Here is a 69,733-nt window from a genome sequence, read left to right as displayed (position 1 = left end):
ACAGCCCCTGGGAGGCTTTCCCAGTCTATCGCCAACCCCCGGAGAGTCTCAAGCTTGAAGCCGGAGATAAGAAGCCTGAAGCCAAGTAGCTCCAGGGAAGGCATGTGGATACTAGACAGCGCCTTGTGTCGGTGTAAATAAATTCCTACTTAGACTCACCAATTCGTGTGTGCTTGTAATGGGGAGAAATGATGTTTGACGGGGGACACAGGCAGGCAGGGGTGTTTCCCTGCTCCCTTAGAGAAACACTACTAGCCAGGCGCGGTGGCTCAAGCCTGTAATCCCAGCACTTTGGGAGGCCGAGGCGGGTGGATCACAAGGTCAGGAGATCGAGACTATCCTGGCTAACATGGTGAAACCCCGTCTCTACTAAAAATACAAAAAACTAGCCGGGCGCGGTAGCGGGCGCCTGTAGTCCCAGCTACTTGGGAGGCTGAGGCGGGTGAATGGCGTGAACCCGGGGGGCGGAGCTTGCAGTGAGCCGAGATCGCGCCACTGCACTCCAGCCTGGGAGCACAGCGAGACTCCGTCTCAAAAAAAAAAAAAAAAAAGAGAAACACTATTAAACCAGGGAGTCTTACGGGTTTTTTTGTTTTTTATTTTCTGAGACAGTGTCTTGCTCTTGTTGCCCAGGCTGGAGTGCAATGGCGCGATCTCGGCTCACTGCAACCTCCGCCTCCTGGGCTCAAGCAGTTCTCCCACCTCAGCCTCCCAAGAAGCTGGGATTACAGATGTGCGTCACCATGCCCGGCTAGTTTTTGTAGAGATGGGGTTTCACCATGTTGCCTGGGCTGGTCTTGAACTACTGTCCTCAAATGATCCCACCCACACTGGCCTCCCAAAGTGCTGGGATTATAGGTGTGAGCCACCACACTCAGCTAGGGGTCTATTTTAATGGGACTAAAGAGTGTAGTTGCAGACCTAGTGGCCTGCAGGCATGGATGTATTTCTGAGAGGAATTCTAGAGCTGTAATTAAAAGTTCTCACGGTCCACAGGGATTCAGGATGGGTGTGGCATGGCAGCCCATCACTCTTGGGCTATAGAAACCTTCCTGGTTTCTGGCCTGAGCTGAGAATGGTGTTTTGTTTTTTGGGTTTTTTTTGAGGCAGAGTTTTCCTATTGTTGCTCAGGCTGGAGTGCAATGGCATGATCTTGGCTCACTGCAACCTCCGCCTCCCGGGTTCAAGCAATTCCCTGCCTCAGCCTCCTGAGTAGCTGGGATTACAGGCTTGTGCCACCACACCCAGCCAGTTTTGTGTTTTTAGTAGAGATGGGGTTTGTCCATGTTGGTCAGGCTGGTCTCGAACTCCCGACCTCACATGATCTGCCCGCCTCGGCCTCCCAAAGTGCTGGGATTATAGGTGTGAGCCACTGCGCCGGGCTGGTGGGGGTTTTTTGAGACATGGTCTTGGTCTGTCGCCCAAGCTAGGGTGAGTACAGCAGTGTGATCATGGTTCGCTGCAGTCTAGACTGCCTGGGCTCAGCTGATCCTCCCACCTCAGCCTCCTGAGTAACTGGACCACAGGTGTGTACCACTATGCCCAGCTAATTTTTTTATTTGTAGAGATGAGGTCTCACCATGTTGCCCAGGCTGGTCTCGAATTCCTGGGCTCAAGCCATCCTGTCTTGCCCTCCTCAAGTGCTGGGATTACAGGCATGAGCCACCGTGCCCACCCTGAATTAAGAATGTTGTTAGGAAATAAGAGGTCCCAGGGCTGGGGCAAAAACCACTGAGGAGCTGCAGATTTGTCTGTCTGCCAGGAGACAGTACTCCCTAGTCCAGCTGGTCTAGGGGTCTGTTCAGCCTGCGGCGGAGTGCCTGAGACGGGAGTGCTTGGCTCTGCCTGTATGCAGGGCCGCCCAGCCAGCCCGCCATGCAGTTGGAAGCCTGCAGCTGATGATTTTGGCAGCTGAAGGGCTCCATGGAGGCTGGGCTGGGCCAGACTGGGTGTCGGGGCTGGTCTCAGTTGCAGGATGTTTTGAGGGTGCAGACGGTAAGATGGTCTTACCGCCTGGGCTCTTTCCTACCCTTTGGGAGGGCCAAGCTAGAGCTATTTGCTACCAAACACCTTTTTCCTATTAACTAAGCATACCGCCCAGCTGGGCAGGAACAGGCTGAGGGCCTGACAAGCAGGGAGCCAGGCTCCTGCCAACAACCAAAGATTCCCCATTTCTAAAGGATGGAAAGAGCCCATGGGAGGTGACCGAGGCCACAGCCAGCCCCTCCCTGTTCAGCATTGAAGAATGACACGCATTACAGAGCTCTGGAGCAGCCTGCAGTGGAAAGTTGGAGCCGAGGTGTGTGGCAGGCAGATGAGGGAGCAGAGAACTGCTGAACAGAGTGAAACTCAGAGGACGTGGTGGAGCATGGCTGCGACCCTGCAGTTCCTGGCTTGCCTGGTGGTAGCCATCTGCCTCCTCTCTGGTGTGACTACAACCCAGCACCATGCAGGTACCGGGGCTTCAGGGTGGGTGGAGAGGAGCCAAGGAAGGCTGCTGGCTGACGGCAGTTAACAGCTGGCTCTATTTGAGGCTAGTCGGGCATAGAAGTGTGGGCATGGTGGGTACCAGGCTGATGTGTGCTGTGGTGGGTGACAATGTGGGCCGCCCCCCCCCAGAACTGGAAAGATACAGGTGACAACTAGGGAGATAGCCCTAGGTGCTCTTAATGCTGGCCCTGGGCTCATTCCCACTGATGCCCAAAGCAGGGTCTCTTGACTTGTCTGGGCTTGGAACAAACATTACAAGGGTGAGGCAACACCCCAAGGTGTGGGCCGGAGGGAGCTGCCACAGACATCCTCCCCGGCCCTGTGGTCCCTGCCTCACATCCTCCCCTGCCCTATCCTTCCCTGCCCTGTCCTCCTTCTCCCTCCCTTACTGCTGAGAAGGAGCAGGGAGAGTAGGCTCTTCCCAAAGAGGTCCTTGTCCTTGGGAGAGTCACTGGCACTGTTTTAGGTGACTCTGTCCTCCGAAGATTATAGGGAGAGGAGGAGGGTGGGGAAGGGTCTTGTGACCCGTTGGCCTGGAGCTCTTTACCAAGGGCATTGTGCAATTTAGAGGAGGAGTCCTGGGCATTTGCCAACATGGTAACTACGCCTGGAATGATGCTTTTGAGATCAGAAGACCTATGCCTGGGAGAGTGAATGTCAATGTGCATGTGTGTGCATGAGAGGGAGGGGAAACAGGGGCATGGGATGGCATTCCTGCCCTTTTGTAGAATGATGAAGCACTTGGGACCTCTACCACGCAGCAGAGGGACACTTCTGGGAGACTGGGGTGTTCATGGTGTAGCATGGCAGGGGCCTGACTCCTCTCTGCTGCCCCAGGGCAGCCCATGGACAGCACCAGCGTGGGAGGTGGCCTGCAGAAGCCAGAGGCCCCGGAAGTGATGTTTGAGGTCTTTCCTCCCAGCCTGGGACATGAGGGTGGGCATGTCCAGAGGTCCCTAAGCTCAGGGTTGGGAATGGGGATGTCTCAGGGTGGACCTGCTAGGGGTTGGCGGGGGCAAGCCAGCATGGGTCCTGCTGCCTGCTTCTGCCCCCTCCCCCAGCCCACTCTTGCTCCCCGCCCTGCTCCCCAAGCCACAGCCCACCCCTTACATGCCTCCCCTTGCAGCTGCTCTGGGCTGGGCTGGAGCTGGATGTCATGGGGCAGCTGCACATCCAGGATGAGGAACTAGCGTCCACACACCCAGGCCGCCGACTCAGGCTCCTCCTGCAGCACCACGTGCCCAGTGACTTGGAGGGTGCTGAGCAGCGGCTGCAGCAGCTCCAGGACCTGCGGAAGGGGCCTCCTCTTAGCACTTGGGACTTTGAACATCTGCTCCTCACAGGCCTGTCCTGCGTCTACCGGCTCCACGCAGCTAGTGAGGCTGAGGAACGGGGCCGCTGGGCCCAGGTCTTCACTCTCCTGGCACAGGAAACACTCTGGGACCTATGCAAGGGTTTCTGCCCCCAGGATCAGCCCCCTTCCCTGGGGTCCTGGGCTTCCATCCTTGACCCCTTCCCCTGACCCTCCCCTTTTGCTCTTTCACCTGCCATTACCCCCTCCCATCTCCTCCTCAACTCCCCAGGCAGACCCATCTTGGGCAGGGGCTTCTGTCTGGCATCTGGTTTTTTCCACAGTGTTCAGATCTCTGGGCTTGGCTTGCACCCTGGACACCCCCTCTCTGCTTACCCCGACCCAATCGATCTTATTTTCTGGATCTTGAGAGGCTAAGAACCCAGGCTGTGGGTCGCAAGGAGTGGCCACACAGCTAAGGGCACGACTTGCACGCAGTGTGTGTGTGCTGAGATCAGGGGTCAGGGTTGAGAAGTGTGTTCAAGAGATGCTGAAAGGGAAGCTGCCCCAAGTAAGGCCAGGTCAGACCTTCCAACTCCTACCCTGGCGCTCTGTGATAGGTCCTGTGGAATTCACAGGAATCCTCTAGGTGCAGAGCACCCCCTTTTAGGCACAACCAAGGATCTGGGGTCCCTGAGCCTCCAAGTTCCCATCTGGGTTGGGAGAATAGACTTTTTGAGTTCTGTCTGTTGGAGGACTGGAGGGAAACAGGGGGAGGGAGGAACATTTTCTCTTTTGGGGTAGGGAGGCAGTATCTCAACACCTTAGATGGGGGAGTAAGGCTGGCAGACCAAGCAGAGACAAGCGGAGGTGGGCTGGGCCAGGTGGGGCCCTGATTCTGTGTTGCTCTTCTCATAAAATGTTCTGTTTCGGACTCCCGAAGCCTGTGTCATTCTATGTCGGAATAAGCGGTCTAACTCCTGCTCTGGGCAAATCACTCTCCCCATCCTGGGAAGGCAAGAGTCAGGGCAACCAGGTATCAACTCCTCATCCCATTCCCATGCCCTGCTGGAAGGAGGAATGCACTCTCCTTGAATCTCATGCCCCCAGTGGGGTAATGGGGTGCTGTTCCTTGTCACAGAAAGGCATCAGCCAGGGGCTAAAGCTGAGGTCGTAGGTCAATGATGAGTCAGAGAGCTGGACGAGGTAGGGGTATGAAAGGGAGGCCCCCAACGGACTAGGCGAATGTGGTTCCACCAAATTCCCACCTCCTCACCCTCCCAGGGTCTGAGGGGACCCTGCTCTCCAACCTCCAACCCCTTCCCCGGGCCTGCGGGCCCGCAGTAGTCAGTGCCTATCCCGCCTGCCCCCAGCGAATGCGTCGCAGTCAAGACAGCGCAGGGGCCTGGGTTGCCGGGCGCTGCGCAGGCCCGCTTTCCGCTTTATTGGCAGAGTCCAGGCGCGCCCGGCGGCCGTGGCGCTCGCGCGAGGCGTTCGGGCCGCGGGCCTGGCCCGGCATGCACGCCCCTGGCCCTCCCGGGCTCCTCTCTGGCCCGGGGCTCACAGCAGTTCCGGGGCCCCGAGGCCTGGGGGGGGCGGCGGGGGCGAGGTCGGGGTACACCAAGAAGCCGGAGAAGGTGATGTACTTGCCGTGGTTGCTGTAGGCGCCGTAGCCGTCGTGGTCGTGGCTGAGCAACCAGACGGCGTCGCCGCGCCGCAGGGCCAGCATCACGCTCTGGCTCTGCATCTCGCGGCGCCGCGACGCGCCGTCGTCGTAAATCATGGCCTGCACCTCGTCGCGGTTCTTCATCAGCTTCACCGACAGCGTCTTACGCGGCAGCTTGCCCAGCGTGAAGGAGAAGAAGTAGGCGCCGGGCAGGCGGCAGCGGAACACGCCGGCCGCCGCGTCGAAGTCGCCGCCAATGTTGACGAGCTCGGTGTCGAAGGCTAGCGGCCGGTGCCGCGGCCCGGACCCCGCGTCCGAGCCCACCAGGCTGCGCGTGCGCGCCGCCGAGAATGCCGAGCGCGGCTCGGGGGGCGCGGGCGGCCCTCGCGCAGGCGCGTCGGCGTCGGCGTCGGCGTCGGCGTAGACCAGGTAGCCGCTGAAGGTGGCGCCGGGCGCGCCCAGCGCGTACTGCGGGGCGCCATGCAGCCGCAGCCAAACTGTGTCGCCGTAGTCGAGCTGCAGCATGGCGCTCTGGCTGGCGGCGCGCCGTGCGCTGGGCCGCCTCTGCTCGTCGAAGGCCAGCGCCTGCACCTCGTCGTGGTTCCGCACCAGCATCACCGACAGGCTCTTGTGCGGGGCCTTGCCAGCCGTGAAGGAGAAGAAGTAGGCGCCGGGCACGCGGCAGCGGAATTGGCCCGTGGCCGCGTCGAAGTCGCTCCCGATGTTCACGTACACCTTGTCGAAAGTCACCGCCATCTCCGACGCGCCCTCCAGGGGAGTGGTGCGTGCCGCCGAGAAGGCCGAGCGCAGCTCTGAGGAGCCTGGGCCGGGGGCCGGGCCCAGGGCCCAGCAGGCCGCTGGGCCCAGCAGGCCTAGCAGAAGCGGCAGCATGGAGCCTGGGAGGGAGACGGAGGGGCGGGAGAGGAGGGTTGGCAGGGGCGGCCTCCAAACGTTAGGCTCTCCACCTCTCCACCGGGAGACAAGGGTTCTCTTCCCAGCCCTTCCCTAGACCCACAAGTAGGTTTCAATTTTCCTACATCCTTGCACTAGCTCAGTGCTTCTCAAACTCTAGCGAGCCTCACTGTCACCTGGAGGGCGTGTTCAAACATACATAGTTGGGCCCCATCTCCAGAGTTCGTTCAGTAGGTTCTGCGATGGGCCTGAGAATTTGCATTTGTTTGTTTGTTTTGAGATGGAGTCTCGTTCTTGTCACCCAGGCTGGAGTGTAATGGCGCGATCTCGGCTCACTGCAACCTCTGCCTCCCCGGTTCAAGCGATTCTCCTGCCTCAGCCTCCCAAGTAGCGAGAATTTGCTTTTTTTTTTTTTTTTTTTTTTTTTTTTTTTTTTGTGGAGACGGAGTCTCACTCTGTGAACCAGGCTGGAGTGCAGTGGCATGATCTCGTCTCACTGCAACCTCCACCCCCCGGGTTCAAGCAGTTCTCCTGACTCAGCCACCCCAGTAGCTGGGACTACAGGCGTGCACCACCATGCCCTGCTAACTTCTTCTGTATTTTGGGTAGAAAACGGGGTTTCACCGTGTTGCCCAGGCTGGTCTCGAACTCCTGAGCTTAGGCAGTCCGCCCACCTGGGCCTCCCAAAGTGTCGGGATTACAGGCATGAGCCACCATGCCTGGCTAAGAATTTGTATTTCTAATATGTTTCTGGATGATGCTGATGCTGCTGATCCAAGGACCACATGCTGAGAACTACTGGATTAAGCTAGGAGTCTCCAAACCTCTGTGTGTGTGTGTGTGCATACCCACACACTGAAACCTCCCCCCGCTTTTTTTTTTTTTTTGAGACAGAGTCTCGCCCTGTCACCAAGGCTGGAGTGCAATTGCCTGATCTCAGCTTGCTGCAACCTCCGCCTCCCAGGTTCAAGCAATTTTCCTGCCTTAGCCTCCTGAGTAGCTAAGATTACAGATACCATCACGCCCAGCTAATTTTTTGTATCTTTAGTAGAGATGGGGTTTCACCACGTTGGCCAGGCTGGTCTTGAACTGACCTCAAGTGATCCACCTGCCTCAGCCTCCCAAAGTGCTGGGATTACAGGCGTGAGCCATCATGCCAGGCCTTGAAACCACCCCTCCCCCCGCCTTTTTTTTCTGAGACAGAGTCTGGCTCTGTTGACAGGCTGGAGTGCAGTGGCTCAATCTCGGCTCACTGCAACCTCCGCCTCATGGGTTCAAGCGATTCTCCTGGCTCAGCCTCCCAAAGTAGCTGGGACTACAGGCATGCACCACCACGCCCAGCTAATTTCTGTATTTTTAGGAGAGACGGGGTTTCACCATGTTGGCCAGGATGATCTCAATCTCTTGACTTTGTGATCCGCCTGCCTCAGCCTCCCAAAGTGATGGGATTACAGGCGTGAGCCACTGCACCCGGACGAAACCCCTTTCTTAAGTGAAAGCTTGCACACAGACCAGGAGAAACGCTCTGGTTGAAGAAGCCTACAGCCCTGTCTGCTTGGCTCGCCCCTACACCTCCTGTTTGACACCCAGGGGCCCTGGTAACCCGGGGGATTCAGGGGGGTCTCTGAGTTCCCCTCAGTTCCAGTTGGCTGCATTTTCCTGTGGTTATTTTATGGTCCTTGGTCTGCTACTCACGCAGGCACTGGCTTTCTGTGTCAATGCTCTGCATGACCATTACTGTTTAAGACCTATCTGAGCAGGAAAGGAAATCGCTGCTCCCTGACCCCTTTCCTGGCCTCACCAGGGGCCCTTCCTGCAAAGAGGAGGCGAGAACAGTTGGGCTTTGAGGTAGCTTCCTCCCCCGTGAAATCAGAGTAAAAGAGAAGGTGACTCCTTTCTCTTTGCTTGGAGGCTGGTAGGACAGCCAGCCAGATCTGGGTTCAGGTCCTGGCTCTACCACTCACACTGTGAAACCCTGGGCAGGTACCCTAACTTCTCTGGGCATGGCTTCCTCCATGTAAATGGGGAGGAGACCTCACACACAGGCTTGCTGTGGGGGTGCTCTGAGATAGGTGTGAACATGGTTTGTCAATGGCAGTGCTGAGGGGTGCAGATGCTTCTGTTGGTTGCCCTGACAAAAGTGATCTGGTCCAGTTCTTGATCTAAGGGTTTAGGGACTCAGTCACTCCTACCCCTGGGAGCTTGGTGAAGGCACTGCTTGACTCAAAGGAGTCACTGTCTGATGTAGGGATTCCATCCTGCTTCCTAGTAGGGCATGCACTTTGGGGTTTGAATACCCAAAGGCCCTGATGTGGAAACAAAACAGGAAAGAAATGAGCTGGAGACAGCCTGGGATGTGGGCTGCTTTAGAAAATACCCTGTAAGTATGTGTAGCTCTGTGTCAGGGCCCTGCTGAAAGGGGTTGCCACGTGTAGATGTGCAGAACATCCTAGCTAGAATCTAGCTCACACTCCACATGTTAGAGCAGCACCTGGGATAAAGTATGCCACCTTCTCATTCTCATAATAAAGACCCCAAGTTGCTAGCCCAACTGAATGCTGTCTGCTTCCAGAGGAGGTGCCTTTTCTAATTCTCACAAAGGTGTCCTATGGTTTAGTGATACCCTTGGTTAGGACAGGGAGGAGGGAAGGGGCCATCCACGGTGGTGAAGATGGCACCTCACAAGTGTCCAGTACATTCCCTTTTACAAATTTCTTTTAGGCACATGGTCTCGGCAAACCTGCAAGACAGGTGGGCCCTCTCCCATTTTATAGACGAGAAAGCTGAGGCCCAACAAGGGAAAGCATTTTGGCCCAAGGTCACCCATGAAGCACTGAGATATTTTGACTCAAATTCCGTATGCCTTCCTCTCTGTCACTCTTCCCTCCTAGACACAGGTATGTCCAGCCAATTTGTCCTCTGCCTCAGTTTACCTTTTTGCAAAACTAGGAGAGATCAGGGGAATGAGTCTTGGGATCCAGGATGAGGAAGACAGAAAGAAAGCAAAACCAAACAAAAGCAAGCAAACGCATTCTCTAGTGTTTTGTCTTCTGGGAGCATGGGGAACAGCTCAGCTTTTCCTGACACCGCTGCTTTCCTAGTGGGTCATGCCCCAGAAGAAGCTGCCCAGCAACCTCCCGACCAAGGTTGGTGCACCCCACCAGTGCCAAGGGTCTTCCTGTGTGCCCAGTACCCAGCCTCCATTTCACCCACACTGTCCAATTCCCAGATCCCTGGGTCCTCATCCTTCCCTGAACCCCCTTCCCTGAGCAGGTCAGAGGTGTGGGAGGGTGTGTCAGGTGGGTGTCATAGCTCCAGGGAAGGAAATGGCTGTTACTGGCTCTGTCCAGGTGGGGCTCAAAATAGTCATCTTCAAAGAGAAAAACTGGAACACAGAACTGGGCAGACCCAGAGCCCCGGAGCCAAGGCGGGAGGTGCAGGCTGAGGGGCTTGCAGAGCTCCCCCTTGCCCCACCACTCACCAGTTAGCCCTTCCCTCAAGCCCTGCCAGAGCCCCCTCCCCAACCTACCTTGAAAGCCCCTCATCCTTCCAAGAAGTCCCACTTTCACAGAAGCCAATTAATCCTTATTTTTAAAAAACAAAAACCAGAAAGGGGTATCCCAATCCCTCTCCCCCGAGACCTTCCCTCCATGCATCCATCCCTTCGGAATGAAAGCCCTTGTGCCTGTTTCACGAAAAGGCTCCCAGGTCCTCCTTTCAAGAAAAAAGGACCCAATTTCCCCGCGCCTCCCCAGCCCCCGTTTCCAGTAAAGGGGAAACCTCGGCTCCCCGCCTTTCCTGAGCTGACCTCACCTGGCTGGGGGCGGCGGTCGGGTCGGGTTCGGTCCGAGCCCGCGATCCGGCTGCGGGCTGCGGGCTTCGGGCTGCGGGCGCCGGGCTGCGCACTGACCGCCCGCGTTGCGGCGGGGGCGGCGGGGGCTCCGGCTGCTTCTCCCGGCTCTGAGGCGGCGGCCGACGGGGTGCTGGGGCCCCGGGCCGGGCGTGGGGAGGCGTGAGGGAAAGGGAAGGTCAGCCAGAGAGGGAGCCGAGCGAGCAGAGAGGCGGGAGGAGAGGCGGAGGAGAGGCGGGAGGGGGAGAGGAGGGGAGTAGGGGGAGAGGGAGGGGCGAGCTGCGGGGCCTAGGGGCTCCGCACGGAGCCTGCGCCGAGCACTGGACCCTTCCTCATCTGTGACCTCCTTAGAGCTTCGTCCTCTGGGTCTAGACAGCAGGCATCATTAATCTGAGCAGTTGGGGAAACTGAGGCCAGAGGCAGCGGCCAACGCGGGGTGGCCCAGAGTGCTCTGCAGTCCAGCTTCCTTCCTGGTGTGGGGTGAGAGGGCTAGAGCTGGACTCAGAGACTGGACTAGCCTTTGGGCTGTAAGGACAGTGGAAGGTGAGATTTTGGCTGGGACAGATGTCCAAGCTGAGTGGCCTTGGGGGAGGGGTCTGAAGGAAAAGAAGGATAAATGGGTCAATGCTGCCAGTAAAGGAAGAGCTGAAAATAACCTAGTTTTTCCTCCTCACCTCCAAATCGGAAAATGCCCACCATCCATTAGGAAACAGGGAGAAGGCAGTCTGCGTCCCCCTGGGAGAGGGGCAGTAAGAAGAGTCCTTGGGGCAGAATGAAATTTTCTGCTGGAAAGGTTGCTCCTGCAAGAAGAAACAGGGTTGAGAAGGGCAATAGGTGGGCAAGAAAGGCCTCTGGAGGGGGAAACTGACACCCTGCCTCGCTGGGGCCGGGCTAGCAGGAGTCCAGCAGGGCACCCGGGCTGGGAACAGCGGTCTTCCCACAGTAACACTCACCAGAGGCACTAGTGCTGGCCTCTACTGTGGACTTCGAGCCCAGGGGGTGGGGGGCTCAGACTCCCTTTCTCTAGGCTGCTGTTCTCTCCCATGATGACTGTAGAGGTGATGACACTGCCTGGCACTCAGTAGATGTTGACTGAGTGGATGACTTTCGAAGAGCTCGACTCTCAGCAGCCAAGAGCTAGTGCCCTCTGCCTGGCCGTGGTTGACTCCGGAGCCATAGGCTCTAATCCTGCCTGTGCCGCAGGTCTGCTCTGTGGTCCCTGAGAGGCCTGAACCCCTGCGGACTCCCCCGTCCTCTGGAGCTTTCCTTTTGGAGCTCTCAAAGTTACCCAACCCCAGTTAATTTATTTGTCTCTAGGAAGATGTTGGTAGAGGTGATTGGCTCCGCTTCAAGTGTGTTAGGTGAATGATGGAATGAATTAACAAATATGTGCCTGAATAGAAAGGAATGAATGGAGGTGTTTCAGGCTGAATAATGAGGGTATTTGTTGACAGAGGGTGAAGCACCCGTCTAGCCCTTGTCAGATCACAACTGTCTCCTTCACCAGCTTGAAAAGCTTTGGCCACAGGACTGTGGGGAGGACAAGAGGCAGGGTGAGGGTGGGATGAGCCACGCAGGGATGTCGAAGGAGAGCTGGGGGATGTCGAAGGAGAGCTGGGGGAGGCCAAAAGCCAACCTGTGGTCCTTCTTAGGGCCATGGGCCCCTTCTGGACCAGAAGAGTGGGGCTGTTCTCCTGAGGGCGTGATTCCAATGGTGGGAGGGGAGGAGAGGGGAGAAGGTATGTTATAGGATAGTATAATCCCAGTTGAGGTTCAGTTCAGGCTGGGATTTGACACTCCCTGGGTTCACAAGAGTTCTAACCAGAGAAGTCAGGGTTGAGGTAGAGATAGGTGGCTGGGGCAGATGACATCAGGATTTGCATCAGGTGACTGGGATAGGGAGGAATTCACTGGGAAAGGGATATAGAGAAAGATGATGCCATGAGCTGGTAGGTGTAAGGCAGATGGTTGGGCTCCAGAATGGGAGTTAAGAAGAGGTGGCAGCAGGATCCAGAGAAAAGCCCTAGGCTGGTTATAGTTCCTGCTCCCTCCTTTCTTGTTTTGCAGCCACAATTTTATTTATTTTTGAGACAAGGTCTTGATGTGTCACCTGGGCTGGAGTGCAGTGGTATGATCTTGGCTCACTGCAGCTTTGACCTTGCGGGCTCAAGTGACTCTCCCACCTCAGCCTCCCAGGTAGCTGGGACTACAAGTGCAGGCCACCATGCCTGGATAATTTTTTTAAAAATTTTTTGTAGAGATGAGGTCTCACTCCATTGCCCAGGCTGGTCTTAAACAACAATTATTTTATTTATTTTTAAATTGAGATGGGTATGGCTGGGCATGGTGGCTCACGCCTGTAATATTAGCACTTTGGGAGGCCAAGGTGGGAAGATCCCTTGAGCTCAGAAGTTTGAGACCAGCTTGGGCAACAGAGTGAGACCCCACCTCTTTCTCTTTTTTTTTTCGAGACAGACTCTCACTCTGTTGCCCAGGCTGGAGTGCAATGCTGCGATCTCAGCTCACTGCAACCTCTACCTCCCGGGTTCAAGCGATTCTCCTGCCTCAGCCTCCTGAGTAGCTGGGATTACAGGGGTACGCCAGCACACCTGGCTAATATTTTGTATTTTTAGTAGACATGGGGTTTCACCATGTTGGTCAGGCTAGTCTTGAACTCCTGACCTCGTGATCTGCCTGCCTTGGCCTCCCAAAGTGCTGGGATTGTAGGTGTGAGCCACCACGCCCAGCTGACCCCATCACTTTAAAAAAATAATAAAGTTAAAAAAATAACATTCAAATATATATAAATTGAGATGGGCTTTTTTTTTTTCTTGAGATGGAGTTTCGCTCTTATTGCCCAGGCTGGAGTGCAATGGAGCGATCTTGGCTCACTGCAACCCCCCCTCCTGGGTTCAAGTGATTTTCCTGCCTCAGCTTCATGAGTAGCTGGGATTACAGGCGTGTGCCACCACACTCGGCTAATTTTGTATTTTTAGTAGAGGTGGGAGTTTCTCTATGTTGGTCAGGCTGTTCTCAAACTCCCGACCTCGGGTGATCTGCCCGCCTCGGCCTCCCAAAATGCTGGAATTTCAGGCGTGCCCGGCTGAGATAGGTTCTTACTCTGTCACCCAGGCTGGAGTGCAGTGGCACGATCTTGGCTCACTGCAGCCTGGGCTCAAGTGATCCTCCCCCCTCAGCCTGCCACCACGTGACAGCTAATAGACAACAATAATTTTTATATATTTTTGTTTTTATTTTTTGAGACGGAATTTCGCTCGTTACCTAGGCTGGAGTGCAATGGTGCGATCTCGGCTCACTGCAACCTCCGCCTCCTGGGTTCAAGCAATTCTCCTGCCTCAGCTTCCTGAGTAGCTGGGATTACAGGCATGTGCCACCACATTTTTGTATTTTTAGTAGAGACGGGTTGGCCAGGCTGGTCTTGAACTCCTGACTTCAAGTAATCCACCTGCCTTAGCCTCCCAAAATGCTGGGATTACAGGCGTGAGCCACGGCACCTGGCTGACAACAATAATTTTAATAGCAGGTTCCTTTCCCTGAGTGTAGTAGATGCTGTCAATGCCCCACCCACACCTCCAGGCCTACCAGGAGGGCACCCACAGATAGTTCCTGACCAGGCCCCTGCTTCCTGTGTCCCTCCTGAGGGCATTTTCAGCTATGGGAGTGAGTGTGGGGCAGGCCCAAAGGGCTGTGGAGTTAATACCCCCAGAGCAACCCCAGCCAATTGTCCAGAGTTCGGGGTAAATACCCCAGCTTTCTGGTCCCTCTGTGGGAGCATTCCACATCCCAATTCCAGGTCTGTTTCAGACTCAGAGAGACTCCAGCCGAGCTCAGTTCTCCACGGTGAAAACCCGCTGGTGTCTGTGCGCTTTATTCTGTTTCCTCTCTTTGTCTCATTTTCCCGCTCGCTCACCCTCCTTCTTGGGATCACAACTCTCTCCTTCACCAGCTTGAAAAGCTTGGGCCACAGGACTATGGGGAGGACAGGAGGCATGGTAAGGGTGGAATGAGCCACACAGGGATGTCGCAGGAGAGCTGGGGAAGGCTGGAAGCCAACCTAGGGCAGCCACAACCCTTCTTAGGGCCATGCGTCCCTTCTGGATCAGACAAGTTAATGCAGGAGTAGGATTTAAACCCAGGTCTATCTGGCTCCCAAACCCAGTCCTTAACCACTATACTCTGCAGCCTCCCTTTCTCTGATTCTCTCTCAGCATTTTTTTTTTGGGAGGGGGGAACAAGAGTCTTACTCTGTCGTCCAGGCTGGAGTGCAGTGGCGTGATCTCAGCTCACTGCAACCTCTGCCTCCTGGGTTCAAGCGATTCTCCTGCCTCAGCCTCCTGAGTAGCTGGGACTACAGGTGTGCACCACCATACCCAGCTAATTTTTTTGTATTTTTGGTAGAGACAGGGTTTCACTATGTTGGCCAGGATGGTCTCGATCTCCTGACCTCGTGATCCGCCTGCCTTGGCCTCCCAAAGTGCTGGGATTACAGGCGTGAGCCACCGTGCCCGGCCCGAAGAGGCTCTTTCTAAATAATGGTGAGGATTTTGACAGGGTGAGTTGGAGTGGAGATGGAGGAGTGAGGGGGTGGAATCCAGTCAAAGATAAGAATGTGAGCCAAGGTGAGGAGGTGGCATAGGTGGAGCTTAGGGAAGGAAATGTACCAGGCTTGGTTGTGGAGAAGGGTTTGTGATGGGAAGTTATGGCAGGTAAGGAGTGTGGGGCTTAACTACTGAGCTAACGAGCTTTTACCTTACAGTAGAGGAGAAGAAGGTGTGCTCAAAGCTGTATTTTAAGAAGATTACTCTGCAGATTGAAAGGCAGGAGAAAGACGACGAGGGGAGAGGCAGGCAGATGGGTGAGAAAATACTGAAAGTGTCCAGATGAAAGTAAACTATCCAGGGGCAATGAGAAGGGAAGAGACAGATGGGAGAGGTACTGAGAAGAGAGATTCAGAGACTGACAGAGTGAGCACACAGCTCACAATTTAATTAGCTTCCTGCTTTGCCAGTGGATTACAGGGAATTAGCAAAGCTCACAGTCCACAGACCTTGCTGGGAGTTGAGGGGAAGTTAATGAGAAAGACAACAACATGCCCCGGGGAGAAATGAAAGAGGAGGAATGTTAGCCAAGCAGAGATGCCAGCAGGAGAAACATACGTCTGGGCGCTGAGTCCTTGCCTTTCTCGGAGATTTCAGCCCTCCAGGGGAGCCAACTTTAGGGCTCCTGGTCACGCTCCTGCCCCACTGCTCTTGGTTCCAATTCCTCTGAGCACTTGGTAAGTGACCCCGGAGAGGGGAAGCTGGGAGTGCTTGCGAAGACCAAGTTCCCAACTCTCCCCTGGCCTTTTTCCCAGCAGGGCTCTAAGATCCCAACACTGGCCTTCCTAGAAGGCAGAACTGAATCCCCTGGGCCCCTTCTGCAGATGGACCAGGAGGTGACCTGCTCATGACCTGACGTGGCAAATTACATTTTCAAATGTGACTGTGTCATCTCCTATCCCATGTGCTCTTCTTACAATGTGACCTTGCCAGTCCTCATGCAAAGGATGAGTTACGTTACGTCATTGAAAGGTGATGCCACTGCTGCTTGGATCTCTCTCTTGAAACCCTCATCCCTGGAGCCTAGCCATCAGGCTGTGAGGAAGCCTAGGTCACATGGAAAGGCCACGTGTAAATATTGTGGCTAACAGCCCTAGTCAGGACCAGCTACATCATTTGCAGAGTCCAGTGCAAAATGAAATTGTGGAGGGGCCGAGCGTGGTGGCTTATGCCTTTAATCCCAGCACTTTGGGAGGCCAAGGCAGGTAGATCACTTGAGGCCAGGAGTTTGAGACCAGCCTGGCCAACATGGCGAAACCCCGTCTCTAAAGTAAATACAAAAAATGGCCAGGCATGGTGGCTCACGCCTGTAATCCCAGCACTTTGGGAGGCCAAAGTGGGCGGATCACCTAAGGTCAGGAGTTCGAGACCAGCCCGACCAACATAGTGAAACCCTGTCTCTACTAAAAATACAAAGATTAGCCAGGTGTGGTGGTGCGTGCCTGTAATCCCAGCTACTCGGGAGGCTGAGGCAGGAGAATCGCTTGAACCTGGGAGGTGGAGGTTGCAGTGAGCCGAGATCATACCACTGCACTCCAGCCTGGGCAACAGAGCAAGACTCCATCTCAAAAAAAAAAAAAAAAATTAGCCGGGTGTGACGGCACGCACCTGTGGTCCCAGCTACTCAGGAGGCTGGGGCATGAGGATTGCTTGAATCTGCGAGGCAGAGGTTGCAGCAAGCCGACATCGTGCCACTGCTCTCCAGACTAGGCGACAGGGTGAGACCCTGTCTCAAAAAAAAAAAGAAAAAATGTGGAGCCTACTGTTCTAAGAATTTAGAGCTTTAAACCAAGCACAGGGCTCTTCCAAGTGTGGCACCTTGCTCAGCCATACAAGCTGTGGGGCCACGAAGCTGGCCTGGCCCCAGCTGAGGTACCAGCATCACTGCCAGTGACATGGATGTGCGGAAGCCTTTAAGAGGACACCAGGCATGGCCTCTGTCTGACTGCAACTGTGTGAGTGGCCCTGAATGAAAACTGCCTAGCTGAACCTAGTGCTCCACCAGACCCGCAAGGAATAAAGATGATTGTTGCTGGGTTTGCTGTTGGTATTTTTTTTGAGATGGAATCTCACTGTGTCACCCAGGCTGGAGTGCAGTGGCGCAATCTCAGCTCACTGCAACCTCTGCCTCCCGGGTTCAAGTGATTCTCTTGCCTCAGCCTCCCGAGTAGCTGGGATTACAGGTGCCTGCCACCACACCCAGCTAACTTTTTTTGTATTTTTAGTAGAGACGGGGTTTCATCATATTGACCAGGCTGGTCTTAAACTCCTGACTTCAAGTGATCTACCAGCCTCGGCCTCCCAAAGTGCTGGGATTACAGGTGTGAGCCACCACCCTCAGCTGATTGTTGCTGTTTTAAACCAGTAAGTTTTGGGTTACTGTAGCAACAGAGAGTTGGAACACTGGGGTAACCAGACCTGGTCAAAACTGGCTGAAGATGCAGGACAGCCACCAAGTTTCTCCCCATACCCAGGCTCATTCCCTGAACTGTTGTTGCAGGTTCTCCTTGACCCATGTTAGCAGAAGACATAGGAGGCACAAATAACTCCAGACTGTCAGGAGACCCAAATCCTATGTCTGGCTATAGAATGCTGCACATTGACACCAAGATCTGCACATCTTTGGGGGCAGAAGTCAGCTTTTCAGTTGGAGAGGGTGGAGAAAAAACCCACTGTTCTGTGAGTGGAAACAGTGGTAGCATTGGCCCTGGCAGGAGACGGTGTTTGGGTCTCCATGGCCTGCAGGAAGGGAGAAAAGGAAGGCTGTGTCCTGCCAAGATGAGTTGAGAGACAGAAGCCCTGTGGCTCCTGTGGCTTTTTTTCTTTTCTTTCTTTTCTTTTTTTTTTATTTGAGACGGAGTCTTGCTCTGTCGCCCAGGCTGGAGTGCAGTGACGTGATCTCGGCTCACTGCAACCTCTGCATCCCGGGTTCAAGCAATTCTCCTGCCTCAGCCTCCCAAGTAGCTGGGATTACAGGTGCCCGCCACCATGCCTGGCTAATTTTTGTATTTTTTTAGTAAAGGCGGGGTTTCACCAGCTTGGCCCGACTGGTCTCGAACTACTGACCTCTTGATCCACCTGTCTTGGCCTCCCAAAGTGTCCACCCACCTCAGCCTCCCAAAGTGCTGGGATTACAGGCAAGAGCCACCTTGTCCACCCAGCTTTTTTTTACTTACTTTTTTTTTTTTTGAGATAGGGTCTCACTTTGTTGCCCAGCCCTGCCTTGAACACCTAGGCTCACACAGTCCTCCTGCCTCAGCCTCCCAAGGAGCTGGGATTATAGGTGCATGCCATTATGTCTGGTCACATTCTGATTCTGACTGGTGAGGGGTTGTGTTGAATTGCTTTGTCTGTGTTCACCCCGGTATAGAGCCAGCTAGAGTGTAGGTCAGATGAGTCCTGAGTGACTGGCGAGACAGCTTGAATGTAAACATCGTCTACAACCCAGTTGAGTAACTGCTGGAGGAGGAGGGGAGGGGGCAGGGAGAGGCATATAGCAATTTTTTTTTTTTTTTTTTTTTTTGAGACGGAGTCTCGCTCTGTCGCCCAGGCTGGAGTGCAGTGGCCGGATCTCAGCTCACTGCAAGCTCCGCCTCCCGGGTTTACGCCATTCTCCTGCCTCAGCCTCCCGAGTAGCTGGGACTACAGGCGCCCGCCACCTCGCCCAGCTAGTTTTTTGTACTATTTAGTAGAGACGGGGTTTCACCGTGCTCGCCAGGATGGTCTCGATCTCTTGACCTCGTGATCCGCCCGTCTCGGCCTCCCAAAGTGCTGGGATTACAGGCTTGAGCCACCGCGCCCGGCCGCATATAGCAATTTATCACTGTCCCCTCAGTTTTTAAAAGAGTAGGCAGAAACACAAACCAGAAGGTGCGAGAGGATCACTTGAGCCAGTAGGTGGAGGCTGCAGTGAGCCAAGATGGCACTCCTGCACTCCATTCCTTGTGGGCGGGTGGAAATTAGGAAGATAAACTAATTCTAAGTGGAGGGATCCAGCTAGGCTTGATCAGAGAGGTACTACCTAAACGAAGCAGTGAAGGCTGCACTGGACTTTGACAGGTAACAATAGACTGAAGAGCATTCTGGAAGAAAGGAGCAGGGAGCAGGAGGTAACACACTTAGGCAATTCAGAATCATGGTGAAGAGTAGTGGCTGGCATCAGACTGCCTTGGTTTGAATCCCAGCTTCTTCATTATTTGTGTGACCTCAGTTTCCCCACCTATGAAATGGGGATAATAAAAGTATGCCTCATTGCTGCAAGGATTAAAGACGTTTAGCACAGAGTCTAGTATACTGTGAGCACTCAGTATGTGTTGGCTGTTACTACTGTTTGGTGTGTTTGAAAATCGAATAATAATATTGGTGTGGCTGCAGTATGGAATATGTAGGTACTGATGGGAGACAGGTCCAGAAAAATGTGGTTGAATCCAATCATGAAGGACTTTTTATTTATTTTTATTTTTTGAGACAGAGTTTCACCTTGTCGCCCAGGCTGGAGTGCAATGGTGCGATCTCAGCTCACTGCAACCTCTGCCTCCTGGGTTCAAGTGATCCTCCTGCCTCAGCCTCCTGAGTAGCTGGGATTACAAGCATGTGCCACCATGCCCAGCTAATTTTGTATTTTTAGTAGAGACGGAGTTTCTCCATGTTGATCAGGCTGGTCTTGAACTCCCCACCTCAGGTGATCCGCCCGCCTTGGCCTCCCAAAGTGCTAGGATTATAGGCGTGAGCCACTGCACCGGCCTCATGAAGGATTTCAAATGCCAGGCTATGCCATCCAGACTTTATTCTGGAAGCCAGTGGATGCCGATGCCAATCCTGTCAGACCAAACTTATTTCATAAGTATTGTGGGCTGGGCGTGGTGGCTCATGTCTGTCATCCCAACACATTGGGAGCCCTAGGGTGGTGGGAGGATTACTTGAGGCCAGGAGTTCGAGACCAGCCTTGGCAACATGGTGAGAACCCCATCTCCACACAAAAAAAGAAAAAAAAATTAGCTGGGCTTGGTCTCACACACCCATAGTTCCAGCTACTCAGGAGGCTGAAGTGGGAGGATGGCTTGAACCCAGGAGGTTGAAGCTGCAGTGAGCCGTGATGGCACCACTGCACTCCAGTCTGGGTGACAGACCAAGACCCTCTCTCTCAAAAAAAAAAAAAAAAAAGAAAGAAAGAAAAAAAAAGGGAAAAAAAGAAAATTATAATAACGTGCCATTATTATTATTTTTACCTCTCAAACTGTCAAAGATCAATGAGGTTTATAATACATTCCACTGGTGAGATGCACGGAAACAGACATTCATACATTTTTAGTAGGAGGGTAAAATGACACAACTGGGCAGTATCTACCAAGTGAAAAAATGTGCGTGCCCTTTAAAGTCAGTGATTTTACTTCTTTTTTTTTTTTTTTTTTTTTTTTTTTGAGACTGAGTCTGGCTCTGTCGCCCAGGCTGGAGTGCGGTGGCCGGATCTCAGCTCACTGCAAGCTCCGCCTCCCGGGTTCACGCCATTCTCCTGCCTCAGCCTCCCGAGTAGCTGGGACCACAGGCGCCCGCCACTTCGCCCAGCTAGTTTTTGTATTTTTTAGTAGAGACGGGGTTTCACCGTGTTAGCCAGGATGGTCTCGATCTCCTGACCTCGTGATCCGCCCGTCTCGGCCTCCCAAAGTGCTGGGATTACAGGCTTGAGCCACCGCGCCCGGCCGATTTTACTTCTTGAACAGACGTTTTTCAGATACATGCCCACATATTGGGAATTACATGTTACTCATTTTAGCATGGCTAGTAATAGCAAACATTATAATAGCAATGCCATGTTATTTATTGCAGCATTGTTTGTAATAGCAAAATACTGGAAATAATCTACATGTCCAGCAAAAGGACCAATAAATTATGATACATATATACAGTAGAATACGATGCATCCCTACAAAAGAATGAGGAATCATTTTGTATACAGATATGAAATAATCGCTAAGATATGCTGTTAAGTGAAATAAAAAAGAAGGTGCACAATATACCACCATTTATGTGAAAAAAGAAAAAGCATGCATTTGCTTATGTGTGCTTGGAACGAATACCTCTGAGGGGATCTATTAGAAACCATTAATAGCAGTTGCCTCACAGAAGGGGAATGGCTATGAGAAAAATATGGGAGACATTTTTCACTGTTTCACTCCTTCGTACCTAAAATAACAAGAGATGGGGAGAGCCACTATCTTTTTAAGCAGCTGCTCCATTCCTACCGGGTTCTATTCAACCTGAGATCAGCTGCAAGCCCGCAGCCTTTTTCTCAGGCACCTCTGGCAAACCAAACTTCCTAGATCCTATGCTTATGCAGCTGACTTTTTTTTTTTTTAATCTAAATGCAGGTCTCTCCATTTACTCTTTTAAATTTCATCCTGCTGGTTCCAGCCCACTGTTTCAAGTTATTTTAGAATCTTGACTCTGAAATACCAGCTTTTCATCCCAACAGTGGTGCCTTCTGCAAATGTGGTGAGTGTGGTGGGCACGACCACTACTAGGCTGACCAGGGTCTAGGAGCACAGAACTAGACATACCTCCTCAGCAAGCTCTGCAGCAATCCGATAACCAGCTGGGGTGAAGGAGCACAGCGGTTACATGAATCCACCCGACTGGGCAGTCTCTGAGATCGATATTTTCCTACTTGTCTCTTCAATCATCAGACAGTGTTTAACTGGAAACAAGGAACACTATGTATGATCCAAGGAATTTTCCTAATGGCCTTCTGAGTAAATAAGTAACAAATTATTGTTGACATTTTTATTATTTTAACCATTATCTTGTTCTTTGTGAAGATACCACTTGTTTTTCTAGATGTTCTCAAATCCATGATTTAATGTTATATTCTAGAACAGATTTTGAGGGAATTCACCTCAAATGTGCCCAGGATCTCCCTTTTCTTCCTTTTTGTCAGGATATTTGCAGCCGTCCAGGACCGCGGCCCCTGTCCTTTTCGCCGCAGCTTTCATAGCCACATTGGCAAAGGTCCCTGGATCTTATCTGCAAAGGTCTGTCGTCACCTTGGGATTTGCAGCACATTTTGATTGGCTAGGTGGTTAGGTTTTCTCTTCGCTTTCCTTCTATTTGGGGTTGTTGTCCTCTAACCCGTGTTTTGCTGAACTCTTCCCAGTCTGGAAGTGCTTTTCCTCACGGGAGAAAGAAGAAAATCCGGGTTGACTATTCTGCTTTCTCTGAAAACTGCCAACCTGACATCTTCATTCCCAGGTGGAACCCTGTCTCCTCCTTTTTCCTCTTGCTTGAACATAACCAGCAATATCTTTTATTGTCTGCACCTTTTCCAAGTCTCAGTTTATCACGAACTTCACCTTCCCTTCTGTCTCTTGTACCCCACTTTTTAAATTTTGAACTTATTAGAGAGCGCTCTACAGAGCCACACTGGTGTCTTTGGCTCTCCTTTTCTCTGCACAGGGATTTTCTGCAAATGGGATAGCCTAATTTATCTCAGAGCTTCCTATCCCTCTTGTGCCATATTGCCATCTTGCCTTTAAACTTAGAATCATAACTTTTTTCTAATTTTTCAAATCATTTTTCTGGGATTATTTCTTTATCCAATCATCCATTCATCCCATGCCCATATGCCCACATGCCCTTCCTTCCAAATTCAGCTTTCTTTCTCCTTTGGTTCCTGTCTCATCAACAGCACCAGGGGAGTCTTCCCCGTCAGAAGCAAGGTTGGGGGAGCAGCTCCCTGGCAGCTTTTTCTTCCAGCTGAGAGGAAACTGTCATTGATGAATGGGAAGAGTTTATCAGCCGCTCAGCGACTAGCTGGGTGAGACTGTAGTTACCAGGACAGGGCAGTCCCCAGCTCAGTGCCTGCCGCTCTCAGAGCACGTCAGGCAGTCAGATGTGTGCTTCCCCGGGGACACGACTTCCAAGCGCTCAGGTAGCAGTCTCACCCTCACATCTGGTTCCCTCCAAATGGGCAGTGTGCTGTGGTGTAAAGCTTGCAGGATTTGGACTCCAATACACCCAGGTTTGCATTCTAGCGAGTCACTTAAATCTCTTTGACCTTTCATTTCTCTCACTTAAAAAGTGTGGCTATTATCAGGCTCACGGGGTGATTGAGATGATGTATGTATGTACCTGCCATGGAAGGTTTCAAACACAGCAGCTTCTGTGCTCAGCTTAGCTTCATGGAGTCTCATGTGTCACATGTTCTGGGTGAACTGTTGTTTTCTTTCCCTTTCTATTAAAGCTGTTTCTTTTGGACAGGGTGTAATGTATGTCTTTGCCCAGTGAACCTCCCTTTGATGAGCCATGCATCCCACTAGAAAACAGACCAGCTCTGAGAAGAGTGGGGAGGGGGGAAACAGAACAGTCCAGCTGAATGTATGGGGTTCTTCTGGGGCTGACTCTGGACCTCCACCCCTTCAGATGGGCCTGTGACTCAGGCCTGGCTAGCATCTCCCAGACACACCAAATGCTTCACAGATGGGCGTGTGTTTCAAGCCAGAGTCCTCCTGGGATTTTTGCTGGAGCTCTCCAAAGAGATTTTGCTCTTTCTCTGGAATTACAAGTTCTAAGAAGCCATGTGAGTGGAGCTGCCAGTTGGCATCTTGTTGCCATGTGGAGAGTCCATCGGAGAGGGAAGCCAGCCGAGGGGTGGGAAGACTGAATCCCGACGCCCTTGTTTGAACCCCTGGATTCACCACTAGCCCTTTTTATTATTTGGGCCAATGAATTCCTTTTCTTAATGTAGCCAGTTTGAGTTGGGCTTCTGAGCATCTAACTGTTGAGCATACAATGTTGATCCTTTCATTATTATAATAAAACCACGAGTTCCCTCCTCTCATTAATATTCATACTTAACTCTTTGTTAAAATCTCTGCTCTGATCATTATGCAGAAAAATACTGGCACTCAATGCATGTGCGTGCCATATTAGAAACTGCAGACTTGCAGACCCGTGTGAGGATCCTGGCTTTGATATTTACCACCAGTCTTGGGCAAATCAGTGAACCCTTCTGAGTTTCACTTTTCCACCACTAAAATGGGAGCAGTATTTAGCTTATATGGCTGTTTTATGGGTTGGAGCTAATGGTGACATGGGCAGGGCACATGGTGAGCCATCACTAAATATTATTAGGTGGTAAGAACATTTATGTTCCCTCCGTAGCTTTGACTCTGACTATGATGAATCTGTGTAATTCCCACACTTTGTTCCATGTCACATCTCTTAGCTACTGTGGTATCCAGGCTTATGGTGGCTTTGACCAAGAAGAGGATAAGAACTTGCAGGCTTTGAGAAAAGATGGGAGATGAGGAGGTGGACAGAAATTTCAAAGTTCGACTGGGGGAGATGGAATTAGTCTTGTTTAAAACACTTGTGACTGCAGAACTTTACACCCACTTTCTATTTATAAATAGCCCTGTCTCTCAGCTCAGCTCCTCCTGCACAAGGCTTCAGTGGAAGATAACAGACACAGAGAGCAGCTGCCAGTGCGGCACAAATGTGCAGAGCAGAGGCTGTTGGGGAACTGGGGCTGCATGTGGGCTCAGGGGCGGAAGGATTAAAGACACTAGGTCAAGAAATCTTGGCTGGGTGCAGTGGCTCACGCCTGTAATCCCAGTTACTTGGGAGGCTGAGGCAGGAGAATCACTTGAACTCGGGGGGCGGAGGTTGCGGTGACCTGAGATAACACCATTGCACTCCATCCGGGGCAACAAGAGCGAAACTCTGTCTCAGAAAAAGAAAAAAAGAAAAGAAAAAAAGAAAAAGAAAACGAAAAAAAATCTTAAGGAGGCCGGGCACGGTGGCTCACGCTTGTAATCCCAGCACTTTGGGAGGCCGAGGTGGGTGGATCATCTGACGTCAGGAGTTCGAGACCAGCCTGGCCAACACGATGAAACCCTGTCTCTACTAAAAATACAAAGACTGGCCGAGTACGGTGGCTCACGCCTGTAATCCCAACACTTTGGGAGGCCGAGGCGGGCGGATCACCTGAGGTCAGGAGTTTGAGACCAGCCTGGGCAACATAGTGAAACCCCGTCTCTACTAAAAATAAAAAAAATTAGCCGGGTGTGGTGGCAGGTACCTGTGATCCCAGCTACTCGGGAGGCTGAGGCAGGAGAATCGCTTGAACCCGGGAGGTGGAGGTTGCAATGAGCCAAGATTGTGCCACTGTACTCCAGCCTGGGCGACAGAGTGAGACTCTGTCTCAAAACAAAACAAACAAAAAAAATTAGCCAGGCGTGGTGGCGCATGCCTGTAATCCCAGCTCCTAGGGAGGCTGAGGCAGGAGAATCGCTTGAACCCAGGAGACGGAGGTTGCAGTGAGTTGGGATCGCGCCACTGCACTCCAGCCTGGGTGACACAGCGAGACTCTGTCTCCAAAAAAAAAAGAAAGAAAGAAAAAAGAAATCTTAAGAAACCTGGGTCAAAAAGCAGTATTTTATCCTCTGCCAAAAGCCTGTGTAGGTAGAGGAGAGTCGTGGCTATCCTTTGTACCCTGGTGAAAGTTGGTAGAACTCCAGCTTTATCTACTGCCTACTGCCTTGAGCTGGCAGCAGGAAGACGAGATAGAGGCTGCGGCAACAGCTGAGCAGAGATGATGCCTAAAGGCGACGGGAAGGAAGGGGAGATGACAAATTCAGAGGCGTTTCTGAGAATCCAGCAGTGACTTTCTAGAAGCAGAGGGAGGGGTAGAGAGGACTCAAACTCATCTCCAGGGTTTCTAGCTTGGGGAATAGGCATAATGCTGTGTTTATAATAGAATTTAGAGTGCAAGTACACCACAGGCTTGGGAAGAGGGCTTGAGATGTAACTCAGTTTGGGGATCCTGAGAGACATTCAGTGGATACAGCTAGGAGGCAGCTGACTTTATTTAACACACATCTGTGGAGTCTCTACCATGTGCCAGTCCCTGTTCTAGGTGCTCATCATATGGCAGAGATCCAGCTTTGAAGAAGGGTTAGGACAGTAAGAGATGCAATTCCACTTGCCCCCAAATGCTTCAGCCTTTACTAACGCCGTAACTTTGCCCATATTATTGTCTAGACTTGGAAAGTAGCCCCTCCCGTCTAATTCTTAAAATTCTAATAACTATCACATACCAAATATTTATGCCAGACATGGTACTACATTTAATACTCTAGGCTGGGTGGGGTGGCTCATACCTGTAATCCCAGCACTTTGGGAGGCCGAGGCGGGCGGATCACCTATCAGGAGTTTGAGACCAGCCTGGGCAACATGGTGAAACCCCGTCTCTACTAAAAATACAAAAGTTAGCCGGGCATGGTGGTGCGTGCCTGTAATCCCAGCTACTCAGGAGGCTGAGGCAGGAGAATCGCTTGAACCCAGGAGGCAGAGGTTACAGTGAGCTGAGATGGAGCCACTTCACTCCAGCCTGGGCGAAAGGGCAAAACTCCGTCTCAAAAAAAAAACAAAAAAAGAAAACTATAATTTAGAGTATTACTTTGCATTCTAGACATGAGGAGCCTGAGGCTTAAAATGACCAACTTTCCCAAGGTCTCGCAGCTGGTGACAGAGCTAGAAATTGCTGCCATCCCATCGTCCTGCTGCCCAGGATCCCCACTATCCTGACAAAGCCACAATCAGTGCCACTTCTTCATGAAGTCTCTGATTTCCCCAAATGGATGTAAGCTTTCCCTCTGTGGATCCCATGGTGCTTAGTTCCAGTTTCTCATGATGTATCCTGCTTTGTATAACCATCATCAGAGCGCTAAAAGAGCTTCAATGAATACCCTCTTTCAGGGCACCAGGCCTCACTGTTGTACATATGGTTTCACTTAATCCTTCAACACTCCTAGAGTTTTATGTTCTTGTCATTCTGCCTCCCTCTCAGTGAACAGTAAGCACCAAGAAGGACAGGGAGATTTATTACAGGCCTTTGCATCCTCTGCTGCCCCTCGCACAGAACTCTGCCCAAGCTACTCACTTAATGACTGACAGTTGCATTTATAAACTCTAAATGTGAGCCCCTCAGGGGGAGGAAAGGCACGAGATACTGAATTCCAGCAAGAGGTGAGCAGTCTGAGGTGAGGCATGGTTCTGTTGTTTCCATCTTCACCCTCTATCTTGTTTCCAGCCAAAGGACACTCTCACCAGTCTGATGCCAGGAGGGCAGGGCCCCGGCTAGACGGCCAGCCAGGGTAGGTGCAATGCTGGCTTGTCCTTATCCAACCTCTGGCTCTTCATGCTACTCTATGTGGAAATAAAAGCAATACCTAATAGGTTTTCCATGGAAATGTGGCACTGCCAGGGAAGAGTCCATTCTCTTAGCTGCCTTAGCCAGGCAGAGGCTGGTGTTACAAAATTTCCTCTCACCCACGTGTCATCTTGAAGACTTGGAGAGAGGACAAGATTTGTTTCCTTATTTGCTGCCTCTCAGGAAGCTGCTGAGTCCTGAATAACACCTGCAGGTCACGCTGGTTTCTCTTCCTCTTCTTCCACTCTCTCAAGTAACAACCTCTAACTGTATTGTGGTATGGTACTGATTGGAACCTACTTAAAAACATTCTTTTTCAGAGTTGCAATAAGATGGTTCCAGAACAATTATGGTTTTCATGCAAAATCTGCTTAGTCCCAGACAAGAGATTTGGTGCCCAGAGTACAGAGGACTCTACTTAGACCAAGGCAAGATGGGCTCTTTGTAGTTCCATCTTACGACCACAAGACACTGGCGCCCAGAACACTTAACTCAAGCACTGGAAGGGGCCTCCCTAGGACCTCTCTCTAGATAGCAAATGTATGGGGAAGCTGTCATATGGGGAAGGTTGGATAGAAGGAAAACTTTCACTCACTTTAGAAAATTAATCCTCATTCTTAGCCAAGATAGTCTCCTGAAAAGAAGCTATTTTTTGGCCAGGCGTAGTGGCTTACACCAATCATCCCAGCACTCTGGGAGGCTGAGGTAGGCAGATGGCTTGAGTCCAGGAGTTCCAGACCAGCTTGGGCAACAATATAGCAAAACCTTGTCTCTACTGAAAATACAAAAAAAAAAAAAAAAATTAGCCAGGTGTGGTGGTACACGCTTGTAATCCCAGCTACTTGGGAGGCTGAGGTGGGAGAATCATCTGAGCTTGGGAAGTGGAGGCTGCAGTGAGCTGAGATTGTACCACTACACTCCAGTCCAGCCTGGGCAACCAGAGTGAGACCCCGTCTCAAAAAAAAAAAAAAAAAAAGCAGCAGCAGCTAATTTTTGGTTGGTGGTAAAAGCAACTTCCCTTCCAGGGCAAAAATGAGAGTGCGAGATTCTGACGCCTTTCAATTTTAAAGAGAAAAATAAGATGAGAGATGAATAGAAGGGGGAAAATATAAAATGAGATGTCACATGTGACTTTCTTTTTCCCTTGAGGCAAGATCTTGCTCTGTCACCCAGGCTGGAGTACAGTGGCACGATGATAGCTCACTGCAGCCTCAAACTCCTGGGTGCAGGTGATTCTCTGGCCCCAGCCTCCCAGATAGCTGGGACTACAGATGTGTGCCACCATGCCTGGCTAATTTTTTTATTTTTTATTTTTAGTAGAGACAGGATCTCATTATGTTGTTTAGGCTGGTCTCAAACTCCAGAACTCAAGTGATCCTCCCACCTTAGCCTCCCAAAATGCTGGGATTGGCTGGGCACAGTGTTTTTGAGACTGTCTCAAAAACAAACAAAACAAAACAAAAAACCACAAAATGCTGGGATTACAGGCATAAGCTACTGCACCCAGTACTTGTGACTTCTTTAGGTAAGCCTAAACAGAGCTCTGAAAAGGAGGTAAGACAAATATCTTTGTCTGTATTAAAAAAAACAAAAACCTCAAAATAGAAACTACCATGCCCCTTGGGAGGCAGCCTGAATGAACCCATCCAATCTGCAAGGATGTTTTAGAAGCACCCAGTAGAGGTGCTGACACATAGATCAGTTTCAAGAAATATTGCCAGTCAAATGTACTAGGAGTTCTAGTACACTGAACTAATGGTGCCTCTAGGAAGATTTCTTCTCTAGGAAGAAATCCTTGCCATACAGTACTTAGCTTTTCATCTACATAAACCATCATAATAGTCTAGAAAAGTAATGGTGATCATTTCTATTTTCAGTTGTTTCAGCTATTTATAATTCTGCAGAGGCAAGATCTGTCTTTCCTTATTTAAGACCATTCTACTCTGTTGGGAGGCTTGTTCACTGCTTTGACTACAAATGCAGGCCCACTTTCCTCAGATGGATGGTTTACATAACATTTGGTTTGGCTGGGCACGGTGGCTCACGCCTGTAATCACAGCACTTTGGGCAGCCCAGGAGGATCATTTGAGGTCAGGAGTTCAAGACCAGCCTAGCCAACATGGTGAAACCCCATCTCTACTAAAAATACAAAAAAATGAGCCGTGGGTGGTGGCATGCGCCTGTAATCCCAGCTACTCGGGAGACTGAGGCACGAGAATCATCTGAACCCAGGAGGGGGAGGTTGCAGTGAGCAGAGATCGGCCACTGAACTCCAGCCTGGGTGACAGAATGAGACCTTGTCTCAAAAACAAACAAACAAACAAAAAACACAATGTGGTTTACTGGCTACAATTTTAGCACTTTATAGCCTTCATGAAAGAATAAAAATGCCTCAGCTGGCTTCATGTTCTGGAAGAATTATTAAGGAAAAAAAAAAAAAAAACTTGGAATTTGATAGGCCCTGGTTTGAATTCAGCCCTGAAAATTCCTGGCTATATGATTTTGAGTGAGTTGCTTAATTAGAGTCTCACTTAAAACGAGGATGCCGATCCCACCAAAAAATCATGAAAATTAGAACTTCTACAACAGGCTTGGCAGTCACTACTAGCCAATCTGTTCTCCTGTCTTGCTCCCTTACCTGCCACAGCACCTTAAACTGACCATCTTCAATTACTACTACTTGACCAGCTAGTTTTTTTTTTTTGAGATGGAGTTTTGTCTGTCACCCAGGCTGGAGTGCAATGGCACCATTTCTGCCCACTGCAATCTCTGCCTCCCGGGTTCAGGCAATTCTCCTGCCTCAGCCTCTTTTCTTTTTTTTTCGAGACCGAGTCTTGCTCTGTTGTCCAGGCTGGAGTGCACTGCCACAATCTTGGCTCACTGCAACCTCCATCTCCTGGGTTTCAGCGATTTTCCTGCTTCAGTCTCCTAAGTAGCCGGAATTACAGGCGTGCACCTCCATACCTAGCTAACTTTTGTAATTTTAGTAGAGATGGGGTTTCACCATGTTAGCCAGGCTGGTTTTGAACTTCTGGCCTCACATGATCTGCCCACCTCGGCCTCCCAAAGTGCTGGGATTACAGGTGTTAGCCACCACGCCCAGCCTTTTATTTTAATATACATTTTAAAGGCTAAGTGAAGCAGTGGAAGGGGAGAAAGGAAAAAAAAATCTGTAACTGGTTGTGATCGACTCGTTGCAAATACTGCTGCACTTAAACGAGCCATGACCCCACCAGGTTTTCTATAAAGCCCACTGAGGCTTTTTCTTTTTTTTTTTTTTTTTTGGAGACAGGCTCTCAGTTGACACTTAGGCTGGAGTGCTGCGGTGGGACCATAGGTCATTACAGCCTCAACCTGCCAGGACTCAACCAGTCATCCCACTTCAGCCTCCTGTGTAGCTGGCACTATAGGAAATTACAGTTAATTCAAGGTATGCTGAGGTAACAGAGAGATGATGGAATATAGGGCTTATGCTCAATGTTTCTTTCATCCTAAGGTTGCTTCTTCTTTTTTTTTTAAAGATAGTTTCACTCTTTTTTTTTTTTTTTTTTTTTGAGACGGAGTCTCGCTGTGCTCCCAGGCTGGAGTGCAGTGGCGTGATCTCGGCTCACTGCAAGCTCCGCCTCCCGGGTTCACGCCATTCTCCCGCCTCAGCCTCCCAAGTAGCTGAGACTACAGGCGCCCGCTACCACTCCCGGCTAGTTTTTTGTATTTTTAGTAGAGACGGGGTTTCACCATGTTAGCCAGGATAGTCTCGATCTCCTGACCTCGTGATCCACCCGCCTCGGCCTCCCAAAGTGCTGGGATTACAGGCTTGAGCCACCGCGCCCGGCCGATAGTTTCACTCTTGTTGACCAGGCAGGAGTGCAGTGGGGCAATCTCGGCTTACTGCAACCTCCACCTTCTGGTTTCAAGGGATTCTTCTGCCTCAGCCTCCTGAGTAGCTGGGATTACAGGCGCCCACCACCACGCCTGGCTAATTTTTGTATTTTTTTTTTTTTTTAGTAGAGACGGGATTTCACCATGTTGGTCAGGCTGGTCTCAAACTCCTTATCTTGTGATCCACCTGCCTCAGCCTCCCAAAATGCTGGGATTACTAAGGTTGCTTTTTTACCGTAGTATTTTTATAATGATCCCCCAAAGTTCCAGGAAACACACGCTTTATTCATAAGATGGAGTTTCACTCTTGTTGCCTAGGCTGGAGTGCAATGGCGCGATCTCAGCTCACCACAACCTCTGCCTCCTGGGTTCAAGCGATTCTAATGCCTCAGCCTCCTGAGTAGCTGGGATTACAGACATGTGCCACCATGCCCAGCTAATTTTCCTCCCTTTCTTTTATTTTTTTAAATAGAGACAGGGGCCAGGCGCAGTGGCTCACACCTGTTATCACAGCACTTTGGGAGGCCGAGGCGGGCAGATCACATGAGGTCAGGAGTTTGAGACCAGCCTGACCAACATGGTGAAACCCTGTCTCTACGAAAAATACAAAATTAGCCGGGTGTGATGGCGCATGCTTGTAATCCCAGCTACTCAGGAGGCCGAGGCTAGAGAATTGTCTGAACCTGGGAGGCGGAGGTTGCAGTGAGCCAAGATGGTGCCATTGCACTCCAGTCTGGATGACAGAGCAAAACTCCGTCTAAAAATAAAAAATAAAGAGACAGGGTTTCGCCATGTTGCCCAGGCTGGTCTTGAGCTCCTGGACTCAAGTGATCCACTGCCCCCAGCCCACCCCACACTCTTAAGTCAAGGTTTCAATGGTCATCATATACTCTAGAGGAACAGTTTGTGGCAACTTAGCTTGGTACCACCAAGGAAAAGCAGTTTCACAAGTGGCTTACTAAAGAACCCCTACTTTTTTTTTTTTAAAAGAGACAGTCTCACTCTGTTGCCCAGTGGCACAATCTTGGCTCACTGCAACCTGCAGCTCCCAGGTTCAAGCGATTCTCCTGCCTCAGCCTCCTGAGTAGCTGGAACTACAGGTGTGTGCCACCATGCCTAATTGTTTTGTATTTTTAGTAGATATATTGGCCAAGCTTGTCTTGAACTCTTGGCCTCAAGTGATCCGCCTGCCTCAGTCTCCCAAAGTGTTAGGATTACAGGTATGGGCCATCACAACCAGCCGAAGTTCATGTTATTTACCGAGTTAATTATTTCTTGCATCTGTTTCTTTTTTCTTTTTTTTTTTTTTGAGATGGAGTTTCGCTCTTGTGGCCCAGGCTGGAGTGCAATGGCGTGATCTCGGCTCACCGCAACCTCCGCCTCCCCGGTTTCAAGAGATTCTCCTGCCTCAGCCTCCCGCATAGCTGGGATTACAGGCATGCGCCACCATGCCCCGCTAATTTTGTATTTTTAGTAGAGACAGGGGTTTTTCCATGTTGGTCAGGCTGGTCTCGAACTCCTGACCTCAGGTGAACCGCCTGCCTCGGCTTCACAAAGTGCTGTGACTGCAGGCGTGAGCCATCGTGCCTGGGCGCATGTTTCTTAATAGCACCTACCTGCATTTCCTAGCCCCTGAATATCTTTAGACTTTTATGCTAATAGCTTATAGTAAGATATTATGGAGGATCACAGGTATAAGACTCTGACTAGGCCTCTAGCTTGGATGCAGCAAGGCTGAAACAGCTAGACTAGTATTTTGAGCAATGCTACGCCTTGAAGAAATTTCTCAGCCACCCAACTTGCACAGGCAAAACTGAAGCCTTGGCGTCCTCTGGTGGTAGCCTGGTTATCAGAGTCAGACATGCTTCTCAACTATGAATAGGCAAGCATGAAAGTTCACAGAAGCCACAGGATAAACATGGCACATTTTCCCAGATCATCTTTACTTAAAGATTTTTTGGGAGAAAAAGGTAGGCAGCAAACATTTTTATATTAAAACAAATGCAGATAGTAATATTGAATAGTATATAAAATTGACATTACTTTTTGAGACAAAGGAAGAGACATCAAAGACATTTTAAGCCGAGCTCCTCATGAGCTTCCTAAACCCCAGGGGGAGGGAAGAGACCCCTGCATTCTCATTCTAACATTATTAGTGGGGCTGTTTTGATAGAGAAGTCTCAGAAGCAGCAAATTAAGTGCTTACTCATTTGGCAATGTCCCAGTGAATTATATAAATAAGTGAAACCAGGCTTTCTCATTTTAGAGCATTTTAACCTGCTTTTTAAAAGGCCTGAGTAAATAGAAGCTTTATGCTTGAGTTGAATTTTATTTTCTCCTAAAGTGATTTTTTTCCTCCTATAAATGTTAACATGCTTAACTGAGGGTATGGCATGTGAGGCGGTCAGTGTCCTAAGACCCATATGGACTTGGGTTGGCATTACCAGACATGGAGTTACAAATATACTTTCCAAGGCTGTCATCAGAAATGCAAAACTACTCACCTTCGGCAACAATAACAAAAAGAAAACAAAACAAAAAACTGAAGAACAAAAGATTATATACAATTAGAACTGTATGGTGTAATTTAAGCACGGGCGAATACTTGGCTCTTAAAGAAGGGGATTACTCCTGCAGGATCTGCTTTTAGTATCTGACGTGAAAACAAGAACTTCCTTTGTGAAAATGCCATTATACTTCCTTTCCAAATCTTGCTTATTTTCTGTAATTGTCCTTTTTCTTTGTTGTTGCTGACCCTTTATCTTATTTATTTTTTTTAGGCAGCCTGTTGAACTAGAGTAGGCTCAGAGGCTCCCTGTCGGTGACATTTTATTACTCTGCAATAACAGACTGAAGGGGTAGATCCTCACACAGACTTTCTAGGATAATGTAGCCACGTACTGTCCTTTTCTTGAAGTATGAGAGACAAGGTCAACGAAATGTGCTCAGAAGCATAATGGGAGTCAGATTCTGGTGCATGCTACTGACTTTTTAGGGTCTACCTAAGAAAAGGTAATTCATAACCTCCCATATAGTTTAATTTAGTGATTTTGTCAAGTTTTACAGAATTATTTCTCATTCTTCTTGGAATTCTACTCTTCATTTTACAAAGCCTTAAATTGAGACTCAAAAATCACATGACAAAGTGCCTGTAGCTTCAGGAAAATACAACTTTTTTTTCCCTTCTGGTTAAGTAAAATAAGAATTTGGAGCAAAAATATCCTAATTCAGAATAACTAAAGGGGGATTATCAGCGGTAAGTTATGTTGTGCTGGAAAAAAGAACAAAAAAGGCAGACACCAAACACCTCAATTTTCCCAAGATTAAATGATTATTAAAAAAGCGCGCCACACTGTATAGAAATCAACATTCTCTCCCATAATTCTGTGCATCTGGGACTACAGAAATGTCACTGTCCCTGCCCCACATCTTCAAATTAACATTTTCAGGTCACAACAATAAGTCTTCCCAAAGGGGACCTTCCGGAAAAACAAGCTATTTCCTCGGCTCATATTCCCCTGGAAAACAAAACAAAACACAAATAATATCTAGCGAGATGAGATCAGCCAATCCAAATCAGCAGAGAGGTCCGACTGGGAGACGTGAATAAATCCAGGACAAAACTGGGACTATCACTACAGAACAGGGATTTGTATTCTTTGAGAGGCTGAGCTACTATGAACTAACTACAATTTCTCCTTAATAAGGTCTTACTCTGGGCAGACAGAATGCCCAGGTTGGATTCTGGCTTTGCCACTTTCCAGCTGGCTTAGCAAATGAGTCATGTAGAACAGTACCTAACATTCAGTAAGTGCTAGCTTTCATTTATTTCTTTCTCTTTTTTGAGATGGAGTCTCGCTCTGTTGCCCAAGCCGTAGTGCAGTGGTGCAATCTCGGCTCACTGCAACCTCTGCCTCCCAGGTTCAAGCGATTCTCCTGCCTCCGCCTCCTGAGTAGCTGGGACAGGAACGCACCACCATGCCTGGCTAATTTTTGTATTTTTAGTGGAGGTGGGGTTTTACCATATTGGCCAGGCTGGTCTTGAACTCCTAACCTCAAGTGATCTGCCCACCTTGGCCTCCCAAAAGTGCTAGGATTACAGGTGTGATCCACTGTACCTGGCCTATTTATTTCTTAATGAAATGAAATCATGTTTCTAAGGACTACTTATAAAATCTTATAATCAAAGTAATAACAACCTGGACAACACAGCAAGACCCTATCTCTACAAGAAATTAAAAAATTAAAGGCCGGTGCAATGGCTCACACTGGTATTCCTAGCACTTTGAGAGACCAAGGCAGGAGGATCACTTGAGCTCAGGAATTTGAGACCAGCCTGCACAACATGGTGAAACCCCATTGCTACAAAAAATACAAAAAATTGGCCAGGCATGGTGGCTCACACCTGTAATCTCACCACTTTGGGAGGCCGAGGCAGGCAGATCACCTGAGGTCAGGAGTTTGAGACCAGCCTGACTAACATGGTGAAACCCTGTCCCTACTAAAAATACAAAAATTAGCCAGGCGTAGTGGTGGGCGCCTGTAATCCCAGCTACTCGGGAGGCTGAGGGAGGAGAATCGCTTGAACCTGGGAGGTGGAGGTTGCAGTGAGCTGAGATTGTGCCATTGCACTCCAGCCTGGGTGACAGAGCGAGCCTCTGTCTCAAAAAAAAAAAAAATGAGCTGGGCTTGGTGGTGTATGCCTGTAGTCCCAGATACTTGGGATGCTGAGGTGGGAAGATCACTTGAGCCAAAGACTTCAGCCGGGAGGCAGAGGTTGCAGTGAGCCAAGATCATGCCACTGCACTCCAGCCTGGGTGACAGAGCAAGACCCTGTCTCAAAACAAAACAAAACAAAAAAATTAACAGGACATGGTGGCAGTATGCCTGTAGTCCTAGTTACTTGGGAGGATGAGGTAGGAGGACTGCTTTACTCCAGGAGTTTGAGGCTGCAGTGAGTCGTGAAGCCACCACTGCACACCAGCCTGGGTGACAGAGCTTGTCTCTAAAAAATAAAAAACCAAATAAGTAAATAAAAATAAAGTAATAATGTTCTGAGTGCAACTGAGTACACTCTGGAGTATAAATCTGAGCCTTCCCAAATATAAGTCATGTGACCTTGGGTTATATAATTGGCACTAAACTACTCTAAGCCCCAGTTTCTTCATATGTGAAATGGGTGATAAGAATGACACCTATCCTCACACAGCTGTTTTGAGGATTACATGAGCTGATGTAAGAAAAGCTCGTAGCATGATATCTGGTATACAGTAAATGCCCAATCAAGATTTGCTGTTGTCGTAAGCACCTACAGGAACAACTGTTCCTAGGTCAAGTGTGTTAGACACCCTAATCCATTCTCTGTCTACTTTCTTCCTATAACGGGGGTTAGTCAGAAAAGGAAGGAAGGAAAGGCCATTTTTTCCATTTAAACAGGGACCACACTGTACAATAGAGAGTAAAACTCAGAATGAAACGCACAATATTCATGGTAGGTCTGTTCTGAAATCATTCAAGTATTCTAGCTTGGATTCACAGAGGGGCTTTGTGGGCACACTAAGCAAGAGCAACTACAAACAACACTTAGGCCCTTTCATTCAGATTTCAAAGGCCTTTCTCTTATGTATCACTAGTGCTATAAAATAATGCAACAAAGAGCTTCTTTATACACTTTCTTCTGCAGTCCTTTAATCAGTGGACCCCCTTCAAAAACAACTTTAAACTGATAGCCATTTTAAGTGATCCCGTGCTAAATTTAGCCCACAGTCAATCCATTTGTTGTTGTTATTGTCTTTTTTTTTTTTTTTTGAGATAGAGTCTCACTCTATCACCCAGACTGGAGTGCAGTGGCACGATCTCGGTTCACTGCAACCTCCACCTCCTGGTAAGCAATTCTCTTGCCTCACCCTCCCCAGTAGCTGGGACTACAGGCGCACGCTGCCACGCCTGGCTAATTTCTTTTGTATTTTAGTAGAGATGGGGTTTCACTGTGTTGCCCAGGCTGGTCTCAAACTCCTGACCTCAAGTGATCTGCCCGCCTTGGCCTCCCAAAGTGCTGGGATTACAGCCATGAGCCACTGTACCTGGCCTGTAGTTTTTTGTTAAGAGATATGTCTGGCTGTGTTGCCCAGGCTGGCCTCAAACTTCAAGACTCATGTGATCCTTCTGGCTCAGCCTCCTGAATAACTGGAACTATAGGCGTGAGCCATCATACCTAGCTGTTATTTTATTTTTCTTTTTTTGGATACAGGATCTCACTCTGTCACCCAGGCTGAAGTGCAGTGGTGCAATCTTGGCTCACTGCAGCCTTGACCTCCTGAGCTCAGGTGATCCTCCCACCTCAGCCTCCCGGGTAGCTGGGACTACAGGTGCTATGCCTGGCTAAGTTTTTGTATTTTCTGTAGCGATGAGGTCTCATCATGTTGCCTCAGGTGGTCTCCAACTCCTAGGCTCAAGCAATTTGCCCACCTACGCCTCTCGAAGTGCTAGAATTACAAGCGTGAGCCACTGCACCCAGCCCATTATTTTATTTTCCAATAAAGCTTTGCCTAGATAATAAAGAATGTTTTTGTTGCAGATTATACACCTCATAGTAATAACAAACCCTAAATTGGTATCTAGGCAAAAACCATCTACTAACAAGACTCTAGAAGTAGGAGACCAGCTCTGCCAATACCACTGTGACAAATAATTGTTATGAAAAGTGAGTTTGGGGGAAAAAAGTCTAAAATCAAGGCCATCATTTTACCATGATAATAATCTACTTGGATCGTATTTATAAGTTGCATGTGGGCACTCAAATGGCTTCTAGGTCTCATCTAGGGATTCTTTCTTCTTCATTACTCATGCTCATGATTTCTAAATATCACATTTTACTATTTTACATTTTACTATTATGCCAAAGTGAAACATAGAACATTGTGAAGTGTACATTAACTGGCAGACTACACTAACTCACTCACTCTAGCTAGAATGAGCTACAAGAGTTAACTTGGGATTGCAGAGACAGTATTTAAGAAAACAAACAAATAAAAATAAAACAAAATAAAATGAGAGAGACAGAGAAAAAGAAATACCTCTTTTTGTAGCATGCACCAACAATCTATCCAAGACGTATATATTGGGGAGTAAGGAGGGCATCCACCAGCAAGACTAAAATAGAAAAAAACATGGAGCTCTTCATGTTAATATTAACCAAACATTCGAGACATTGATAAAGCTTGTCAAAATATTCTCCTGCATAGAAGATTCCCTGAGAGATCATTTTAATTCAATGAAACAAATCATATTGGAGCAGGGGAAAGATCAAGCATCCAGAAGAGAATTCCTCCCCTATGTTTAGGTTTCAAATCAAATGAAACTCCAGAACATAGCATTTACATGATTAAAGATCAGGGAAAGGTGGCCGGGCACAGTGGCTCACAGCTGGAATTCCAGCACTTTGGTAGGCTGAGGCAGGTGGATCATTTGAGGTCAGGAGTTCAAGACCAGCCTGGCCAACATGGTGAAACCCGTCTCTACTAAAAATACAAAAACATGAGCCGGCATGGTGGCGCATGCCTGTAATCTCGGCTACTTGGGAGGCTAAGGCATGTGAATTGCTTGAACCCAGGAGGCGGAAGTTGCAGTGAGCCAAGATCGTGCTACTGCACTCCAGCCTGGGTGACAGAGTAAGAACCAGTCTCAGAAAAAAAAAAAAAAAAAAGAGCAGGGAAAGGGGATTTAAAAACTAACTGGTGTTCACAAAGAAACTAAACATGAAAACGGATATGAACAGTGGATATATATATGTTCCTACTCAGGTATAATCGCTTCATCTTGAAAAAACTGTAAATAATAATACATTTAATTCATCCTTCAAGTTTGCACTGTGCTAAAACATGGCAGTTGCTCTACATATCAGAAAACATCACAGCTTGCCAGGAGTAACAGGAAACAAACAAAACCAGAAAACAAACAATGTAAAATGTTCAAAACTCCACATAGCTATCTGATCTTATTTGAAAACAGTAACATGTTTAATGATATGTCAGGTACCACATGGGAAAAGAATTCTGAATTAAATAAAAAAGGCAAGGCCGGGTGCGGTGGCTCACGCCTATAATCCCAGCAATTTAGGACGCCGAGGTGGGCGGACCACCTGAGGTCAGGAGTTCGAGACCAGCATGGTCAACATAGTGAAACCCCATCTCTACCAGAAATACAAAAATTAGCTGGGGGTGGTGGCAAGTGCCTATAATCCCAGCTACTCAGGAGGCTGAGGCAGGAGAATTGCTTGAACCCGGGAGGTGGAGAATGCAGTGAGCCGAGATCGCGCCACCACACTCCAGCCTGAGCAACAGAGCAAGACTCTACCTCAACAGTAACAACAACAACAAAATACAAAAAATTATCCAGGCATGCTGGTGGACGTCTGTAATCCCAGCTACTCAGGAGGCTGAGGCAGGAGAATCGCTTGAACCTGGGAGGTGGAGGTTGCAGTGAGTCGAGATTGCACCACTGCACTACAGCCTGGGCAAGAGTGAGACTCCATCTCAAAAAAAAAAAAAAAGGCAAAATTTTGCTCAACTCAGTAGAGTCACTGGAAATCAATGGAGTCTACCACTATACCAACACCTGCCCTTCTAACCAATACAGAGAAAAGGTCATCAAGCTTTCCATAGACTAAATATCCTAATTCTGGTTCTTCAAAACTCACTTTCTCCATAAAGCCCCAGGAAAAACAGGTATGGGTTGTCATTTAATCCCTGATACACCTTTTGTCACTTTCATAGAAAAGAAGATAAAGATTTAAAAAAACAACATGCTGGCTGCGCATGGTGGCTCACCCCTATAATCCCAGCACCTTAAGAGGCCAAGGAAGGAGAATCACTTGAGCCTGGAAATTTAAGACCAGCCTGGGCAACAAAGTGAGACCCCGTGTCTCCACAAAAAATTATTAGCCAGGCATGGTGGCATGCACATGTACTCCCAACTACTTGGGAAGCTGAGATAGGAGGATCACTTGAGCTCAGGAGTTCGAGGCTGCAGTGAGCTAGGACTTCACCACCACACTGCAGCCCTATCTCTAAAAAAATTAAAAATAAATAAAAATAGGCCAGGTGCAGTGGCTCATGCCTGTAATTCCAGCACTTTGGAAGTCCAAGATAACCTGAGGTCAGGAGTTCGGGACCAGTCTGGCCAACATAGCGAGACTCCGTCTCTACTAAAAATGCAAAAATTAGCCCAGCATGGTGGCACATGCCTGTAATCACAGCTTCTTGGGAAGCTGAGGTACAAGAACTGCTTGAATCCAGGAGGTGTATGTTGCAATGAAGCGAGACTGCACCACTGCACTCCAGCCTGGGTGACAGAGTGAGATTCTGTCTCAAAAACAAAAAAACCAAAAACACACAACAACAACAACAACAACAAAACACACACACAAAAAAACCCACAAAAAACCTATAAAAATAATAGTAATTGGCCTGGCATGGTGGCTTATGCCTGTAATCCCAGCACTTTGGTAGGCCGAGGCAGGTGGATCACTTGAGGTCAGGAGTTCAAGACCAGCCTGGCCAACATGGTCAAACCCTGTCTCTACCAAAAATACAAAAATATTAGCCGGGCATAGTGGCACATGTCTGTAATCCCAGCTATTCGGGAGGCTGAGACAGGAGAATCACTTGACCCAGGAGGTGGAGGTCACAGTGAGGCGAGATCGTGCTATTGCGTTCCAGCCTGGGCGACAGAGCGAGACTCCGTCTCAAAAAAAAAAAAAAACAAAATAAATAAATACATAAAACAAAAATAATAATAATTACTAAATAAATACAAATTGAGGCTGCTGCAGCACAGGGCATACAGAGAAAAAAATTAGGAATCTCAATTATACTTTTCCTCCCTGCTGTTTTAAAAAAATACCAATCAGAGATTGACACTGGTCTTTCATCTTTCCTAAATTTCTACAAGGCTGCTCCACCTGTCAGCATACAGTCAGCCACCTACTAGAATAAGAAATACAAAGTACTTACCCACAGTTGTTGACAGCCATAAGATTGGAGACAAGCACAAAGGGATAGGTCAACATACTCGCAAAAAACTGTAAAATGGAAACAAGGCAGCTGTTATTAGATCATTCCTAGTCTTTATTCTCCTTTCTTTTACCTTAAGGGCCTAGTGCCACTGCGGTGAGACACTCTAACACTTGTCTCGCTTTCTCAATACCCTGGAAAGACAACAGTTACAGTTTTGAGCCTGGAGATAATTCTTCCTCTTAACACACCATGGCATCCAACATTTTAATAAAAGGCTAGAAGACTTCTCTGATCCTGAGTAGCTGGGACTATAGGCGCACGCCACCATGCCTGGCTACTTTTCTTTCTTTTTTTTTTTAAGAGACAGAGTTTCGCTCTTATTGCCCAGGCTGGAGTGCAATGGCGCAATACTGGCTCACTGCAACCTCTGCTTCCTGGGTTCAAGCAATTCTCCTGCCTTAGCCTCCCGAGTAGCTGGGATTACAGGCAGGCACCACCATGCCCAGCTAATTTTGTAGTTTTAGTAGAGACGAGATTTCTCCAAGTTGGCCAGGCTGGTGTCCAACTCCCGACCTCAGCCTCCCAAAGTGCTGGGATTACAGGAGTGAGCCACCGCGCCCGCCCCAGCTACCCTTTTTTTTTTTTTTTTTTAAACTTTTGTAGAAATGGGGTCTTGCTCAGTTGCCCAGGCTGGTCTTGAACTCTTGGCCTCAAGTGATCCTCCTTCCTTGGCCTCCCGAAGTGCTGAGTTTACAGGCGTGAACCACCATGTCTGGCCTGAACAATATTATTTAGGAGGAAAGGCACACCCACTATGAACCTGAGCAGTACCAAACCATACAGGATGTGAGGCAGAGACTCTGCCTTATTCTCTTTTATTTTCACATGTGAGTCTGTTGTTCCTTCGAAAACTGAGTTATTCTCTCTTTTTTCTTTGAGATGGAGTCTCGCTCTGTTGCCCAGGCTGAAGTGCAGTGGCGTGATCTCAGCTCATTGCAGCCTCCGTGTCCCAGGTTCCAGCAATTCTCCTGCCTCAGCCTCCTGAGTAGCTGGGATTATAGGCATGTACCACCACGCTTGGCTAATTTTAGCATTTTCAGTAGAGACGGGGACTCACCACGTTGGCCAGGCTGGTCTCGAACTCCTGACCTCAGGTGATCCGCCCACCTCACCCTCCCAAAGTGCTAGGATTACAGGCGTGATCCACGGCGCCTGGCCAAACACTGAGTTATTCTTACCTTTGACAAATATAACAAATTTGAGGGAGATGTCCCAGTGAGACATCTGGTTATCTTAAAGCAGTGATGACACAAGCCAGATTTAAAAGGAAAACAAAACAAAACACAACTATTCCTAGAAGGTTAAAAGGATTTTAAAAAACTCACTCCTGTGACAGCTTGAGAATAACTCTTCATTTCATTCATGGTAGAAACCTAAAACAGGAAAGAGCCTTAAATTAATTGACTACAACACTACAACACATCAATATATTCTTTTTTCCTTTCCCTTTTTTTTCTTTTTTTTTTTTTTTTTTTAACTTTCAGACAGTGTCTCGCTCTGTCACCCAGGCTGAAGTGCAGTGACCTCCTGAAGCACACATCACCACGCCCAGCAAATTTCGAAGTAGTTTTTAAGAGATAGTGTCTTTTTTTTGAGATGGAGTCTCCCTATGTTTGCCCAGGCTGGTCTCAAACTCCTGGGCTCAACAGATCGTCCCACCTTGACCTCCCAAAGTGCTGAGATTATAGGCGTCAGCCACTATGCCTAGCTAAGAGATGGTGTGTCTTGCTATGTTGCCTAGGCTGGTTTCAAACTCCTGGCTTCAGGCAAACCTCCCACCTAAGCCTCCTGAATTGCTGGAATTACAGACTGGAGCTACTGTGCCTTGCTCTCCATGTCAATATAGTCTATCTCTAAATTATCAGTTTGACAGCTTGAAAATTAATTTTTTTTTTTTTTTTTTTGAGACAGGATCTGATCTCTCTCATTGTTGCCCAGGCTGGAGGGGCAGTGAGCTGTGATCTCACAACCTGGACCTCCTGGGCTCAAGTGATCGTCCCACTTCAGCCTCCCCAAGTGTTGGGATTACAGGCATGAGCCACCACACCTGGCTAAAATTAATTTTGAGGACAAAACCATAAAACACTGATTATTAGAATAATAAGGCAGTGGTCAAAATGATCAACCTGATTCAATATTAACAGACAAATTCATATTATACTAAAATGCCTTAGGAATGAATGTAAAAGGATTTCAAATACAAAAGAAAATGAGATTGATAACCTTTTCCCATGTCCTAGAAATACAGTCCCTGGAAAACCATATTTATAGCATATCTAAGGGACAATTCACTACCTTTGTTGTACACAGCTAGCTTTCTACCAGATGCGCTGAAGAAAATTCCTCTCTATACTCAAGAGGTTTACAACATGGATTTAGTCATATACCCTGTGATGTGTTCAATTTTTCATCATGCTATGAAGCTGCCTATATACAAGAGGCCCCACAACTGCTGAGATAGGAAAGACAACTTCTAGATAAGACTGATTCTCAAAAGGCTGAGGTTTCTAAAAAGCCAATACAGGCACCCCCTTAAGTCCAGATTAGATGAAAAGCCCCAGATATACCATAAAGATGTCCTGCTTTCCCAGGTTCTCTTAAGTATCAATAAAGAAGTGATCTCTTTAAAGCCCTGAACGAACACAGGGCTAAGTCTCTTGGGTATACTCTGTCATATCTTAGGGACTTTTAACGTGTATCGTTCTTCAGTAAACAGTATGGGTCATTTCATTAACATCTGAAAATTTGATAATTTTTAGCTAATTGTTCAGTCTGGCATGTAGCAAACTGTCATCTTACTTTGTTTATTTATTTATTTTTTGGAAATGGAGTCTCCCTCTGTCACCCAGCTGGAATGCAGTGGCACGATCTTGGCTCACTGCAACCTCCACCTCCTGGGTTCAAGCGATTCTCTTGCCTCAGCCTCCCAAGTAGCTGGGACCACCATGTGGGCCCAGCCAATTTTTTCTGTATTTTTAGTAGAGACGAGGTTTCACCATGTTGGCCAGGCTGGTCTGGAACTCCTGATCTCAGGTAATCCGCCCGTGTCGGCCTCCCGAAGTGCTGGGATTATAGGCGTGAACCACCGCGCCCGGCCCCTCTTACTTTAAAAGCTAAACTAGCTGCCAGATTAAAGCCAAGGCCAGCACATCTCATGAAGGTTACAACCTACCCCACTGTCCAGTGCATAGGTATTGACGAGGTAGGCCAGTGAGTTACACAGCCACAAAGAAAGGATGTCACCTAGAAGGCGAGGAACAAGACCCCTACATGAAGAAACAATAAAAATAAGAACCAAAAAATATGATCAGTAAAAAGACAGGCTCTTCAGTACAAATGCTTCTCAAATAATTAGAGGTCACAAAACATTCTAGGGAAGTGAAAAAGACATCAAACACCAGAATCCAGCCCGCATACCTAGTTCATTCTCGTTAACAAGCTGTACTTGAAGCTGATCTCCAGTGACTTTTGTTCCTACGTTTAAAATGCAGGTCGGCTATACCCTCAGTGGCTCACCTTACTATTCATAACTGTAAGCAGGGAGGCAAAACATTTGCAAGGTGCTTTGCAGAAGAGACTTAAATATTGTTTTGCTTTGACTAGCTTAAAAAAATGATTTTGCTAAGCTATCTGATATTCAAATTTGGCAGACAAAAGATGAGAAAAATTACAAAGCAAGAATGGTTCCAAGTACAGATACAGATGACAGGCATCAAAAACCACCTTTCTAGGGTCTAGGTGACCTAGGTGAGGCAGCATGGAATAGTGGGAAGAGCATTTCCGCATGGATTGAAGACCAGCTTCAAATGCCAGCTCCAGCACTCATCAGCGATGTGACAGGCAGCAGATGAAACTCTCAGAGCATCAATGTTTTTTAATCTCTAAAGTGATACTAACTATAGCTGTCCTGCCTATCTCACAGGGTATTTATGATATTCAAAATCCATATGTGGAGGTACTCTGAAAATTAAAAAAAAAAACCACCATTTAGGTAATGATGCAAAATTTTTCTTCATAGAAGAATGAGGGTAGTAGTCTAAGTTCTTCCAAAGTAAATTCAAGTCTTGCAAAAACTTATCTTTTAGTAAGTTAAGGAAAATACAAGTTAAGATGATTTCTCCATTTTTCAACATTTAATTTTTCTCATTTTATTATCTATATAGAATTGGGAGTTTACTATAAGGGTAGAAACTTGGAATTAAGTCCTTTGTTAAAAAAAGAAATTCCTTGTTTAATTTTATTTTTATATTTTATTTTATTTTTATTTTTTGAGATGGAGTCTCACTCTGTTGCCCGGGCTGGAGTACAGTGGCACAATCTCAGCTCACTGCAACTTCTACCTCCCGGGTTCAAGCAATTATCCTGCCTCAGCCTCAGTAGCTGGGATTATAGGCGCACACCACCACCCAGAGACGGGGTTTTACCATGTTGGCCAGGCTGGTCTTGAACTCCTGACCTCAGGTGATCCAACCGCCCTGGACTCTTAAAGTGCTCGGATTACAGGCGTGAGCCACTATGCCTGGCCTCAAATGTTTTAAGTATCTAGAAGCAAAGGTTTGGGATCTTTACAAGAGAATTCTAGTCATATGGGGCCTAAATATGCCTTTCTGCAGAGAAAAAAAGAAAAAAATAAGGGGCCTAACTAGAATGTGAGGTAAGCCCAGGGAGTACATTTTCCCCAAGGATTAAACAAAGATTCACTGTCCTTATTTTCTTTCTTTCTTTTTTTTTTTTTTTTGAGATGGAGTCTCGCTCTGTCCCCCAGGCTGGAGTGCAGTGGCGTGATCTCGGCCGACTGCAAGCTCCGCTTCGTGGGCTCATGCCATGCTCCGCCTCAGCCTCCAGAGTAGCTGGGACTACGGGCGCCCGCCACCATGCCCGGCTAATTTTTTTGTATTTTTAGTAGAGACAGGGTTTCACTGTGTTAGCCAGGATGGTCTCGATCTCCTGACCTCGTGATCCGCCCACCTCGGCCTCCCAAAGTGCTGGGATTACAGGCATGAGCCACTGCACCCAGCCCACTGTCCTTATTTTCAGGAAATGTTTCCCACTCATGCAAAAATTACATACTAATCAATATTTACTCACGCGAAAAATCCTAGAATGCCCTCTTCCCGATAGATGGTTACTATGGAATCACAAAGTCCACTACGTACACAAGAAGAAAAGGTAAAATATATTAAGATTATTTTGGAGTTATAAACAAAATAATTTCAATTATCACATTGGACAAGGTCAAATCTACAAATTCCTTCCCTCACACTTTTCTAGCATGCTCTCACTCTGCAAAGATAGCTAAATTTGGAGATAGGAGTGAAGATATTAACTACCTAGGTGTATAGTCATATGGAGTCAGGGGCTCTGCAACTTACTCTGAAATCCTAGGTAGGCTACTAAACCTGCCTGGGCATATTTTCTCCTATTTTATTGTTTTTTGTGCAGATCAAATGACATTGGATACAAATTTGTTCTACAAACTGTAAGGTATCATAAAAATATAAAGTAGTATTATCCTAGTACTTTGGCTTCAAAAGATCTCCTTGAGTATGTGAAAACAAAAACACTTACCAGTACTTGGATTCTCTGCCAATGAACTGTACCATAGATCTCAGAGTGATCACTGTGGAACATAGAGAAAAGATGTTTACAACTATGCTAAGGCCAGGTGCAGTGGCTCACGCCTTTAATCCCAGCACTTTGGGAGGCCGAGGCAGGCGGATCACCTGAGGTCAGGAGTTCAAGACCAGCCTGACCAATATGATGAAATCCCACCACTACTAAAAATACAAAAATTATCCAGGCGTGGTGGCATGTGCCTGTAATCCCAGCTCCTCAGGAGGCTGAGACAGGAGTATTGCTTGAACCCGAAAGGCTGAGGTTTCAGTGAGCTGAGATTGCACCATTGCACTCCAGCCTGGGCAACAAGAGCAAAACTCTTGTCTCAAAACAAACAAACAAACAAAAAAACAACAAAAAAAAACTATGTTAAGATAGATTTTGATCGCCCTGGAAGAAAAAGATTTTCCACCTAAAGACATTTTGCTATCTGGATAAATTTGATAAAAATTTGATAAAAATTCAAAACAAGCAAGCAAACAAAAACATGCAGGCAAGGCATTTTAGTCAACTCCCACGTCAACCTATCTAAGTGGTCAGGAGAGATCAGTTATAAAAGAAAGGTCAGTTGTCAACTGCAAACATACCATGGAAGGGATGTGTGATGAGGGTAGCAGCAGAACGAGCGATCATCTCTCGAGTTGTCTAGAAACAATCAACACACACTTCTGAAATCTAAATAAATGACACTCAAATGCCTGTGAGAAGGAATGTGGATGGATATTGTGGTATAGGATAAGAAAGTGAATGACACAGCCCTCCTGTTCTGGCTGGAGTCAAGAAGAGTTTGAATGGGATGAGAAAGATCTCATTCACTGTCATTTTATCATACTTTTCACTCATGGATTTCAATGTTCGATTATAGTTACTTCTCAAAATTTCTCTGCAAAGCAGGCTTCTGTTGTTTTCTCAATTTCACAGGTATGAGAAAAAATAAAGAAACAGGAAAGGTCACCAACAAACAGTCATTAAACTGAAAAAAAATATGAGGCCTTTGTTGAGATTATTAAGTTGCTTTCTTATTGGCAAATGATTTTGGAGAGTCCAATATCATTCTAGACAAATGGCAGGCTCCATTTAGTCTCTACCCATATTTTTGGGTGAAGAGAACAACTTAGTTTTGTGACTACAACCCAGTAATTGTGCAGTATCTTAGAGCTGCTGTGTTCTTCCTAATTGATCTTTCTACTCTAGGACTCTATAAGGAAGTAATAAAGAAAATTAAATTATAATCTTTGCATTTAGGTTCTGGGATTGTAAATGTAGCAGGTCTACCATTGGCTTTTGCTTTTATTTTTTTGAGACGGAGTCTCGCTCTGTTGCCCAGGCTGGAGTGCAGTGGTGCGAACTCAGCTCACTGCAAGCTCTGCCTCCCAGGTTCCTACTATTCTCCTGCCTCAGCCTTTTGAGGAGCTGGGACTACAGGCACCCGCCATCACGCCTGGCTAATTTTCTTTTTTTTTGTATTTTTTAGTAGAGACAGGGTTTCATCATGTTAGCCAGGATGGTGTCCATCTCCTGACCTCATGATCCGCCCACCTCGGCCTCCCAAAGTGCTGGGATTACAGGTGTGAGCCACCGTACCCAGCTGGCGTTTGCATTTAAACAGTATCTTTATAGTCACTGAGTTTTCTTTTTTCTTTTTGAGATGGAGTCTTGCTCTGCTGCCCAGACTGGAGTACAGTGCCGCGATCTCAGCTCACTGCAACCTCCACCTCCCAGGTTCAAGCGATTCTCCTGCATCAGCTTCCTGAGTAGCTGGGATTACAGGCACCCACCACCATGCCTGGCTAATTTTTTTTGTATTTTTAGTAGAGACGGGGTTTCGTCATGTTGGCCAGGCTGGCTAGTCAGGATGGTCTCGATCTCCTGACCTCATGATCCGCCTGCCTTGGCCTCCTAAAGTTCTGGGATTACAGGTGTGAACCACCACACCCGGCCCAGTCACTGAGTTTTAAGACAGCCTTCACCCCTTCCCCAAGGGCATAAGATCCTATGGGACAGGATGGGCAAACTAAGAAAAATACTAATTGCAAAGTAATACATTTATCCCTGCTTTTAAGCAAACTAATTTCATGAAAATTTACAGAAAATAGAGCTAATTTATCTGGTTTTCAGACCTTTAGTAATGTTTGTTTTGGAATACATATATATATATATATATATATATATTTTGAGATGGAGTCTCACTCTCATTGCCCTGGCTGGAGTGCAATGGCGCAATCTTGGCACACCACGACCTCCGCCTCCCAGGTTCAAGCGATTCTCCTGCCTCAGTCTCCTGAGTAGTTGGGATTACAGACATGCGCCACCTTGCCCAGCTAATTTTTGTATTTTTAGTAGAGATGGGGTTTCTCCATGTTGGTCAGGCTGGTCTCGAACTCCCGACCTCAGGTGATCCGCCCGCCTCGGCCTCTCAAAGTGCTGGGATTACAGGCGTGAGTCACCGCGCCCGACCCTTGGAATATATATTTTAGACGGCTGCATTTCCTGGATAATTGTGACATCATTAATGACAATTAAGACAATGTGAAGGCTTAAGAAATAAGAGAATAGTTCTGAAAGCCAGGCACAGAAAAACCTATAGCAGAAGATGGGGGTGGGAAATGGGTGATGAGGAACATTTCAGAGTCAGAAAAATGTCCAAAGACCATTTCTGCATAGATACTATCCAACATACAAAGGGCCTGGCCGCTATTTTAATACTTTTTTCTAATGACAGGGTCTTGCTCTGTCACACAGGCTGGAGTGTGGTGGCACAATCATAGCTCACTGCAGCCTCAACTTCCTGGGCTCACATAATCCTCTCACCGCAGCCTCTCGAGTACCTGGGACTACAGATATGTGCCACCACACACCTTGTTCATTTTTCTATTTTTTGTAGAGACGAGGTCTCACTATGTTGCATAAGTTGGTCTCTAACTCCTGGGGTCAAGTGATCTTCCTGCCTTGGCCTCCCAAAGTGCTGGGATTACAGGCGTGAGCCACCACACCTGGCCTATTTTAACACTTTTATTCCTGAGGTTTTCAACACTATTAGAAGACTTTCAGTATTTTAAAGATGGAATGTGTGGGCAAAATGTGTTTTCTTGAAATACATCTATTCTGAACGCCCAAATTAATTTGAAGGTTTAATTACATTTGGGAACAGACACTGAACACACAGGCCTGATGATTCTGATTCCATAGCTGCAACACCCCAGTTTGATCTGGGCAAACAGCACAGGATGTAATTCATCTCTTACCTCCTTGATAACGCGGTCAAAGGAAGATGAGACTTCTTTCTGTACATTTCCAGGTCCTAACTCCTGGAAATCAAAATCAAAGAAAATAGAGATCTTGATGGTTTTTTTTTTTTTTTGAGACGGAGTCTCACTCTGTCACCCAGGCTGGAGTGCAGTTGCACGATCTCGGCTCACTGCAAAGCTCCACCTCTGGTTACAAGTGCTTCTCCCGCCTCAGCCTCCCAAGTAGCTGGGATTACAGGTGCTCGCCACCACGCCCTGCTAATTTTTGTATTTTTAGTAGAGAGGGAGTTTCACCATGTTAGCCAGGATGGTCTCAATCTCCTAACCTTGTGATCCCCGCCTGCCTCAGCCTCCCAAAGTGCTGGGATTACAGGCGTGAGCCACCCCGCCCAGCCAATCTTGATGGTTTTCATTTCTTTTGAGACAGGGTCTTGCTCTGTCACTCAGGCTGAGTGCAGTGATATGATCATGGATCACTGTAGTCTTGACCTCCTGTGCTCAAGTGATCCTCTCACCTCAACCTCCCAAGTAGCTGAGACTACAGAGGTGTGTGCCACCAGGCCCCGCTAATCTTTGATTTTCTGTAGAGAAGGGGTCTTACTATGTTGCCCAGGCTGGTCTCAAACTCTTAGATGCAAGTGATCCTCTCACCTTGGCTTCCAAAACTGCTGGGATTACAGGCATGAGCCACCATGCCCAGCCATCCTGATGGTTTCAAACAGAACTGTCCAAACTGGTGGCCACCCCATAGGACAACACTCACTGAGATGAATAGGAGACTGACTACTTGGCTTTTCCCCAAAAGAGGCCCCAAAAGCAATAATAACTTGCAAGGGAAAGGCCCTCATGCTTAGAAATCAGCTCCAACATACCTCACCCTTGTCACTCTCCTGGTAATGCTATAGAAAAAAAGAAAAAGGATGATTAGGATTATTACAGTGTCATGTGAGAGAAGACATAAAATGAAAACTCTACTGACAAAGTAAACTAGCTGAAGTTTTTTTGAAGTTTTTCTGTTTTTTTTTTTTTTTTTTTTAGCTGCAAGTCTTTAGTTAACTTCTACTCCCCATTAATCAACTGGAAATATGGATCTCCAAGATAAACTTGTTGCTAAGTTTAACATATTGGTCAGTTGGAAGAAACGCAAATGGTCATGAAAACTCTTCTTTCAAAAAAGAAAAAGGGAAGTGGCTTATGCCTGTAATCCCAGCACTTTAGGAGGCCGAGGTGGGCAGATAATCTGAGGTCACGAGTTCAAGACTAGCCTGGCCAACATGGTGAAACCCCATCTCTACTAAAAATACAAAAATCAGCAGAGCATTGGGGTGCACGCCTGTAATCCCAGCTATTAGGGAGGGTGGCGCAAGAGAATCACTTGAACCCAGGAGGCAGAGGTTGCAGGGAGCCAAGATCACACCACTGCACTCCAGCCCGGGTGACAAAGCAAGAGTCCATCTCAAAAAAAAAAAAAAAAGAAAAAAAGAAAAGAAAAGGGAAGGCCGGGTACAGCGGCTCATGCCTGTAATCTCAGCACTTTGGGAGGCTGAGGCAGGTGGATCACTTGAGGTTAGGAATTCGAGACCAGCCTGGCCTACATGGCGAAACTTCATCTCTACTAAAAATACAAAAATTAGCTGGGCTTGGTGGCGGGTGCCTGTATTCCCAGCTACTTGGGAAGCTGAGACAGAAGAATTGCTTGAACCCAGGAGGTAAAGACTGCAGTGAGTTGAGATCATACTACTGCACTCCAGCCTGGGCAACAGACCAAGACTTCGTCTCAGAAAAAAAGAAAAGGGGCTGGGCGTGATGCCTCACGCCTGTAATCCCAGCACTTTGCGTGGCTGAGGCAGGCGGATCACCTGAGGTCAGGAGTTTGAGAAGAGCCTGGCTGATGTGGCGAAATCCCATCTCTACTAAAAATACAAAAATTAGCCAGGCTTGGTGGCGGGCGCCTGTAATCCCAGTTACTTGGGAAGTTGAGACAAGAGAGAGAACTGCTTGAACCCGGGAGGTAAAGACTGCAGTGAGCTGAGATCACACCATTACACTCCAGCCTGGGCAACAGAGCAAGACTCCATCTCAGAAAAAAAGAAAAGGGGCCGGGCGTGGTGCGTCACACCTGTAATCCCAGCACTTTGCGTGGCTGAGGCAGGTGGATCACCTGAGGTCAGGAGTTTGAGAACAGCCTGGCTGACATGGCGAAACCCCATCTCTACTAAAAATACAAAAATTAGCCAGGTGTGGTGGCGGGTGCCTGTAATCCCAGTTATGTGGAAGGCTAAGGCAGGAGAATTGCTTGAACCCAGGAGGTGGAGGCTGCAGTGAGCCAAGACCATGCCATTGCACTCCAGCCTGGGCAACAAGAGTGAAACTCTGTCTCAAAAAAAACAAAAAACAAAAAATAAAAGAAAACAAAACAAAACAAAAAGGGAACATGCTCAGTGGCTCACGCCTGTAATCCCAACACTTTGGAAGGCCGAAGAGGGAGGACTGCTTGAGCCCAGGAATTCAAGACCAGACTGGGCAACACAATGAGACTTTGTCTCTAAAAAAAAATAATAATAAATTTAAAGAAATAATTACAAGGCTGGGCGCGGTGGCTCAAGCCTGTAATCCCAGCACTTTGGGAGGCCGAGACGGGCGGATCACGAGGTCAGGAGATCGAGACCATCCTGGCTAACACGGTGAAACCCCGTCTCTACTAAAAAATACAAAAAACTAGCCGGGCGAAGTGGCGGGCGCCTGTGGTCCCAGCTACTCGGGAGGCTGAGGCAGGAGAATGGCGTGAACCCGGGAGGCGGAGCTTGCAGTGAGCTGAGATCCGGCCACCGCACTCCAGCCTGGGTGACAGAGCCAGACTCAGTCTCAAAAAAAAAAAAAAAAGAAATAATTACAAAATAAGAACAAAAAAAAAGAAAATTCAAGAACTTTCAGATTTTTTTTTTTAGATGGAGTTTCACTCTTGTTGCCCAGGTGGAGTGCTATGGCGCGATCTCGGCTCACTGCTGGAGTGCAATGGTTAGATCTCAGCTCACTGCAACCTCCACCTCCCAGGTTCAAGCAATTCTCCTGCCTCAGCCTCCTGAGTAGCTGGGATTACAGGCGCCCACCACCACGCCTGGCTAATTTGTGTATTTTTAGTAGAGACAGTGTCTCACCACGTTGGCTAGGCTGGTCTCGAACTGCTGACCTCAGCTGATCCACCGACCTCGACCTCCCAAAGTGCTGGGATTACAGGCATGAGCCACTGCGCCCGGCCAAGAACTTTCAGTTTTAACAGAAAATAAGTTAGTAAAAACAAAGTCCAGGGTTCCCACTTTTCTTATGGAAAAGGCAGGACCAATACCAAATTAGGGCAAGACTCTTTTCTTCCCTGCATAAAAGGACAGAGAATTGGTGTTAAGTCTGAAGAGCTGAAATCGCCTCACTTTTTCCTTTGTATCTGACGGTTTCTAAAACAAGAGTTTTTTTTTTTTTTTTCTCTTCTAGAGAAGAGATCATGAATACTGCCAGAGCCCAGAGAAAAATTCCTGCAAGAGGAATTTTTTGTGCCGTATTTTGGAAACAGAATGTGAGCTAGGTGAAAATAAAATTATCGGCCGGGCGCGGTGGCTCAAGCCTGTAATCCCAGCACTTTGGGAGGCCGAGACGGGCGGATCACGAGGTCAGGAGATCGAGACCATCCTGGCTAACACGGTGAAACCCCGTCTCTACTAAAAAATACAAAAACTAGCCGGGCGAAGTGGCGGGCGCCTGTGGTCCCAGCTACTCGGGAGGCTGAGGCAGGAGAATGGCGGGAACCCGGGAGGCGGCGCTTGCAGTGAGCTGAGATCCGGCCACCGCACTCCAGCCTGGGCGACAGAGCCAGACTCAGTCTCAAAAAAAAAAAAGAAAATAAAATTATCAATTGAGAGCTCCTTCTTGTGTAACCACCAGTTTTATTGTTTTCTTATTTTTTAATGTCAGTTTTATTATTTTCTAGCCATATCAGGTTTTAAAAAGACAACATTTTCTCTTGTAAAAAGAATTGTGTTTTAAAAAATCACAGGCAAGAGAACAAATGTGAAGATAAAGCAAAGTAATGTATTTTGGCCAGATTCCAGGTCCTTGGCTAGAATTAATTCTAATAGCTTCAGGTCTCTAAAAACTTTCACTTGTTTCTATACTTTGTTTTTTACTCCATTGACACAATTATCTAACCTGGCTTCTACATTTCCTGAATTTCATTTTAATTCTTGCTCAGATATACAAAATCATTTCTTGTAAAGGTTAATAATTTTCTCAGCCCTGCATACATCCTTCTTCTTGACTGTACAAGCAGCTTTGGATGCTAAGTGTAGTACCAACCCTATAATATTTCACTGGACTACATTTGGAATATATTCAGGGTACCTGGTTACCTCAAGTTTGTCTTATTTTCCAGTTACATAAAGTAACTTAGTCTCAAGCAGTACTTTCTCTTTTTCTCTAAGTCTATACATAAACCTCTTTGGCTAGATGACAACTGCCTTTCCATATGTAAATTTCATGAAAGTAACAGCAACAATTTCACTGAGTCCAGAGTGTGACTGGAAAAGAAAGACCAGTAATCAATCCACCAAAGACATGGGCCCACTAAGACTCCAACACTCTGACCCATGAGCCACCTGAAATGATGCTTCCAGATTCAGTCCACAGGTCTGACAACAGTAAGTATGTTAAGAATAACAGGCTGGGGCCGGGCGCGGTGGCTCAAGCCTGTAATCCCAGCACTTTGGGAGGCCGAGACGGGCGGATCACGAGGTCAGGAGATCGAGACCATCCTGGCTAACATGGTGAAACCCCGTCTCTACTAAAAACATACAAAAAAACTAGCCGGGCGTGGTGGTGGGTGCCTGTAGTCCCAGCTACTCGGGAGGCTGAGGCCGGAGAATGGCGTGAACCCGGGAGGCGGAGCTTGCAGTGAGCTGAGATCCGGCCACTGCACTCCAGCCTGGGTGACAGAGCAAGACTCCGTCTCAAAAAAAAAAAAAAAAAAAAGAATAACAGGCTGAACGTGGTGGCTCGTGCCTGTAATATTAGCACTTTGGGAGGCAGACATAGAAAGTTTCAGGCAAGGCCGGGCGTGGTGGCTCAAGCCTGTAATCCCAGCACTTTGGGAGGCCGAGATGGGCGGATCACGAGGTCAGGAGATCGAGACCATCCTGGCTAACACGGTGAAACCCCGTCTCTATTAAGAAATACAAAAAACTAGCCGGGCGAGGTGGCGGGCGCCTGTAGTCCCAGCTACTCAGGAGGCTGAGGCCGGAGAATGGCGTAAACCCCGGAGACGGAGCTTGCGGTGAGCTGAGATCCGGCCACTGCACTCCAGCCTGGGTGACAGAGCGAGACTCCGTTTCAAAAAAAAAAAAAAAAAAAAGAAAGTTTCAGGCAAGGCTGGGTGCGATGGCTCATGCCTGTAATCCCAGCACTTTGGGAGGTCGAGGCGGGCAGATAATGAGGTCAAGAGATCGAGACCAGCCTGGCCAACATGGTGAAACTCCGTCTCTATTAAAAATACAAAAATTGGCCGGGCGCGGTGGCTCAAGCCTGTAATCCCAGCACTTTGGGAGGCCGAGGCGGGTGGATCACGAGGTCAGGAGATCGAGACTATCCTGGCTAACATGGTGAAACCCCGTCTCTACTAAAAATACAAAAAATTAGCCGGGCACGGTGGCGGGCGCCTGTAGTCCCAGCTACTTGGGAGGCTGAGGCGGGAGAATGGCGTGAACCCGGGAGGCGGAGCTTGCAGTGAGCCGAGATCACGCCACTGCACTCCAGCCTGGGAGACACAGTGAGACTCCGTCTCAAAAAAAAAAAAAAAAAATACAAAAATTAGCTGGGTGCAGTGGTGGACACCTGTAGTCCCAGCTATTCAGAGGCTGAGGCAGGACAATCGCTTGAATCCGGGAGGCGGAGGCTGCAGTGAGCCGAGATTGTACCACTGCATTCCAGCCTGGCAGCAGAGCAAGACAGTCTCAAAAAAAAAAAAAAAAAAAAAAAAAAAAAAAAAGCTTGATCAACATAGCAGCCCCTGACTCCATTAAAAAAACAAGAACAAAAAAGAATAGCAAGATGACTGAAGGGTTAGTCAGCTTTCATGTGAGGTACTGGCTGGAAAACCTCTTTAACTCACACTTCTTTAATTCAAATCGATGAAGTCTGAAGAAATATTTGTCAAATCCAAGCCAATCAGGTCATGAAATTGTTTTAACAAAATCATGATTTGCTCATCAGGTGTTAAACCATTAGAACTGGCCAGGTGTGGTGGCTCATGCCTGTAATCCCAGCACTTTGGGAGGCCGAGGTGGGTGGGTCATAAGGTCAGGAGATCGAGATCATCCTGGCTAACACCGTGAAACCCCGTCTCTACCAAAAATACAAAAAATTAGCCAGGCATGGTGGCGGGCGCCTGTAGTCCCAGCTACTCGGGAGACTGAGGCAGGAGAATGGCATGAACCTGGGAGGCGGAATTTGCAGTGATCTGAGATGGCGCCACTGCACTTCAGTCTGGGTGACAGAGCAAGACTACGTCTCAAAAAACAAAAACAAAAACAAAAACAAAACAAAACAAAAACCAAAAAACAAACCAAAAAAACTTTGTTTTAAAGGAATTCCCATTGCTTCCCAGGAAAGAAGATATATACATATACATATTTTTTTGAGACGGAGTTTCACTCTTGTTGCCCAGGTTGGAGTGCAGCGGTGCGATCTCTGCTCACTACCATCTCCGCTTCCCAGGTTCAAGCAATTCTCCTGCCTCAGCCTCCCGAGTAGCTGGGATTACAGGCACATGCCATCACGCCCGGCTAATTTTGTATTTTTAGTGGAGACGGGGTTTCTCCATGTTGGTCAGGTTGGTCTTGAATTCTTGACCTCAGGTGACCCGCCTTCCTCGGCCTCCCAAAGTCTGGGATTCCAGGCGTGAGCCACCGCGCCCGGCCGAAAGAAGATATTTTAAGAAAATGTTTTTCAAGAGGAAGAAAGGACAGGGTTATAAATGTATCTTTTAAATTGCTCTTGATATTTAGAATAAACTGTTGCATAACAGGTAAGCAAAATCTATGGGAAGATTGATTTAATTTTCCTCTTACCTGTAAAACTTTACCATGGACCACAGTTCCAAGGACTCCCGAACACAGTCTTGGAGTTAAGCCTGTGAACAACCCACGCCTCCCATCGATACTGGCAATGTGCTGAGCTAGGAACACAAGTCAGAGATGTAGTCAAGTTCTGGTCAAGAGAAACGGATGTACTACAATTTGAAAGAAACAAGCTTTCTATATATTTTCTTTCAGTAACAACTCCTGCCTATCACAGTCCTCAATGTCATCCAAACCCAAACAAATCAAAGACGCTTACCATAACTAAAGAGACCAGGAAGCTGACACACTTGCCGCCCAAAAATATTTCGTCCTATTGTTGGAGGAAGAGGCTCATAACCCACCTTTAAAAACAATGGAATATATCAATATTAAAGCAGTATTTCCAGAAATGTCTTGCTTGCAAGGTCTTGAATAAAGAACAAAATTTGGGTTATTTTTAAACACAAGTAAAAACGCAGCATATGTTTTCCACGGCAATGATGAAGCATCATTCTTGTAGGTTTTTCTTCTGTTGGTAATACTGAGTTCAATAAACTCCAAGTTTCGTTTTGGTTCAAATTCTATGATGTATACCATGTAGCTGAAATAGGCTAATATCAAACTGAAAAAGAAGGGAACTTTTGTGTTAGGAAAGCTACAGTTTACTAAGGGGGCTCAAAAATACCTTCTAAATAAAATTTAAGGCATATTTTATATTTGAACAAAATGAGAAGACATCCATCACGCCAGCATCAGCTGCATATTTGGCAACCTAGACAAAACACTCAAAAGGCAAATGCAGATATAGCTGGATAATTCACTTAGGAAAGAATTACAAGCTAACTTCATGTTAGAAGAACAGGCTGTCGGTCAGGCCCAGTGGCTCATGCCTGTAATCCCAGCACTTTGGGAGGCCAAGGGGGACGGATCACCTGAGGTCAGGAGTTCGAGACCAGCCTGGTCAACATGGTGAAACCCTGTCTCTACTAAAAATAAAAAATCAGCCGGGCATAGTGGCGGGCACCTGTAATCTCAGCTACTTGGGAGGCTGAGGCAGGAGAATCACTTGAACCCGGGAGGCACAGGTTGCAGTGAGCTGAGATTGTGCCACTGCATTCCAGCCCAGGCCGACAACAGCGAGACTCTGTCTCAAAAACAATCAAACAAACAAAAAAAAGGTTGTCATTAACAGCTAATGAAGGCCATTTTATATAGTTAATGATTACCACGGTCTTTGTACCATATACTCAAGATTTTTAACACTACAGATACTCGAGAGAATGAACACTGTAGGACATAGTTTTGATTATTGTTGTGACTCTTAATCTGTCCTATTAAGTAACTCCTGGGCTGGCGTGGTGGCTCACGCATGTAATCCGAACACTTTGGGAGGCCAACTTCTGATCTCACTCGAGGTCAGAAGTTCAAGACCAGCCTGGTCAACATGGTGAAACCCCGTCTCTACTAAAAATACAAAAATTAGCCAGGTGTGGTGACGGGCACCTGTAATCCCAGCTACTCAGGAGGCTAAGGCCAGAGAGTCGCTTGAACCTGGGAGGCGGAGGTTGCAGTGAGCCGAGATTGTGCCATTGCATGCCAGTCTAGGTGACAAGAGCAAAACTCCGTATCAAAAATAAATAAATAAATAAATAACTCCTGTCTGAGTTCACCGAATAGTGCTACCAAGTAACCATTTTTATTTTTATTTAGTTACTTATTTATTTTTTGGAGGCAGAATTTTGCTCTTGTCACCCAGGCTGCAGTGCAGTGGCATGATCTAGGTCACCACCTCCTAGGTTCAAGCGATTATCATGCCTCAGCCTCCTGAGTAGCTGGGATTATAGGCACCCACCACCACACCCAGCTAAGTTTTGTATTTTCAGTAGAGAGGGGGGTGTGCTTTGTTGGCCAGGCTAGTCTTGAACTCCTGACCTCAGGTGAACCACCTTTTTCAGGCTCCCAAAGTGTTGGGATTTACAGGCGTGAGCCACCGTGCCCGGCCCAAGTAACTATTTTTAAAACTGAGCATTTGGGAATTTCACCAAAACTCCTGGGCTACTTGGCAACACAAAGATGTTGTGAAATCAGAATTAAGGGTATTCAAAGTTTTTGAGGCAAGAGCTCTGAACATCACTAGAAAACCCCATCTCCCAGAGAAGTACTGAGTAGTGGGTTCTTTTTTTTGTTTCTCTGAGGCTGAGTCTTGCTCTGTCGCCCAGGCCGGAGTACAATGGCACGATCTTGGCTCACTGCAACCTCCACCTCCCGGGTTCAAGTGATTCTCCTGCCTCAGCTTCCCGAGTAGCTGGAATTACATGCACGCACCACTGCACCTGGATATATTTTGTATTTTTAGTAGAGACGGGGTTTCACCATGTCGGTTAGGCTGGTCTCGAACATCGACCTCGTGATCCGCCTGCCTCGGCCTCCCAAAGTGCTGGGATTACAGACATGAGCCAACGCGCCCGGGCCCAAGGGTTCTTACTGGATATACTGCAACATGCTGTCATCTCAAATGCTATCTAGCCCCAAATGTGCCAATTCTGTTTTAGATGTTACAGTACATTCTAATCAGTCTTTGTTCTAGGTGCAAATCATTTATTTGCAATAGCGTTTAACGTACGGAATCTGAATTCACACGGGTCTACTCAGCAAGAAATAATCTGGATTCCCAACAACTCAAGAATAAGAAACGTGGCCCTCTCTAGCGTCTTGCCTAATTTTTACAGAAAAGTAGACGGCAAGAGAGGGGTTCTAAAAACTGTTCCATGCCTAGGCACAGTGCATGAGGGAATTACGTCAACTCTCAGTAAAAGCATATAAAAAAAATGACCTGCCCGTTACAGGGATATTCAGGAAAGGAACTGGAAACACTAAGTCTATCACTTACTTGGCCTACCTGCATGTGAATATAAAATACCACGTAATAATTATTTGACAGTAGATTAGAAATTAACTCCCATGTTTAAACTCGCTAAAACTCCGCTTCACTAATTTCCAGCTCTGACCAATGTGATTTTCATTGTCAGGAGCCACATGGGCTGCTGCTGGAAAGCGCTCAATGCATCCTTCCGAAATCTGACAGAGCAACCCCTTCATTAACACTTCTGAATGAGCTCCTTGTGTTTCTCTGGCTATCTGGTGCGAAAACCTCGGAACAGAAAAGCAGTAGTAACAGTAACATAAAAAGAAAAGAAAAAAAAAGGAATAAAAAATGAAATGTTGGTTCCCACCTAACTTCACATTTGTCTTCAACTGAGTATTTCGTGTCTTGCGTCTGAGATTTTGGGGGGAGGAGCGGTGAATGTGAATTTCGGAGGGGCGAGAGGGAGGGTTCGGAAGCCCTTGGTGGCGACCGGCCAGGATCCACCTCAGAGAAGAAGAACCAAAGTTCAGAGGATCCGCCGGGCAGGGCAGGGCAGGGCAGGGTGGCGGTTGGCTAAGGGAGGAGTGGGCCTCAACGCTGGGCAGCGGGGCGAGGGCTCGGAGAGGCCCCCAAGAGGGGCCGCGGGACCGAGGAAGCTGTCCCTGCGGGGAGGGAAAGGGCAGCGGAGGAGCAGCAGCATCTCGGGAGAATGAAGGGCCCGCAAGGCTGAGCCGATCCTCAGGCGCCCTGAGCAGCAGCGACCGAACGGGGCGCCAGGAGGGGTAGGGAGCGGCGACGCCTCATACCTGGATGAGCACTTTCACGTACATAAGCGGCTGGGACAGGATGGTGAGACCGGAGCCCAGGAGCACCTGACTGGCCGCGTCCGCCATGATGGCACCCGCGGACGGACAGACAGACTGAGCCACCAAGCGACCCGGTGAGCCGGTCCTGGGTCACGTGCCAGGGCCGCCGGTTTCACTGGCCCGCCCGCGGCGCGCGCGCACGTACGCACCAGCGCGCGCCTCTCCGCCCAGTCCCCGCCCTCCCTCCCGCCCGGAGAAACGGCAGGCGCTCGCGAGGGGGCGCTAGGGTCGGGGCGGGGCTTACGGTACAGAGGCGCATGCGTTCTGCCGGGGGCTCGTCCTCCGGGAATGACGGTTTCTCTCGCACATGCGCGTCCAGGCCGCAAGTGTCCGGAAACAGAAGAAAGGGAGTGGCAGAGGGGGGAGTGTGACCCTGACGGCAAAGGCAAGGTCAGAGGACTGAAAAGAAATGGAAAAGGATTCTTCGTTATGCTTCACCTCTGCACTTGCCTTTTGAGCATCATCAACATAGGGTTCAAAAGATATTCAGCATCAGAGCCGTTAACAGTCTAGTGGCTGACAAACTCTTAAGTATAGCAAATAATCCGCTAGCGAGTGGCTCTTCATTCATTTATTCGTTTAATTAATGTTATCTTCTCAGAAAAACCTTCTCTGACCATTCTAAAATTACCTCCCCCTTTTCTTTTTCTTTTTTGAGACGGAGTCTCGCTCTGTCACCCAGGCTGGAGTGTAGTGGCGTGATCTCAGCTCACTGCAACCTTCGCCTCCCGGGTTCAAGCAATTCTCCTGCCTCAGCCTCCCTAGTAGCTGGGATTACAGGCATCTGCCACCACACCCGGCTAATTTTTGTCTTTTTAGTAGAGACAGGGTTTCACGATATTGGCCGGGCTGGTCTCAAACTCCTGACCTCGTGATTCACCCACCTTGGCCTTCCAAAGTGCTGAGATTACAGGAGTGAGCCATCGTGCCTGGCCACCTCCCTCTTATTTTCTCCCACATTGTCCCCTGTCGTAGCATTATCACTGAAATTATGTCTCCTCCACTGGAGTGGAAGCTCCATGAGTTCAGGAACCGTGACAGCCTTTGTTCACGGTTGTGTTTTCAGTGCCCAGCACATACAAGGTGCTCAATAAATATTTATTGCACAAGTGAGCAAATACTTCAGTGCCTACCAGTCTACAGGCTATCAGAGGCAAAAGTGAAAAAGGCATTGTCCCTGCTCCTTCAGCCCCAGCTCATGTGTTCTATCAAACAACATTTGGTCAATCTGAGCTTGGAGCAGAATGAAGTACCGCAGGGAAAAGACTTGGATTTGGATCCTGGCTTTTCCACTGCATCCATTTGTCATTTTAGCCTCTTTAATTTCCAGTGTTTGTATCTAAATCTAACACTACTGTCTACCTCTCAGGGTTATTATGAGCATTAAGTGAAGTTGTGCATAGGAAAGGATTTTTTTTTAAACTGTATATTGAAATACAGATGTTTGGCCGGGCACGGTGGCTCACACCTGTAACCCCAACACTTTAGGAGGCCAAGTTGGGTGGATCACCTGAGGTCAGGTGTTCAAGACCAGCCTGACCAACATGGTGAAACCCCATCTGTACTAAAAATACAAAAATTAGCTGGGCATGATGGCAGGTGCCTGTAATCCCAGCTACTCGGGAGGCTGAGGCAGGAGAATCTCTTGAGCCCGGGAGGTGGAGACTGCAGTGAGCCTCAGGCCACTGCACTCCAGCCTGGGCAACAGGGCGAGACTCCGTCTCAAAAATATAAATAAATAAAAAATAAAGTTGTAAGAAACAAGTGGCTTCTAACTGAATCTAGAAACATAAAGCTGAGCCAGAGAGACTATTTAGCAGGGGATTCTTTTTTTTTTTTTTTTTTTTTTTTTGAGACAGGGTCTCTCTTCGTCACCCAAGTCGGAGTGCAGTGGTGTAATCTCGGCTCACTGCAACCTCCACCTCCTGGGCTCAAGCGATCCTCCTACCTCAGTCTCCCAATTAGCCGGGACCACAGGTGTGCACCACCATGCCCAGCTATTTTTTTGTATTTTTAGTAGAGATGGGGGTCTCGGCATGTTGCCCCAGGCTGGTCTCAAACTCTTGAACTCAAGTGATCCAGCTGCCTTCCAAAGTGCTGGGATTACAGGTATGAGTCACCACATCTGGTTGGATTCTTTATTCTTGCATTTGTGCACTGATGGTGCCAAATAATATTGTCTTGTCCCACTGATGCTAGTGAGCACAGGGAGGCACAGAGCCTCTTGCCGGGGTGGGTGGTTGGGGGATTCAGTCTGCTCCACAATATTTTCCAATGGTGCAAGGCAGAAGCTGCTGATGGGGTTTTGGTAAGAATCTGCAGAGAATAGGTAACATAACTGAAGTCAGCAGTATAGATAAGGCAAGAGGTGCTATGTACAGCTGCTTAGGCTGTGCACTGCATAACTGAGTGGGGCCAGTGACAAAGACTATGATCTGAATGGCATTCCCTGATACAGTTCAGTATGGTGACCCTAAGATGGGTTATATTTGGTGACCCATATTGCAGTGGTGAGAGGAATAACAGAAGTCAAAAGGGGCAGAATTAATTGGGAAGGAAACAGAACTAGAAAAGCATGTCACTGAATTCAAGAGAAAAGTTTGGAAAAAGAAAGGATAGTCAATATACCAGAAGCTTCCAAGAGGTCAATAATGAAGCCCAGAAGCTGGGCGTGATGGCTCACACCTGTAATCCCAGCACTTTGGGAGGCTGAGGCGAGCGGATTGTGAGGTCAGGAGATCGAGACCATCCTGGCTAACCCGGTGAAACTCCATCTCTACTAAAAATACAAAAAATTAGCCAGGTGTGGTGGTGGGCGCCTGTAGTCCCAGCTCCTTGGGAGGCTGAGGCAGGAGAATGGTGTAAACCCAGGAGGCAGAGGTTGCAGTGAGCTGAGATCGCGCCACTGCACTCCAGCCTGGGTGACAGAGCAAGACTCTGTCTCAAAAAAAAGACCAGCCTGACCAACATGGAGATACCCCATCTCTACTAAAAAAATTAGCCAGGCGTGATGACGCATGCCTGTAATCCCAGCTACTTGGGAGGCTGAGGCAGGAGAGTCGCTTGAACCTGGGAGGCAGAGGTTGCAGTGAGCTGAGATCATGCCATTGCACTCCAGCCTGGGCAACAAGAGCGAAACTCTATCTCAAAAAAAAAAAAAAAAAAAAAAAAAAAAAGCAGCCCAGGGAAGGCTGAATGAATTTACCAGTTAAAAGCCTCTTGGGAGCAGGGCACATGCCTGTAATTCCAGCACTTGGGTGGATTGCTTTGAGCTCAGGAGTTTGAGACCAGCCTGGGCAACATGGTGAAACCCCGTCTCTGCAAAAAAGAAAAAAAAAATTATTTGAGCATGGTGACTTGCACCTGTAGTCCCAGCTTTTCAGGAGGCTGAGGTGGGAGTATTGCTCAAGCCTGGGAAGCGGAAGTTACAGTGAATCGAGATTGTGCCACTCTACTGCAGCCTGGGGCACAGAGTAAGACCCTGTCTTGAAGAAAAAAAAAACGTCTCCTGGACTGAGAGGCAGTCTGACTGGGGAGAGAGATCATGTAATTGTCCAATGGGTTCTTCCTGCCTGCTGCACAGACAAAATCAGTTCACTGAGACTGTGGTGTTACAGTAAAGAAAGAGTTTAATTAACACAGTGCAGGCCATGCGGAAGAACTTAAGCTCAAATCACTCTCCCCGAGGGCTCAGAGGCGAGGGTTTTTCAAGGATGCTTTGGTGGGCAGGGGACTCAGGAATGGGGAATGTTGATTGGTTGGGGATGAAATCATAGGAGTATAGAAAGCGGTCCTCGACAGCCTCTGGATGGAGGCCACAGGACCAGATGTCACCAGTGGTGGGTCTGAGTGGAGTCAATAGCCAGAAATACAGAAGTCTAAAAAACATCTCAAAAAGCCAATTTTAGATTCTATGTTAGTGATGTTATCTCTGCCAGGTATGATGGTTTACGTCTATAATCCCAGTATTTCAGGAGGCAGAGGTGGGAGGATAGTTTGAGACCTGCCTGGGCAACACAGCAAGACCCAATTTTCCACAAAAAGGAGAAAAAAAGACCATAAAAACCCAAGTAATTGAAAAACATCACAAAAGGCCAATCTTAAGTGGTACAAGAGTGATGTTATCTATAGGAGTAATTGGGAAAGTTACTCCTGTATCTTGTGATTGCCAGAATGATGACTGGCTATCATTTAACTGGGCCTGTATCTTAGCAAAATTCAAGCCCCTCTCATAATCCTAACCTGGTCCAAGGCTGTCCAGGCTGGTCTTGAACTTCTGTGCTCAAGCGACCCTCCCACCTCAGCCTCCCAAAGTGCTGGGATTACAGGCATGAACCACCGTACCCAGCCAGCATATATTCATTGTATTTATTTTGCCTTATAGGAAGACCTGAGTTCAAGCAGCCTTCTGCTTGGATGAGGTTGTGACACAAGGGTCTTACCAAAGACTCAGATTCTCTCCATCCCTGTGCTCTTCATCCTTAGGCTGGTAGCAAAATAGTTTTGAGCCTCACATGCAGCATTGACAGAGGAAGAAGAGAGAAGGTTTTTTTCTTTTTTTTGTTTTTTAGAGACGGAGTTTCACTCTTGTCACCCAGGCTACGGTGCAATGGCGTGACCTTGGCTCACTGCAACCTCTGCCTCCTGGGTTCAAGCGATTCTCCTGCCTCAGCCTCCCGAGTCACTGGGATTACAGGTGCTCAACACCTAGCTAATTTTTGTTATTTTTAGTAGAGACGGGGTTTTGCCATATTGGTCAGGCTGGTCTCGAACTCCCAACCTCAGGTGATCTGCCCACCTCAGCCTCTGAAAGTGCTGGGATTACAGGTGTGAGTCACTGCATCCGGCCTTCAAGAAGGTGTCGTTTTTAAAATATTTCTCTCTTTTTTGGCACACCGAAGCTCATCACAAAATGGCTCTTTTTTTGTTTTTTTTTTTTTGAGACGGAGTCTCACGCTGTTGCCCAGGCTGGAGTGGAATGGCAGGATCTCGGCTCACTGCAACCTCTGCTCCCAGATTCAAGTGATTCTCCTGCCTCTGCCTCTTAAGTAGCTGGGACTACAGGAATGAGCCACCACACCAGGCTAATTTTTTGTATTTTTAGTAGAGACGGGGTTTCACCGTGTTAGCCAAGATGGTCTCGATCTCCTGACCTTGTGATAACGCCCACCTCGGCCTCCCAAAGTGCTGGGATTACAGGCGTGAGCCACCACGCCCGGCCCTCAAAATGGCTCTTTTTGGAGGAAGAAACCTTTTCTCAGAAACCTCCCCAGCAGAATTCTCATGAATAACTGGACAGAAGTGAGTCACCCACCACCACCTAAACCAATGATTGGCTTAGACTAGTGGTTCTCAACAGGGTTAATTTTGGCCCTCAGGGGATATTTATCAAAGTCTGCATTAGGGCTTCAAAACCAATACCTCAAAATGTATGGTATTTTGACATACTGAACTGAAAAAGCCTCAAGGTCTCCCTGGCTTTCATCCTCCTACAGTCTCTTCCAAAACCGTTATCCTGGCCGGGCACAGTGGCTCACGCCTGTAATCCCACACTTTAGGAGGCCTAGGCAGGAGGATTGTTTGACTCCAGTAGTTCAAAACCAGCCTGGGCAACATAGCGACACCCTGTCTCTACAAAAAAATAGAAAAAATAGGCTGGGCACGGTGGCTTATGCCTGTAATCCCAACATTTTGGGAGGCTGAGGCAGGCGGGTCACGAAGTCAGAAGACCTAGAACATCCTGGTTAACGTGGTGAAACCCCATCTCTACAAAAATACAAAAAAACTAGCCAGGCGCGGTGGCGGGCGCCTGTAGTCCCAGCTACTCGGGAGGCTGAGGCAGGAGAATGGCGTGAACTCGGGAGGCAGAGCTTGTAGTGAGCTGAGATCCGGCCAGTGCACTCCAGCCTGGGTGACAGAGCGAGACTCTGTCTCAAAAAAACAAAAAGAAGAAAAAATTACCTGGGCTTGGTGGTGTGTGCTTGTAGTCCCAGTGACTCAGGAGGCTGAGGTGGAAAGATTGCCAGGGAGGTCGAAGCTTCAGTGAGCCATGATCATGCCACTGCACTCTAGCCTGGGCAAGAGAGCAAGACCCTGTCTCAAAACAAGAACAAATTCTTCTTCCCCCTCCTATAACTTGTTTTTCTAGGATGGTATATTAGCTTCTGAACCACCTAGAGGGATGGACAATCACTCTGTGATTCACACCATGCTAATGTCAATAAATTTCTATGCCTTTTGTTTTTCCAGTTAATCTGCCTTTTTGAAGTTGATTTTTCAGCAAAACTTCAGAGGGTGAAGGAGCTCTCCCTTGACCCCTACATCTGGAGACATCAGTACCACACGTGTTGGGAAATCCTGTCCTGCCTCAGGATCTGGGCTGCTTGGGAGCCAACCACAATATCTATGAAAGGAAGGGAAGTCCTGACAGCTGGGGTTCTTGGGTTCTTTCCACCAACGTAAGTTCAATTTGTCTTAGAATGACTGAAAAGGGTCACCCAGCTAAGGGGATAGGCAAACTGTCTTTGCTGGCCTTAGATTTTCCTCCTGTCCTTCTCAAGCTTCCTAAGGAGTATCTAAACCTGTTGTCTTGCCAGGCGCAGTGGCTCACGTCTATAATCCTAGCACTTTGGGAGGCCAAGGTGGGCGGATCACCTGACCTCAGGAGTTCGAGACCAGCCTGGCCAACATAGTGGAACCTTGTCTCTACTAAAATACAAAAAAAAAATAGCTGGGCGTGGTGGCACACGCCTGCAGTCTGAGCTACTCAGGAGGAGGAGGCAGAAGAATCGCTTGAACCCAGGAGGCGGAGGTTGTGTTGAGCCGAGATCAAGTCACTGCACTCCAGCTGGGCTGACAGAGTGAGACTCTGTCTCCAAAAATCAATAAATAATAAAAAATAAAAAATAAAAAATAAAACTGTTATCTTGGATGTAAAACAGTTCCTTAGAGAGAACATCCTTTATATAGTTCCCCTGCATAGTGTCAGGAGAAGCCCATCTCTTTTGCATAAAATCTGTGTGCTTTAGAGATTTATTTTCAAATATCTCAGCTTGGGATCCATATTTGGAAAGTGTTTTCCCTTTTCCTTTTCAAGAATAGCAAATTTTTCTGGTTTGGCTAGGGTTCCTCTAGCCTTTCGTCATACTTTCCTACCTTTGCTCTCTAGAGAAGTCTGAAGAATGACAAAGGACATGTTGCCTGGCAGTACAGTCATGGACACTGTCTTTGGATTCCAATCCTGATAACTGGAGAAAAGGCAAAAATCATTCTCCTTCTTAGCATCAGTCCTTGTTTTCTTTTCTTTTCTTTTCTTTCTTTTTTTTTTGAGACAGGGTTTTGCTCTTGTTGTCCAGGCTGGAGTGCAGTGGCGTGATCTGGGCCCACCACAGCCTCCACCTCCTGGGTTCAAGCAATTCTCCTGCCTCAGTCTCCTGAGTAGCTGGGATTACAGGCGTGTGCCACCACACCTGGCTAATTTTGTACTTTTAGTAGAGATGAGGTTTTCTCCAGGTTGGTCAGGCTGCTCTTGAACTCCCGATCTCAGGTGATCCACCTGCCTCGGCCTCCCAAAGTGCTGGGATTACAGTCGTGAGTCACAGTGCCCAGCCTCAGTCCTTGTTTTCAACACAGACTTAGGATCTCCCACAGGACACTGGGGCACCTTAAGTCTTATTTTGCCAAAGGTGCAAATGATGCCACCCTTCTTTATGCCCTGGCCTTATGAAGTGTGTGGTTTATTTCTTTAGTACTCCCTGACCGGTTTCCAGAATGGACCTCAGTGATCTCATTTTCAAAATATCATATATTTTTTTTTGTAACAACATATTTTTTTTGAGATGGAGTCTTGCTCTGTTGTCCAGGCTGGAGTGCAGTGGCGCAATCTCGGCTCATCACAACCTCCACCTCCTGGGTTCAGGTGATTCTCCCGCCTCAGCCTCCTGAGTAGCTGGGACTACAGGTGTGTGCCACCACACCCGGCTAATTTTTGTATTTTTAGTAGAAACATGGTTTCACTATGTTGGCCAGGCTGGTCTTGAACTCCTGACCTCCTGACCTCGTGACCCGCCCACCTTGGCCTCCCAAAGTGCTGGGATTACAGGCGTAAGCCACTGCGCCTGGTCTATTTTTTTGTAATATTTAAGTGCTGTTAATTTCCTTTTGTGCTGTGACATATTACCACAAACTTAGTGGGTTAAAACAACACACATTTATTATCATACCATGGAGGTCAGAAATCTGAAATGAGTCTTTATTTTTTCTCTTTTTGAGATGGAGTCTGATTCTGTTGCCCAGGCTGGAGTGCAGTGGCACGATCTTAGCTCACTGCAACCTCCATCTCCCTGGTTCAAGCAATTCTCCTGCCTCAGCCACCTGAGTAGCTGGGATTACAGGCGTACAGCACCACACCTGGCTAATTTTTGTATTTTTACTAGAGAGAGGGTTTCACCATGTTGGCCAGGCTGGTCTCGAACTCCTAGGCTCAAGCAATCCTCCCACCTCGGCCTCCCAAAGTGTTGGGATTACAGGCATGAGCCACTGCACCCAGCCTGAAATTAGTCTTTTTTTTTTTTCGATGGAGTTTTGCTCTGTCACCCAGTCTGGAGTGCAGTGGCGCAATCTCAGTTTACTGCAACCTCTGCTTCCTGGGTTCAAGTAATTCTCCTGCCTCAGCCTCCCGAGTAGCTGGGATTACAGGGGCCTGCCACCATGCCTGGCTAATTTTTGTATTTTTAGTAGAGATGGGATTTCGCCATTTTGGCCGGGCTCGTCTTGAACTCCAGACCTCAGGTGATCCACCCGACTTGGCCTCCCAAAGTCTGGGATTACAGGCATAAGCCTCCATGCCCGGCCTGAAATGAGTCTTAAAGGGTTAAAATCAAGGTGTTGCCAAGGCGCTATTCATATTTCTTCAGTTTCCAGAGGGGAAACTGTGTCTTTCCCTTTTCAAGCTTCCAGAGGCCATCTGCATTCCTTGGCTTCTGGCCACTTCCTCCACCTTCAAAGGGCATCAGTTCAACCTTTTCTTTCTTCATGATAGAGG

General features: G+C 48.0%; 4 protein-coding genes across 8 annotated transcripts in view; 2 read left to right on the top strand and 2 right to left on the bottom strand.

Annotated features, from left to right (window-relative positions):
• Positions 1 to 159, top strand: part of NDUFS3 (NADH:ubiquinone oxidoreductase core subunit S3) — a 5,467-nt gene extending 5,308 nt beyond the window's left edge. Inside the window, exon 7 of the mRNA XM_025357545.1 lies at positions 1 to 159. This exon is cut by the window's left edge and continues 79 nt beyond it. Coding sequence (XP_025213330.1) covers positions 1 to 89 — 89 coding nt within the window. The 3' untranslated portion in view covers positions 90 to 159.
• A 2,105-nt stretch (positions 160 to 2,264) lies between these two features.
• FAM180B (family with sequence similarity 180 member B) lies at positions 2,265 to 4,716 on the top strand. The gene is made up of 3 exons (XM_025357605.1): positions 2,265 to 2,453; positions 3,328 to 3,398; positions 3,617 to 4,716. Exons 1-3 carry the CDS (start codon positions 2,315 to 2,317, stop codon positions 4,010 to 4,012), a joined length of 606 nt encoding a protein of 201 aa, XP_025213390.1. The 5' UTR covers positions 2,265 to 2,314; the 3' UTR covers positions 4,013 to 4,716.
• A 625-nt stretch (positions 4,717 to 5,341) lies between these two features.
• On the bottom strand, positions 5,342 to 10,724 carry C1QTNF4 (C1q and TNF related 4). The gene is given in 3 exon segments (XM_025357494.1): positions 5,342 to 5,374; positions 5,376 to 6,343; positions 10,173 to 10,724. Coding segments are annotated over 2 exon segments (996 nt in total). The 5' UTR covers positions 6,339 to 6,343; positions 10,173 to 10,724.
• A 22,113-nt stretch (positions 10,725 to 32,837) lies between these two features.
• MTCH2 (mitochondrial carrier 2) lies at positions 32,838 to 60,914 on the bottom strand. Of its 5 annotated transcripts, none has more exons than XM_025356136.1 (13): positions 60,631 to 60,914; positions 57,236 to 57,320; positions 56,968 to 57,074; positions 50,728 to 50,754; positions 49,853 to 49,915; positions 47,195 to 47,252; positions 46,560 to 46,611; positions 46,080 to 46,139; positions 44,164 to 44,257; positions 42,313 to 42,364; positions 40,929 to 40,996; positions 37,992 to 38,067; positions 32,838 to 34,433 (listed from the first exon to the last, which is right to left on the bottom strand). In XM_025356136.1, exons 1-13 carry the CDS (start codon positions 60,715 to 60,717, stop codon positions 34,411 to 34,413), a joined length of 852 nt encoding a protein of 283 aa, XP_025211921.1. In that variant the 5' UTR covers positions 60,718 to 60,914; the 3' UTR covers positions 32,838 to 34,410. The 5 variants fall into 5 exon arrangements, with proteins under 5 accessions (XP_025211921.1, XP_025211923.1, XP_025211919.1 ...); XM_025356134.1 differs by having other exon boundaries at positions 32,839 to 34,433; positions 42,317 to 42,364; XM_025356137.1 differs by having other exon boundaries at positions 32,839 to 34,433; positions 42,317 to 42,364; positions 60,653 to 60,878.
• Positions 60,915 to 69,733: the final 8,819 nt, after the last annotated feature.

The sequence above is a fragment of the Theropithecus gelada genome, chromosome 14 (assembly GCF_003255815.1).
Source record: "Theropithecus gelada isolate Dixy chromosome 14, Tgel_1.0, whole genome shotgun sequence".
Taxonomy (NCBI): domain Eukaryota; kingdom Metazoa; phylum Chordata; class Mammalia; order Primates; family Cercopithecidae; genus Theropithecus; species Theropithecus gelada.
The sequence above is the reverse complement of the archived record's forward strand: the minus strand, read 5'-3'. Positions and strand labels throughout refer to the sequence as shown.

What these genes read in the sequence shown, in the direction of transcription:
- FAM180B (XM_025357605.1), top strand. Translation starts at nt 2,315, where the DNA reads ATGAGGGAGCAGAGAACTGCTGAACAGAGTGAAACTCAGAGGACGTGG. An exon ending in TACAACCCAGCACCATGCAG is followed by an intron (nt 2,454 to 3,327) that starts GTACCGGGGCTT and finishes CTGCTGCCCCAG; the next exon opens with GGCAGCCCATGGACAGCACC. An exon ending in CCCCGGAAGTGATGTTTGAG is followed by an intron (nt 3,399 to 3,616) that starts GTCTTTCCTCCC and finishes CTCCCCTTGCAG; the next exon opens with CTGCTCTGGGCTGGGCTGGA.
- MTCH2 (XM_025356134.1), bottom strand. Translation starts at nt 60,717, where the DNA reads ATGGCGGACGCGGCCAGTCAGGTGCTCCTGGGCTCCGGTCTCACCATC. An exon ending in AGGAGAGTGACAAGGGTGAG is followed by an intron (nt 49,916 to 50,727) that starts GTATGTTGGAGC and finishes TTTGATTTCCAG; the next exon opens with GAGTTAGGACCTGGAAATGT. An exon ending in GGCATTCTAGGATTTTTCGC is followed by an intron (nt 44,258 to 46,079) that starts GTGAGTAAATAT and finishes TTCTTCATGTAG; the next exon opens with GGGTCTTGTTCCTCGCCTTC.